This window comes from Lactuca sativa, chromosome 3, assembly GCF_002870075.4.
Source record: "Lactuca sativa cultivar Salinas chromosome 3, Lsat_Salinas_v11, whole genome shotgun sequence".
NCBI lineage: Eukaryota > Viridiplantae > Streptophyta > Magnoliopsida > Asterales > Asteraceae > Lactuca > Lactuca sativa.
Window position 1 is genome coordinate 10011921 of NC_056625.2, and position 60948 is coordinate 10072868.

At 34.9% G+C, this 60948-nt stretch overlaps 2 long non-coding RNA genes across 3 annotated transcripts; one reads left to right on the forward strand and one right to left on the reverse strand.

Annotated features, from left to right (window-relative positions):
- The first annotated feature begins 36301 nt into the window (after positions 1-36301).
- On the forward strand, positions 36302-44724 carry LOC122196822 (uncharacterized). The gene is made up of 3 exons (XR_006188979.2): positions 36302-36415; positions 44157-44363; positions 44453-44724. It is a non-coding gene; the product is annotated as an uncharacterized LOC122196822 (long non-coding RNA).
- A 6702-nt stretch (positions 44725-51426) lies between these two features.
- Positions 51427-52708, reverse strand: LOC111920819 (uncharacterized). 2 transcript variants are annotated; one of them, XR_002860007.3, is made up of 5 exons: positions 52405-52708; positions 52286-52338; positions 52110-52175; positions 51969-52029; positions 51427-51703 (listed from the first exon to the last, which is right to left on the reverse strand). It is a non-coding gene; the product is annotated as an uncharacterized LOC111920819 (long non-coding RNA). The 2 variants fall into 2 exon arrangements; XR_008230649.1 differs by having other exon boundaries at positions 52286-52708.
- Positions 52709-60948: the final 8240 nt, after the last annotated feature.

The window sequence follows — 60948 nt, forward strand, 5'->3', positions numbered from 1 at the left end:
ACCCCTTACTATGAATTACGTGTTGAAAAAATAACGTCGAAAATGAAGCTCGTATGCGAGAGTTATAATTTTTCTAAGTTTGAAGGCTGATACGCGATAGGGGGTGACGTGGCACCATCAGAATTGGAAACATGGCACCACCAGAAGGCTGCCACATGCCCCAACTCGGCAAGTAGGTCCTCCTACTCGGCGATTCATCAGGAATTCAGCCTATAATAGATGTGTCGGGTTCCATTCATTCTCACATCTTTCCTCTTCCACTTTCTCTCTCTAAACTCTCTCTCTAGCTCCCCTTAAGCCCCTTAAAGTCTAGGTAAACCCCCTAGAACCCGAAGGAAGCCCCAAGACTCCCGGAGTCTCGAGAAAAGAGCCTTTCGGCTCGGTAACACTGCTCCAGTGAAGCCCGGTTTTTGAGAGAACCCGCTGTAAGTGAGCTGTACCTATCCTATCGTTAGTGTAGCTTATGTTTCAATATAGTATTGTTATTAGGACCTTATAAGGAGTATTTGAGCTATTATTATGGGTTATGTAAGTATTGTTTAACGCTTATATAATAGTAATAATAGCTAGACTATTAAATTGGTCTCGTCAAGCGTTAGACTAAACTTTAGTGGTAATGATACTAGATTTCGTCTAGGGATAATTGTTTTAAGAGTAACGGAGTGTTGTCCGAGTGCCGACTCACCACCTTATCAAGTGAGTGCATAGTCCCTTTCATCTTACACATAGATATGAAGTATTTTAATATAAATTACGTGCTATGTGTGCATATTGTCTGAATACTTGTTGTCTATGTTGGTGAAAGATTTGTATACATGTTTTAAATGATTTAAACTATATATTTATTTTTATATCTACAAATATGTTGGGATAAAACATGGATAGATGAAATAGTTGATGTGTGATAAAATATAGCTGATGATAATTAGGTGAGGATAGATAGGTGATGATGAATCGGTGATGTAGGATGAAAAATACTATAACCTTGTCTGGCAATTTGGAGATGTAGTCATCTACCAGGGTATAAATGGCGACCACGGACTATTATAGACAACCCCGTGGAAACACCAGCAGGCTTATAACCTGTAGGTGATGAATTACGAGTTCAGGCGATGTTGTAACTACGTATTCATGCGATGATACCCTAACCCCTTACTATGAATTACGTATTCATGCGATGACACCCTAACCCCTTACTATGAATTACGTGTTGAAAAAATAACGTCGAAAATGAAGCTCGTATGCGAGAGTTATAATTTTTCTAAGTTTGAAGGCTGATACGCGATAGGGGGTGACGTGGCACCATCAGAATTGGAAACATGGCACCACCAGAAGGCTGCCACATGCCCAACTCGGCAAGTAGGTCCTCCTACTCGGCGATTCATCAGGAATTCAGCCTATAATAGATGTGTCGGGTTCCATTCATTCTCACATCTTTCCTCTTCCACTTTCTCTCTCTAAACTCTCTCTCTAGCTCCCCTTAAGCCCCCTAAAGTCTAGGTAAACCCCCTAGCACCCAAAGGAAGCCCCAAGACTCCCGGAGTCTCGAGAAAAGAGCCTTTCGGCTCGGTAACACTGCTCCAGTGAAGCCCGGTTTTCGAGAGAACCCGCTGTAAGTGAGCTGTACCTATCCTATCGTTAGTGTAGCTTATGTTTCAATATAGTATTGTTATTAGGACCTTATAAGGAGTATTTGAGCTATTATTATGGGTTATGTAAGTATTGTTTAACGCTTATATAATAGTAATAATAGCTAGACTATTAAATTGGTCTCGTCAAGCGTTAGACTAAACTTTAGTGGTAATGATACTAGATTTCGTCTAGGGATAATTGTTTTAAGAGTAACGGAGTGTTGTCCGAGTGCCGACTCACCACCTTATCAAGTGAGTGCATAGTCCCTTTCATCTTACACATAGATATGAAGTATTTTAATATAAATTACATGCTATGTGTGCATATTGTCTGAATACTTGTTGTCTATGTTGGTGAAAGATTTGTATACATGTTTTAAATGATTTAAACTATATATTTATTTTTATATCTACAAATATGTTGGGATAAAACATGGATAGATGAAATAGTTGATGTGTGATAAAATATAGCTGATGATAATTAGGTGAGGATAGATAGGTGATGATGAATCGGTGATGTAGGATGAAAAATACTATAATCTTGTCCGACAATTTGGAGATGTAGTCATCTACCAGGGTATAAATGGCGACCACGGACTATTATAGACAACCCCGTGGAAACACCAGCAGGCTTATAACCTGTAGGTGATGAATTACGAGTTCAGGCGATGTTGTAACTACGTATTCATGCGATGACACCCTAACCCCTTACTATGAATTACGAGTTCAGGCGATGTTGTAACTACGTATTCATGCGATGATACTCTAACCCCTTACTATGAATTACGAGTTCAGACGATGTTGTAATTACGTATTCATGCGATGATACCCTAACCCTTATTGGGCAAGTATTGAGGGAGTAATCCCTGAATCAATACTGTCTATGCGATGTAGGTGATGATTGTAACACCGTGGTTTTCAAAGCAAAATTTTTCATTTAAATAATCAATTTAATATTAAAACACTTGTTTAAAGTCTTATTCATATTCGAATTACAAAACATAGTTCCATTTTCATTTGAATAGACAACCAGGATCCTCCAAAAATACAATTCTTTCCTCGGTGTGTACAATCGAGCCGATGCCATTCCGCGTTACTGAAAGAACCTGAAACAACATAACATAAATACTGTAAGCACGAAGCTTAGTGAGTTCCCCAATATACACTTACGCACATACGCCTTTCCAGGCCCTGACCTTCCGGTCCTCAATACAACGCCTTCCGGCCCATAACATAATCGCCTCCCGGCCCATAACATATTGCCTTCCGGCCCACATATCATACATAGCACATATAACAAATAACTTACCACATATAGCATACATATCACATATCATATCCGACCTTCCGGTCACAAAGTCAAACCCTTCCGGGTACAGTATAGTGAGAAGACTCACCTCGCGGACACTGGAAGATAGTAACTCCTGAAATCTCTTGCACTTGATCCTCCGAGCTACAAGCTCCCTGTCTCATCATATATCTCTTTTTAATACTTCTATCTTCCACGTTAACTGACCCTAAAACGTTACACACAGGTCAACTCTGGTCAACGGCCATCTTGACTGGACTCGGCGAGTACCCTGGCGACTCGGCGAGTCTAGTCGTCCTCACCAATTCCTGCATGATCCCTTTCTACTCGTCGAGTATCCCTCTTGACTCGACGAGGTCCTCGTGGAAGAATCGCGGGGCCACCCCGACTCTACTCGCCGAGCCTGAAGAACAAACTCGGCGAGTCCCAGTAAATCTTCAAGCTACTCGCCGAGTCTGATCATCCGACTCGGCGAGTCTACGCCATGCAGTCGATCGAACTGCTTCCTGAGATACATATATTCTCGAATATACAAACATGGGACCTTCTGGACCTCTAAGGGTCCTAATACAAGGTTATAAACGTTGAATAACAACACAACAATCCATCTAGACTCCAAATGGGTTCCATAAACCCTAAATCTATATACACATCAATCACAGGAGAATGTAATCTGAATTATTACCTGAATGATGTTCCTTCCATGTCCCCAAACTTCAGAACTCGAACTCCCTGCAGTTCCTTTTGCTAAAACCCTTCTCTTCCTTGCACAACAATTCCTTCAAGGTCACCAATGGCCTTCAAGCTTGCTCTAGCCGCCCCAGTCGCCTAGGGTTCTTCCTAATCGATCCAAAGTCGTGAAATGACGGCATAATAACCCTTATATACGACCCAATACTGAACGGCTAGGGTTTCCGCTGAACAGCGTCGACTCGCCGAGTCCATATCTGGACTCGTCGAGTCCAGTCGTGAACCCGCGACCAAACCTGCGACCCTACTCGGCGAGTCTGGATCCAACTCGTCGAGTCTCCCCTTTAAAACACCCCCAAAATGCAACTTAACAATACTTGAGATTTTGGGCTGTTACAATTCTCCCCCACTAGAATTAGACTTCGCCCTCGAAGTCTCACTCTGAAAATAGCTCTGGCTGCTGCTCCCGCATCTCACGTTTCGGCTTCCCTAGACACTACCGATCTCTCCCGAGGCCGCTACTGAACCAATACCAGAGGTACCTCCTTGTTCCTCAGAACCTTGATCTTCCGACCTCCGACGGCCACTAGCCTCTCGACGTAACACAGGCTCGCATCCACCTAATCGTTCTCTAGTAGAACCACTGCTGACTCATTCGCTATACACCTCTTCAATTGCGACACATACCAGTGTCATGGATCCGTCCCAATTCCGTTGACAGGTCCAAACGATAGTCCACCCTTCCTACCTTCGCACCTTCACGAAAAGACCCAACATACCGGGGCCCCCCATTTACCCCTCTTCCTAAATCGAAACACCCCGTCAGAAATACGAAGTCGCCGACCTGAATCACATGCTCGCAGCGGCGTCTGCCTGCATAACTTTCCTGTTAACTCTAGACGATCACTAACTCTCTTTAACCTGCTGAGTCTGCTTTGTCAACTAAAGTACGAACTCTGAACTGCTCATCACTCTCTGTAATCGGAAATTACCCAAGATGCACTCTGCTCCAAATCTCAACGATCACTCAACCCATAAGGGTTAGGAAACCCTGAACCACCGGATCCCCGATCCAAAGCCCACTTTGCCCATTCCGGACCGACTGAGAGATCCATTCTCCCTCTCAGATCAACTCTCACAAGTTCCCTCTTGCCATCACATACACATACTGAACTAGTCCCAACACTCGCAGGTTGAAAAACCCGATTCACTGATGATATCCTCGAACATCTCCCAAGACGAACCACTAATATCCGTCCTACACCCTGATCAGAATCACACTGAGAACTCAAGATTCTCTATTCCCTTGCATCCTTTCTGAGTCTCGTCAGTCATCCCAACCCGGATGGGTTCCTACTTCACTGCCGCAAACACGATGCTCGAAACCATACTTGAAATACTCTAACCATAATTCTGCTCTGCAGCTTTCACTTTCGTGAACTTGCACCCCTTCGGAGTTACACACCTTCCTCTTTTCCTTTTTCCAAGGAACCCTCTTGGCCATAATGCCACTCCAACCGGTGCCACGGTGCTCGCCCCAAGCGACACCACCCTTTTTGCGTAACCGCTATCCACATACTCTGGTTCTCATTGCAGGGGCTCTCAATCTCATGCACTCTCTCCACTCATCAAGATCACTGCCTCAGCTAAACAAAATCACCAATCCCGGGGCCCGACCTTCCAATGTAATCACATTGCACATACACCATCCGTAATCCCAAACTGATCCAGCAATACCAACAGAGTCTCCAGCATGACTGGACCGACTCTCATAACACATACCAGCCACTCGAGGCTATATCTCTGTGGGTCCGTACACCCAACTCTGCGAACCCTCAGGTTCTAACTCTGGAACCTTCCGGTGCCAGCTCTAGAAACATGCACAACATAATCCCGTGGGATTAATGCAGTACAACCCATCACGTACCTCAAACATACCAATACTCTGATCACATAACCCCGGTTACTTACTCAAGCTTGATCCCGACCTTCTCTCAGGCCTCCACAATCGAATGCCCTAGGTCTGTACCCCGCCCCGCATACCCGACACTCGCTCTCGTCGGCCCATACTCTGCGCTGACAAACATTGCTGAATCCCAACAGCTAGTCACCCTCACATACTCATCGATCTCCCGGAGAATTTTCTAATTCTCCCCTACTAAAACACTGACTGACTGCCACCGATCGTCATTAACGACCTTACAGAACAATCCTGTACAAAGAGAACAATTACACACTGACTGCTTCCCACAAGCACAAGCAACCCTCAGCAAAACACACCTCCTCCCAGATCAACCCACTCACAAGAATCTAGTCCTTCAATCATCCACTCCACGACTGTAGATGCTACCCGACAATCAACCCAGTGCCGCATCTCCCCTAACAACCCCCACGAACGATAACCAAAGGAATCCTCGACAATAACCCGTAACCAAACTCACAATCTGCCCAAAGGATGAACACCACATCGAAAACCGCACAAGACTACTGACACTAAAACACCAATTATAACCATACCCAACCATCCGGGAATAACGTATGCCAAAGCGAAAACCTGAAGCACCAATCCATAACCATGCCAGACCCGCGAAACAACGGATACCGCATCGAAATCATACAAGATACCAGCACCAACAATACGCCAAATCAATGCAATACAATTAAGACATCATGAAAGCATCATACCCGCAGCTGCCTCCGGCACTGCTCCGTCTCCCTCTGTCGCACGCAGATAAACACAACCCTAAGCCCTCTGGGGCTCCGCTCCATCCTGTCCTCCTCAAATCCCGAATTGGCACTGACTGCCAACAATCCCGTGCACAGTGCCCCTCCTTTCCACACTTGCGGCATGCACCACCGGACCCGCAAGCTCCGATGTAACCCCTTTTTTACTCGACCATCGACACCTATGGTCTCATGATTTCCTACTGCATCTCTATACTCCACTTATTACTACTCCTGACAATTCTTGCTTTCTTACATACTGCACCCGGTTCTCCCCCACTAAGGTTCGAACCAACAGCAATTAGTATACAATCAACCCACGACTACCTTTCACCAGCGAAATCGTACCTGCCCCAGCAAAGTGCTGTGCAACACCCGATAGTCCCTCCCCTTATGGAGTCAATCAATCCCCTATACTCTGAACCTCTAGCCAACTCTTCAAGAACTTCTCATCACGGCTGCCTCTAATCGTTCCAAATCCCATACTGATCTAATACTAAGCACCTGCACTGCTCGATAACATATCTGGCTCGTAGAATGCACCGCAGCATCATCGTTTCTCTCATCTCAACTCATCAATCCGTATCCAAAGCCGGATTTGTCCCAAGAACAGGGACTTACTCTCAACATAGACGACAACTCTCCGCACTGCAAAACTCGTCTGAACTCTTCACTGCTACCACTATAACCCAACCTGTTATTCTCAATTAGGTGTGGTGTGGTTCTCGACTACCTCAGCCCCAACTGACTGTCTATTCACGGTAAATCTCTGTCTCGCGGTACACCCGCTACCTGATGCTCTGAGGGAAGTCATTATCGATAACTACCTGCAGGGTGTACTCCCAAATCCAGAACTGAAACACCAGACCTCTCGCGTCTTGCACACGAGCATAAATGACACTACCCACCCAAAAGGTGACCTCTCCTCTGTCGTCTGATTGCTCGACTCAACTGAAATTCTCCCCTGGCTTTGACTCTTACCAAAATACTCTGATAGGCACTCGCCTTTCCCCTCGAGGAACGCCTCTCCGTACTCAATCATGGTCTACCGGCCTGAAACCCATAGCATCCAATCTCTACCTCATCGGTCATAACCGGATAACAAGATAGCCACAAGCATCATCCACTACGAACCATGGTACTCATCCCATGACATCCCTCCTCAACATGCTTCAGTGTATGGTACCTGAACCATAGCACCACTCCTCAATCTGCTCCAATGTATAGCACTCGGACCACAACATCTATCTCAATCTGTTCCGATGTATGGTGCCCGGACCATAACATCACTCTGTATCCGCTCTGATGTATGGTATCCGAACCATAACATCACCCCTCAATCTGTTCCTTAGGACCTTTAGGATGCCCCCTGTATCAAGTATGGGTCCTCTCCTTTCAGTAGTACGGGCCCACACTACCTGCCACATCTACCCATACTTTCCACACGGACCATCCCAGAGTTCCTAAGTAGCTGATAAACCTGCTCTTTCACCCATCTCATCGCGCGTGCTCGCTTTCCAGCGAAATCCTCTACTCTACCAGCGCACTCATCTGGCTAGGTTTACTCCCTAGTCCCTTCCGCTGTCCTCCCACTTCCTTGCTATCAGCTGCTGAAGAGTTCCTAATGATGCCAGCCCTCTACCTCCTGAGTATCGTCATACTCACTTAGTAGCTGACTCCCATCATCGATAACTCCACAAAGCACAAAGCAAGCAGCATTCGAGCATTGAAGCATACATAGGACTCCCCCTCTGTGGTAGCTCCACCTTCTCGGCTCATCCTCGGGAGTACCTCTGCACCCCGTAGCTTTACCCCTTGTGCGTTCTAACTAGATACTCTCGCTCATCACATACACACAAAAGCATAACGCACATATAACAGCAAACCCTAGACTAAGGCATCACAAATCAGGCCACTCTAGTCCTAAGATGTGAAATACCTAGCCTGTCTCTAGCATGCAATAATGTCTCATAAAGTGCATAATAGATATTTCATAATACAAAAGTAAGGGTATTTTGGGAAATCACCGTTTGGCTCTGGCTGATTGTACACACTGCTCTTTCTTGCTTTCTCTTTGAACTCTTATTCACTTTTAGAAAACTATTTATTTGAAAACCTTTTCTTAATTCCTCAGTTTGAGTCCAGACTCACCTGTAGGCGCGTCCGAATCCCTCAAACCAAGGCTCTGATACCAATTGTAACACCGTGGTTTTCAAAGCAAAATTTTTCATTTAAATAATCAATTTAATATTAAAACACTTGTTTAAAGTCTTATTCATATTCGAATTACAAAACATAGTTCCATTTTCATTTGAATAGACAACCAGGATCCTCCAAAAATACAATTCTTTCCTCGGTGTGTACAATCGAGCCGATGCCATTCCGCGTTACTGAAAGAACCTGAAACAACATAACATAAATACTGTAAGCACGAAGCTTAGTGAGTTCCCCAATATACACTTACGCACATACGCCTTTCCAGGCCCTGACCTTCCGGTCCTCAATACAACGCCTTCCGGCCCATAACATAATCGCCTCCCGGCCCATAACATATTGCCTTCCGGCCCACATATCATACATAGCACATATAACAAATAACTTACCACATATAGCATACATATCACATATCATATCCGACCTTCCGGTCACAAAGTCAAACCCTTCCGGGTACAGTATAGTGAGAAGACTCACCTCGCGGACACTGGAAGATAGTAACTCCTGAAATCTCTTGCACTTGATCCTCCGAGCTACAAGCTCCCTGTCTCATCATATATCTCTTTTTAATACTTCTATCTTCCACGTTAACTGACCCTAAAACGTTACACACAGGTCAACTCTGGTCAACGGCCATCTTGACTGGACTCGGCGAGTACCCTGGCGACTCGGCGAGTCTAGTCGTCCTCACCAATTCCTGCATGATCCCTTTCTACTCGTCGAGTATCCCTCTTGACTCGACGAGGTCCTCGTGGAAGAATCGCGGGGCCACCCCGACTCTACTCGCCGAGCCTGAAGAACAAACTCGGCGAGTCCCAGTAAATCTTCAAGCTACTCGCCGAGTCTGATCATCCGACTCGGCGAGTCTACGCCATGCAGTCGATCGAACTGCTTCCTGAGATACATATATTCTCGAATATACAAACATGGGACCTTCTGGACCTCTAAGGGTCCTAATACAAGGTTATAAACGTTGAATAACAACACAACAATCCATCTAGACTCCAAATGGGTTCCATAAACCCTAAATCTATATACACATCAATCACAGGAGAATGTAATCTGAATTATTACCTGAATGATGTTCCTTCCATGTCCCCAAACTTCAGAACTCGAACTCCCTGCAGTTCCTTTTGCTAAAACCCTTCTCTTCCTTGCACAACAATTCCTTCAAGGTCACCAATGGCCTTCAAGCTTGCTCTAGCCGCCCCAGTCGCCTAGGGTTCTTCCTAATCGATCCAAAGTCGTGAAATGACGGCATAATAACCCTTATATACGACCCAATACTGAACGGCTAGGGTTTCCGCTGAACAGCGTCGACTCGCCGAGTCCATATCTGGACTCGTCGAGTCCAGTCGTGAACCCGCGACCAAACCTGCGACCCTACTCGGCGAGTCTGGATCCAACTCGTCGAGTCTCCCCTTTAAAACACCCCCAAAATGCAACTTAACAATACTTGAGATTTTGGGCTGTTACAATGATCCTTAGGGAGAGTCCTTAGGAACAAACATATAAGGAAATGCGATGTAAGGAGATGAGAGGTAAATATGATGTAGGAGACGACCCTTAGGATAAATCCTTAGGGAAGGTACTTAGGAATAAAGAAGATAACGGGGAAGGGTAATTGGGTTAATTGTTTGATGATTAAACATAATAATTATATTATTGTGGGTTGAAAACCCTATGTACTCACCAGGTTTCCCAACTTGACCCACTCAATTTACTTGTATCACAGGTGTTGATATGAAGTCACATTACACTGAGAGATTAAGAAGATATAAATCACTAGTGATAATGAATGTAAGTTTTGTTTATGCTTATGTTTCTGTATTGACCATGACATCCCAAATGTTTTAAAGGAATAAAAATACATTTCTTCGGAAATGCTTTGATAATGAAATTATCATGTTTTTCTAGGAACAAATTCTGCAACGTTTTTATCGAAAGAGATACTCTCATTTTTATAAAGCATAAACAAAAATCGGTCTTTTCTGGCCGTGAAAATGGGGATGTCACAGTTGGTATCAGAGCATTAGTTTAATCGAACTAGGAATATGGATTTATTTCTAGACTTAAACTTAGAATGCTAGGTGATAATTGTGAGGAGTGTGTCTAATAGATTTAGGTAATACACCTGAATAGACACAAGCACTAGCTTATTTTGGGAATGATGCCTAAATTGCTTTTACGTGCTAAATGATTTGTTATGCTTTATGCTATAGTTTGATCGGATCTATGGTCTGTTGGCGACCGAATCTGGAAATTTTATGTGTTCAAATTTCTAAACGTTTAGATACGGTATTAAAACTGGCATGTAACTTTTCGGAGTAATAGGTAGATTTGCACGTCTATCGTAAATAAGATCTTTCCTATCTTAAATTCTCGTCTCGGTACACCGAACGTCTGCTTGGGTGTACAAAACAAGAGGAAGATGACAACATGATCCTAAGAATGTGATGGGTCATGCATCGGTCGTTGCGCCTGCACCCGAACCTATCACAATGGCAGAAGTTTAGGAAGTGATGTGAACCATGATAAAATGAGAAAATAGAGGAAATGAGATGGATTACGATGCTGAATGATACCTACCGGAAGATATCATAAGAGAGGTATCTTGCCTTTAGAATACGTCTGATAAAAGAGTAGTACGTCTATAGAAGTAGGGTACATCTGAATGTACACATTTGATTGGCGGGATGATAGAACGATTGGTGTAATTCCTAAAGTTTTCCTATCATCTGGAATGTCCATCACCAACCGAGTTGAAGCAGAATTGATGATTGAAGATATGCATGGAAGGAGTCCTAGTAGAGTCAAGGGAAATTTTTTATGATTATTTGGACACGCTCGTATGTGTTAAATTGTTTTGTGATTTTAGGACTTGGGGACTGCAAGACAATACTTGGGACGAGTATGAGTAGGTGTGAAAGGTAGTAGATGCATATACTACCGGAAGCACAGGACTCACGCTTGGATCAGGGAAAGTCACAAGATTACCAAGAAGCCAATAATTGATTCTGTTTTATTGGAGCATGTCGTTACCATCGTTTCGGTAATGACTAAGAAGATTGTTGTTATTCCGACCCTAGTGGTCATATCAAATTGAGTCCGACTACGATGAGTATGTTACGTGGTTTAGAGAACCAAGTTCGATGTAACATCTAACTTAAGCTATAGGATTGAAGTAAAAGATAATCGAAGTGATCGGTAGAGGTATTGCGACAGTTGCTTGTAGCTAGAAATGCTACCTTTTAAGATGTGATTAGAACATGAAGGAAGGTATAGTCTGTTCTGGAATTTAACTCTAAAAGACCTAAGTCCAAGCAATACATCATACGATGAGAGGTCATTAGAACATGACCCATCGGTCTATTATGATAATCGAAGGAAGAAACTTATCTCAAGTTTGAAGGAGTCTCCAATAAAGATCGAGATTTGTGACATGAATATCATGACTGAAAGTCTAACATGAGATAGAGAGCGGGTCTAATATCGGGCACCGCCTGTAGTTAGGAAGTCATAGATTTAGATACTCGTTCGAAGAAACATCAAATTTACGGTTATTACTTAGGATGAAGAGATGACGTATGGAGTCATCATGTGAGCCCTGTTTCATTGATGATTCCGGGATGTAATCATCCTAAGGGGGAGATAATTGTAAAGCCCGTAGATCCGGGCTAGTCAATTTAGAGATAATAGGGGTCGAAAACGACTTTTCAACAAAATATTATTTAGAATAAATAATCTTAACCAAGTTGTATAATATGTTTCAAGGGTTTCGTACATATAAAGAACGCCGAAATCCGAGTTATAACGAAGAAGTTATGGCCCGTCGAAGTTTTACGGCAAAACTGGCACGACACCGGGAAGCGTAAATAGTAAATTTACGATGGAGCGACTTTTAGACTTAGAAATCTAAACAAAAGTTGTAGTATATGTTAAACCGAGAGCATACAAAAACAGAACGCCCAAATCTGACTTCGTATGACGAAGTTATGAATTTTCTAAGATTTGGCTTAGCAGTGCACGGCCCGAAACTCGATTTTTAGTTCGAGCGGTTTTTGGCTTACGCGACCTAAATGAGAGTTGAAGATCTCATTAATATGAACTCAACGATAAAAATACATACGAAAACGGAGTCCGTATGAAGGAGTTACGAATTCTTCGCGGTCATTTAGCAGTCTAAACTCCTCCTACTATTAAATTTGAGATCGGTCGAGAATTAGCCGACGGAGTCTAAATGAAAGTTGTAGATCTTGATTTTACCTACGCGTTGAAAAAGAACATCGAAAATGGAGCTCGTATGCGAGAGTTATGATTTTTCTAAGTTTGAAGGCTGATACGCGATAGGGGGTGACGTGGCACCATTAGAATTGGAAACATGGCACCACCAGAAGGCTGCCACATGCCCCAACTCGGCGAGTAGGTCCTCCTACTCGGCGAGTCCATCAGGAATTCAGCCTATAATAGATGTGCCGGGTTCCATTCATTCTCACATCTTTCCTCTTCCACTTTCTCTCTCTAAACTCTCTCTCTAGCTCCCCTTAATCCCCCTAAAGTCTAGGTAAACCCCCTAGCACCCGAAGGAAGCCCCGAGGCTCCTGGAGTCCCGAGAAAAGAGCCTTTCAGCTCGGGAACACTGCTCCAGCGAAGCCCGGTTTTCAAGAAAACCTGCTGTAAGTGAGCTGTACCTATCCTATCTTTAGTATAGCTTATGTTTCAATATAGTATTGTTATTAGGACCTTATAAGGAGCATTTGAGCTATTATTATGGGTTATATAAGTATTGTTTAACGCTTATATAATAGTAATAATATCTAGACTATTAAATTAGTCTCGTCAAGCGTTAGACTAAACTCTAGTGGTAATGATACTAGATTTCGTCAAGGGATAATTGTTCTAAGAGTAACGGAGTGTTGTCCGAGTGCCGAATCACCACCTTATCAAGTGAGTGCATAGTCCCTTTCATCTTACACATAGATATGAAGTATTTTAATATAAATTACGTGCTATGTGTGCATATTGTCTGAATACTTGCTGTCTATGTTGGTGAAAGATTTGTATACATGTTTTAAATGATTTAAACTATATATTTATTTTATATCTACAAATATGTTGGGATAAAACATGGGTAGATGAAATAGTTGATGTGTGATAAAATAAAATGATGAGAAATAGGTGATGATAGGAAGGTGATGATAATTAGGTGAGGATAGATAGGTGATGATGAATCGGTGATGTAGGATGAAAGATACTATAACCTTGTCCGACAATTTGAAGATGTAGTCATCTACCAGGGTATAAATGGCGACCACGGACTATTATAGACAACCCCGTGGAAACACCAGCAGGCTTATAACCTGTAGGTGATGAATTACGAGTTCAGGCGATGTTGTAACTACGTATTCATGCGATGATACCCTAACCCCTTACTATGAATTACGAGTTCAAGCGATGTTGTAACTACGTATTCATGCGATGATACTCTAACCCCTTACTATGAATTACGAGTTCAGACGATGTTGTAATTACGTATTCATGTGATGATACCCTAACCCTTATTGGGCACGTATTGAGGGAGTAATCCCTGAATCAATACTGTCTATGCGATGTAGGTGATGATCCTTAGGGAGAGTCCTTAGGAACAAACATATAAGGAAATGCGATGTAAGGAGATGAGAGGTAAATATGATGTAGGAGACGACCCTTAGGATAAATCCTTAGGGAAGGTACTTAGGAATAAAGAAGATAACGGGGAAGGGTAATTGGGTTAATTGTTTGATGATTAAACATAATAATTATATTATTGTGGGTTGAAAACCCTATGTACTCACCAGGTTTCCCAACTTGACCCACTCAATTTACTTGTATCACAGGTGTTGATATGAAGTCACATTACACTGAGAGATTAAGAAGATATAAATCACTAGTGATAATGAATGTAAGTTTTGTTTATGCTTATGTTTCTGTATTGACCATGACATCCCAAATGTTTTAAAGGAATAAAAATACATTTCTTCGGAAATGCTTTGATAATGAAATTATCATGTTTTTCTGGGAACAAATTTCACAACTTTTTTATTGAAAGAGATACTCTGATTTTTATAAAGCATAAACAAAAATCGGTCTTTTCTGGCGTGAAAATGGGGATGTCACAAAAATGCACATTATTCCTTATTGTCTATTTATGGAACGTGTGTGGTTAACCAACACATAAATTTGAGACGTAAGAAGACAATGATGTGGCACTTGTGGTTATGGTTTGTTGGCGGAACATATGTGGTTAACCGACATGTCAATTAGAGAACCATAACATAATCAAGGGGTCATAGATTTTTGCATGGTTGGTTCACCATCTTATTTGTGAGACCTCGGTAACCCATGTACAAATATATGATGAATCAGAGATTATCATATCATTAAATAATTTGAATGAATCTCGAAATATATAGGAATTTCATAGAGATTGAAATTGATAAATAGTTTTATCTACCTAAAATAAATTCTTGATATGATTTTGGTATACCTCTTCATAAAACGAATTTAAAGTATGTATCCTAGCCTTAATATAAATTGGGTAATTATTTAAGGATTAAATCAACTAACAAAACTGTCATTCTCAATTTAGATGTATGTTCTTGATGGAAATCCTCTCTCACCTCCTCCAGAACCTACCAATTCATACTTCTTCTTAATATTTGTTCTCCAAAGAGAAAAACTCATTGGCGGCACAAACTACCTCGATTGGATGTGTAACCTTAGGATAACCCTAAGGTATGATGATTATGAGTACGTTATGGATAATCCTATTCCCAACATAGATGAGCTCTCTACTGAAGAAGAAAATGTTGCAAACTACAAACACGTTGAAGACTTGAATAAGGTTTCTTGCATCATGATCGCCTCTATGTGCTCAGATCTAAAAAAGACTTTCAAGAACACTTGGGATTATGAGATGAACTTGCAATTGGATGAAATGTTTCAAAAAAGGGCAAGGCAAGAACGATTGAAGTTATGAGATCCTTTACATTATGCAAGCTTATGGAGGGAGGTTCTTTGACAGGAACCTAGCAATGGATTTTGCGCTTGGATCTCTCCTTAGTTCATATGATAATTTCATAATGCCTTATCATTGAATAGTGTGGATAAGACATTGATGGAACTCTACAAACTGCATAAGTTGGATTGAAGTAAGCTTTTCATATGATAATTTCATAATGACTCATCATTTGAATAGTGTGGATAAGACATTGATGGAACTCTACAACCTACTTTAAACTGCATAAGCTGGATTGAAGAAAGCTTTTGATGCAGTAGTTTTGACTATTTTTTGGTGTCTTTGGAATTTTAGAAATTACAATGTCTTTGGAACCAGTATCCCTAGGAAATCCCTTCTTTTTGATGTTGTAGATATGATGCTTTTTTTTTCAATTTCCAATAAATATAGCAAAGTTAAGCTTAGTCGAAGTTCTTGGCTTCATAACCCTGTTTTAACTTCTATTTTGTTGTAATGAGTTGTGTTAGCTTTTTGTTATTTTTTTAATAAAATCTTATTTAGTTCCAAAAAAAATCTTTTTAGTTATCGTGTAATATATATGTATTAATCTTTTGGGGCAATTCATATAACGCCATCAAATGTTGTTAGTGATAGTCTGATACACAAAATCTTGTATGTGAATTTTAATTCCATGCGCTTCTCCCCAAATTAATTTATTTAAACAAAGTCAAAGAGGGAATCAAACTGTGGTTGAGGACGAGAAGTTGATGACCAGAAAAAAAGACAGTCCAACGGTCGTCTCTCTCACTTTATATATATATATATATATATATATATATATATATATATATATATATATATATATATATATATATATATATATATATATATATATATATATATATATATATATATATATATATATAGGATTGAGTTCTATGGAAAACAAATAATTAGGGCAACATCTACCGGAACCAATAATCAAATGACACGTATCCATTTCTTTCTTCACAAGTAATGTATTGTGGAAGTGATGTGTTGTCATGTTTTGGTTCAAATCATTCATTTTCCATATAACTCTTCCCTATAATGAATGTTTTTTTTTTTTTTTAGAAAATAGAGTAAATTACACGAATGGTCCTTATGGTTTGGGGTAATTTTCATGTTTGGTCCCTAACTTATTTTTTAACTCGAAGGTCCCTACAGTTTGTTTTTGTTGCGCGTTTGATCCCTGTCTTACCTAAAAAGACTATTTTGCCCTTTATTTTTTAATTTATTTAAATAAGGTGGGGTATTTAAGGTAAGGTGAGGTGGAAGTGGGGTTTGGTGTGTTTATTTAAATAAACTAAAAAATCAATGGCAAAATAGTCTTTTTAGGTAAGACAGGGACCAAGTGCACAACAAAAACAAACTGTAGGGACCTTCCGAGTTAAAAAATAACTTAGAGACCAAACGTGAAAATTACCCCAAACCATAGGGACCATTCGTGTAATTTACTCTAGAAAATATTATTTGACGGTTGCAATGGCTACAAATTTTTTGAAGGGTATGTTAGAAAAATTCAATGTCTAACCTTTGGACAAACATCTTGCCCAAGTTGAGATAATGTAAATCGTTTTTCCACGTCGAGTCTTAAGAAGATGATTGAAATTAATTATAAAATAAAAATTCAAAATCGAAGCTTTTTCAGAGAATGTTTTGAAAGTTTCATCTTTGACAATTTATGTTGTACTATTTTCAATAATACGGATGAGGTGGGAACTCATATCTCTTGAAACGATGAGAGATAGAAAGAAAATGGCACAACAAAAGAGAATGCATTTTTTGTCCAATTACCAATAGTCGAATGCACACTAAGCATAATGCATATTGTTTTGACGTGTACTACTTAACAAACCGGTTCTAAGTAAATTTGTTAGCTAGAGGAAAAAGCCACTCGAGATGGTTTGGAAACGAATTTTCATCAAGTCTAAACCACTTTAAATTAGGGCACAAATTTTCTTATCCATACATTCTTTATTTTTTGTCTTATGAATTTTATTGTGAAATATGTAGTTCATTATATTGAATTTACACTTTAAACAACATAATCAACACAAATAAAAAATTTTAAAAAAAAACATATTTATCTATTTTAGATTTTCACATAGGATATGGAAAATACTTTATGTAATGTTATGTGACAAAAATGATCAATGTAAGCTAATAATTAACCATACATGTAAATGTTATAGGATTTAGTAGCCGAACAACTTAGTCTTGCACCATGCACAATCTATATGAGATTTTTAAATTAACATTCAATCAAATACAAATTTTATAAATTGGTGAAATTTTATAGTTAAGTTGGACATAGAAGTTGCCGTGCACAAATAGTTAAATTATTTGAAATCAATACAACATAAGAGCCGTAAATAGAACCAACAAATAAGATTAAAAATTAGGGTTGGAAAAAGACTATAATTTATTACCTCTCGATCGGTGGTAAAATCACAAGCAGCTTTTGTAGTCTTGACCGAAAATACCAAAACAAAGAAACTAAAATTCAAAACATCTCATTTTCTTCATTCATCATATACCTAAAAAGGAATCATGAGAACCTAAAACGAACCAAACTATGAAAAAATTATGTGGGAATTACAAAAATTAAATTTTCTTATTAATAAAAAGAGATAAACCGAAATAAGTTTCATGGGACACATATTCTTGATATTGAGAAACATGAAAAAGATAAGCTTTCAAAAAAATACATAGACTTAAATTTAAAAACCAAGAATAATTAAAAACGAGAAAAGAAGATCCTTGTTCTTGAGGAGCTTGAACGGACCAACCCATCAAAAATTTGGATGAATGAATTACACTTAATAGCTCTCCAATAATACTTTGGAAAAGATAATGGATAATATCCATTGTTACAATCATCATGCAGTTTATTAAAAACCAATTTCAAGTTTTTTATAAAATTCATTCAAGATAAAATATGTCCATCGTATACAAATTTAATATATATATATATATATATATATATATATATATATATATATATATAAATTCAAGAATACAAATGCATAATATATAGAAAATCACGAATAAAAAGATTAAAACCAAAGCGGAAATATGTTAAAAGAACGTGAAATCGTGAAGTGTGATGAATCATGTGACAAGAATGTGAAACGATAACATATCTCAGCTTTTTTACTTTTTAATCTATTTCTATAATTTTGATGGTTGACTTTTTAATATAATTTTATATTCATGTTAAAAAGAAACAACATATCTCATGTTTATATATATATATATATATATATATATATATATATATATATATATATATATATATATATATATATATATATATATATATATATATATATATGAGGTGACATTTAATAGTTGGAATTTGTATTCTTGGATATATATATATATATATATATATATATATATATATATATATATATACTAATAAAAAAGTAGTTGTTTTGCCATGTGTCACCATATTAGACATCCTAATTAATATGATGTCACTTGTCAATCAATTAATTCTTCATTTCAAATTTATTAGACCTCTTAATTAATGTGATGTTACTTGTCAATCTATTTATTTTCCATTTTCCATTTTCCATTTTAAATTTTATATTATTGTTTACATTAATTCACAAATAAAAGTTATCCGATATAAATTAAAAATTAATTTCACATATTTATTTGAATCAATGAATATAATTTTTTATAACTAATAAAAATATCTCTTAATTAATAATTTATTTAAAATAATTGAGTAATAATTTTGAATTTTTACAATGAAATTTTAATTAATTTTGTAACCGTGGTTCCCACGGGTTATAAACTAGTATGTGTATATATATATATATATATATATATATATATATATATATATATATATATATATATATATATATATATATATATATATATATCCTATCCTAATAAATAAGAATGATTTTTTCACATGTCATCTTCTCATTCATTTTTACACTTGTCATTTTCTAGATTTTTTTGAATTATTTAATATCCATTTGTCATTTTTATAGTTTTTTTTCTTTTTTTACTCAAATTCCACCTATTAAATGTCACCTCATATTAATTAATTTTATTAATATATTAATTAATGTACATAATAACTTTATATTTGTGAATTTCTCTTTCTATTAATATATTAATCAATGTATATGTATATTAATATAGATATTACATTTAATTTGTGAATTCATATTAATTAATTTTATTGGTATAGATTAATTAAGACCAAATTACGTAAATAGTCCATGTGGTTTACCAAATGTCACAAACTCGGTCATTACTTATTTTTTTATGAACATGGTTTTTGTGATTATCAAAACTTGCGTGAATGGGTTTTTTTGCTCACATCGTTACTTTTGGTCATTTTAATAAACTCGTGTAATACACGAGTGTCACACCTAGTATATATATTGTTGTGTTTGGAACGTTGGAATGATCGGTATGAAAAGACAATAGTATTGAAAACATGTTTAATCGAATTTTTTATAGTTGATAACTATTTATTTGATAATTTATTATTAGGGTAAATTACATGGATGGTCACTGTGGTTTAGGTTAATTTGCGTGGTTGGTCCCTAACAACTTTTTTTAACTCGGACTGTCCCTACTTTATATTTTTTTGCACGCTTAGTCCCTATCCATTCTAAAAAGACTAATTTACCCTTATCCATTTTTTATTTATTAGATTTTTATTTGTTTATTTAATATCTTATTTAAATAAAAAATACATGTGGGCCCCTTCCTCCTTCCCCTTCAGCCTTCTTCTTCCCTTGACCATTCTCCCATCTCTGATTCCTTCGTCCCATCTCTGATTCCTTCATCTCAACTCCGGCGACTTCATTAAATCTTCGACAAACACCAACCAATCAAACCCTATCTTCACCAATAAAACCCTCTCTTCCCCGGAGAAACAATGTTTACCTTAAAAAAACTAATGGAAACGAAAATCAACAAGATTTTGGTCATCGGAGGAACGTGCAATGTATGATACATATCGTCGTCGTTGTTGCTCTGGGTATTTCCGATGAACGAAAATCATAAACCAAAAACCCTATCCTCTCCATCTCTTTAACTCTGATGAACTAACCCTAACCCTTGAAGTCGGAACACCGTCGATGCTGCTAGCATCTCCGCCATCTTCACCAACATCTTTAATTTACTCCGCCAGAAAAAAAAATCACACTATCTGCAACATCTTATACGGACTCTATCATATTTTTTTCTTGTTTAATCCAGTTTGATTTTGATTTCTGGGTTCTGATTTGATTTTTTTCTCAAGTTTGATTTTGCTTTCATTTGATGTTCGTCTGATTCTGCATCAGTTTGATTTGGTGTTTCTTCTGATTTTGGTTTGGGGATTCATTTATAGAGGGGGAGCCACCACCACCATCGATGGATTCCTCTAATTTCAGTTTTTCAAGATCGATTGTTTTAGTGAAGTTCATAGTAACAAAAAAAAAAACGCATATATTTTCAGGTAAACATTGTTTCTTCGGTGAAGAGAGGGTATGATTGGTTGATGTTTGCCGGAGATTTAATGAAGTCGTCGGAGTTTGGACGAAGGAATCGGAGATGGAAGAATGGTCGAGGGAAGAAGAAAGCTGAAAGGGAAGGAGGGAGGGGCCCACATGTATTTTTTATTTATATAAGATAATAAATAAATAAATAATTAAAAATGTAATGAATAAAGAAATGAATAAGGGTAATTTAGTCTTTTTAGACGGACAGGGACTAAACCTTATTATTATTTAATATCACTGAAAAATATATATATTTTATTTTTTTATTAACCACTAAATATATTGAATGATCGAGATATTTTTTATATTTTGTATAACTAACGTCTCTTTTAATAATATTTCAGTGTATTCTATTAATTATATTTTAATTTTAAATATTTTTTAATATCTATATTAATTAATTATTTTTATTAAATAATTAATGAAATTTCATTTATAAAATATAAAGTTTACAACAATAGTATAGTATTTTTTATTTTTATAACTATAAAGTAATAATTTTTCGTATATTCTATGTATATAATATAAAGATATGATATAGTTATATTTGTGTTTTTGAACAATGTATTATCACATATTAATTTCTGGACAATGTACTATAACATATTTATTTCCAAATGATGTATTGTAATATATTCTTTTTATTTTGATACAACGTATTTTAATATTTTTAACTATTTTTATATTAATGTCCAGTGATAATGTTTATTAAAATGTGATATGTGTTTAAGAAGCAACTAATTAAATGAGATTGTTTATAAAACATTTTAAATTATTTAATGATGATATATTAATTAAATTCGTAAAAATATTATTAAAAAAGATTAATCAGTGAAGATATCATTTAATTAAAGGTTAAAGTTAATGGAACGAGGGGTTGACAATATTTTGAGTCATAACATAAATCGACAATTGAAGATGTTCTCGAAGCCTCGAGCCCGGGTATCTCATTTTATTATACAAGACTAAATCCCAAAAAACTTAAATATTGGTGTTAACTTTTTTAGGAAAAATTGTGTTTCCGATTTTGAAAAATACATGGTACAAGTCAATTAGAAGAACAAATAAAAAAGATCATGTGAACGAGACAAAATTACAATGTCATAAATTCATGTTTTAAAAGTTGAATGTTGAAATGATAATAGATAGCTTTAAAACAAGAAACCTTGGTACGAAAAAGCCTGAAATAGAGCAATATCTAATGTGAAAATGGTTTAAAATTGAAGGGATGTCCCCTCAAAATGATAACACTTTGACTAGCCAACTCGTACCAAAGAAACAAGACATCTTAAAGGAGTGGCAAGGTTAAAACATATCAATAATCTTTATTATTCATTTTATAATCTTCATCTGTATTTTTCAACTCAACTGAATTTATCACAAAATCATAATTAGCGTTACAATTTATACACAAAACTATAATTTAACTTTTATAATTTCGTTTTATATATATGGATGTAAATGTCATTACATCAAAACTGAGCCAATACTCTCTGCTAGTTGTACATGTGCATGCTTTGAAAATAGTTTATCATAGCCTATGACAAAGGGACTATAACCATAACTTTTATAATTTCGGTTCTGATTTAGAGCATATTTTTGGTCCTAAACAAAACCTTCAACTTTATATTTGTTTCGGTTCAAATTAAAAAACCCAAATAATAAATAATAGTTTCTTTTTTAAGTTTGGGAAAAAGAATCTTGAATTGAAGACTAAAGTGAAACTGATTTTAAAAAAATATATATAAAAAATAGAGAGTGAAGTTTGGCCAAAAATAGAAAGAAAAAAAAAAATCTAAAATTCACATAACCCCTTTAATTGTTGTATGTGTATCTACCACTAATCACCAATCGCTTTGCTTCAAAGATGGTTCAGAGACCAAAACAGAGAAACCCCAACAAGGCTCAACGCCTCAACCCACACTACCAACATGAGTCCTTCAAAGCGTATAAGAGCAGTTATATCCTTGTCCATCGACCATAACCATCTTATTACTCCTCCACCTTTTTCACCTTATTTGTTTATCAGTATAAGATTTTCAGTAATACTTTGAAACAATACAATTTTTTTTTTTTTTTTAATTTCATATTTCCTTTTAAAGGCTACCTACTTTAAAACAAAAACTTAGGTTAGCCGACTTTTACATGTTGTAAGTTTTTGACAAGTTCCTTGCTAGTATTTTCTATATAAATCATTTGGTGATTAAAAGAAAAAGGTAACCGCCTTTTACTTTTTTTTGTTTTGAGCAACCGGTAAATTTGATGTTAGCTTGATGATGATATTTTCCGGCATCCACCGATCAAAAATACAATTCACTGAAAATTTTAACCACTAAATAAAATAATTACATACAAGTCATTGAGAATTTTAACCATTAAATAAAATAATACATAAATAATGGTTTATTCCATAAAAGACTATATTTCAACTTTTTCCCCTTTTAAACTATAACTTTTTTTTTCTTAAAAAAAACTCAACCTTTATCTATTTTTAATATATCATTAATACAATCAGTCACCAACATATAAATTAAAGTTTATTCCATAAAATACTTTATTTTTTTAGACCAATTTTTTTCAAAATAAACTCAAGTTTAATATATTCATTTAACTTTTCATGAATGGAGTCGGTTATTAACATATAACCATATATCCTCCTAACTTTCATTTATCCTAAGCATTGATCACTTAAAAGAATAACCGATCCTAAAACATTGGGTTGTGTTTCTCTATATTCTTCTTTTTCTTTATTGGGTATTCCTCATGCATCAGAAACATTAATTTATATCTATTTCTTGTTATTTCATTAATTGAGCAGATTTACTAACATGTAAATTGAGTTTATTCCATAAAAGACCTTATGTTTTATTTTTTCGTTTTAGACCTAAAACTTTATTTTCAAAATAAACTCAAGTTTAATCCATTCCTTGTTATTTTTAATTAGAGGAACCGGCTACCAACATGATATCCTACATTCTCCTAACTTATGCATGTTTTAAGCATTGATCACTTAAAAGAATAACCAATCCTAAAACCTTAGGTTACATTTATCATTATTCTTCTTCTTTATTGGTCCCCTAAAATGGTTGATTCCTCAAGTGTTAGGAACATAAACTTAGTAATTAATGCTGAAATGGAGTTGTAGTATTGTAAGGATGGAGCTCCTTTATTTTTCTTTTGTCCCAAGGTTGTTTTCACAAGATTTAGTTTGTTTTCATAGGCTGCCCTAAGGTTGCTTTCACATGGTTAGATTGTAACACCCAGATCAAGGTAATTTCCTTTTTGACCCAAAAAAGATAAAATATGTTGCAAATTGGTCCTTATGCTAAGCGTACTTGGGGTGTACGCTTAGCGTAGCTCATTTAAATTGGGTCGGGTGTTCAAGTGAGTACGCTAGGCATACTCATACGTACGTTGAGCTTACATGACAAATAAGCAAAACCCTAATTTTGGGGTTTGAGCACTATTTAAACATCCTTATCCCCTTAAAACCCTTTCCTTCATCACACTTTACCTCCCAAAATGCCCCTTCCTAACCATAGTCCTTTGGTGTGCTATTTTGAGCTTGAAAGGAGTGTGTTCTTGTGCTTGTGAAGGAGGAAGAAGGTGGTAGATCATCTTGGAAGCTCAAGACAACTTAGATCTAGTGGTATCTAACCCTCAAGCATCATTTGAAGGTATAAAGCTTGGATCTTGATGAATGTTTTCCTTGGATTTTGCTAGTTCTTAAGTTTTTATGCATTTTAGTCCCATAAGCTTAATGTTCATGAGTATAGCTTACTCTAAACCAAAAGAGTTGTCCTTTCAGGCGTTTTGAATATCAAGAATTATAAAAATGTGGTATCGTTCCCTTTCTTCCCTCTATACAAGAGTTATGGTATTTGGCTTGTGTTTATAAGTTAGGATTTTGATTTTTGGACCACTACTAGTTATGGAAAATCATAAAGTTTGAAACTTTATGACTTGGAATGATATTTGGGGCTAGATCTGAACTGTGGACGTGGTATCTTAATGGAATAATCTCTTAATAAAGAAAAAAGAACCATTTGAGTAAGTTGAGCGTACCTGGTGGTACGTTGCGCATACTTGGTTGATGCCTCGTATCTTGGCCAAGGGTTCACTATGTTGGACGTAGTTACTGAGTACATTGAGCATAATCAATCTATGTTGACCTTCTTTGACTTTTTGACTTTTGACCAAGGGTTTGACCAATTTTGACTTAGAGGTATTTTGGGTATTTTAAGTAGTAGTTTGAGTTTAGGTCCCTGTTTATTTTATAGGTGACCGGTAGAGACAATAGTTGGAGCAGTGATCTGTTCAGTACATTTTAGACTGTGAGGTGAGTTTTCCTCATTCTACTCGTGGGTTGAAGGCACTAATGCCGACCCACTAGGTTATGTATCCTACTATATAGGATGTTGTTATGTTGTAGTGATCTTTCAGATTTGCATGATTATCTGTTTGTTGGTTATATGTTATTTGTTGCATATGTCGACATAGTGTGGTTGGGTTGAAACAATATGTAACATCCCAAAATTTAAGACCAAAAATTTCATTTTTAATTAAGTAATTAAGAAAAACCGGTAGTCTGAAAACATCAATAGTGTCATCTCATGTCAAAAATAAATCAGTATGTGAAACATCGAATCAAGTCATAAAAGATAATATCATAGTACAACTCCCAAAGATCTAGTCATGCGGAAAATCATCGTCTGATGTGTTGCGATCATGCTGGCTCATTTCCTTTCGAAGAAGAAGTACCTAAAACCAAAACTGAAAACCGTAAGCACGAAGCTTAGTGAGTTCCCCCCCCCCCCCATCATACCACATACCGTACAATAAACATACTGCCTAGCATATATGGGTGATGGCCTACCCCTTCGATCTCTTTCAACTGGTACTGCCTATCATATCAGGATGCTGGGCTACCCCTTCAATCTCTTTCAACCAGTAACTGCCTAGCATATATGGGTGTTGTCCTACCCCTTCCGTTCCTTTCAATCGGTTATGGGGTCTATTTCGCCCCATACTACTACCACATAACAACATACATAATCATACATAAACATACTGTCAAGCATATCTAGGTGCCCGACCTACCCCTTCGCTCTTATCAACCAGATATAGGGTCTATTTCACCCCTACCACTACCACATAATATCATAGCATACTAGCACATAAATTATAACAGATAGTGGCATACCAAATAATTATCACAAAGACAATCATTTAACTACAAACTCCTACTAGTAGGCCGGCCTTGGTGCCTTAGACCCACTGCTACCGGGAAGGTAACTCACCTCGAATATTGGAAAGTAGCTGAAAAATCCTCAGCTCCAAATATCAATCCAACTCAAACTCCTAAACATAAAAGATTTCATTTAAGTATCATTTCACACTCATAACCCCTTAAGGGTCAACTTTGGTCAAAATAAAAGTCAAAGTCAACACCTAGGTCAAAGTCAAAATCAACATTCTGTTGGAATAGTGTCTAGGCCCGTAACTATATTTGGTATGTACTTGACCCAGTTGTGCATGGTCCTTTTGGGTTGCCTTCTCCAAAGCAACTTGACAAGGTAATTTAAGGAGAAAGATAGAATATTATGGTTTATTAATATATTAGAAGAATAATATATTAAAGGAGAAATCATATTTATTTAATTAGTATTGGTCATAAATTAATTAGGAATTAATTTGGTGACTAAAAGAGATTAATTAAATAAAGGGGTATAAACTGTCAAATGTGTGATAGTTAAGTTTTGGGTTAAGGAAACCTAATGGACTTAAGGGAGAACAAATTTATGATGGGGGTCCATCATATTTTCGTCCAAGGCCTTATTCCAAAAGGTTCCTTGGGCTGCTTGGTGGCTAAGCTGTCCATTAGGGTTTAGACTAAAACCCTAGTAGCCTGCAACTATAAATAAGACCCATAGGCTATGGAAATCGGCTACACTTCATTCCAAGGGAACCCTAGGGCCGATTTCTAGCATCTCTCATCCTCTCTCACATTGCCTTCTTGCTTGTGGGGTTTGTGAACCATTAGAGGAGTTACAATTGTGACTCTAAGCTCAAGATCAAGAAGATTACAAGGATTCAAGCTACTTGAAAGAGGTAAACCACTTAGATTTGTTTTCTTTATGATAATTTCGAATTATATATGATAGATCTAGTTTTGTAAGTCTTGGATTCAAAGCATGTACTATAGAGAAACCTAGATCCAAGCATTAGGGTTTGTATGAGCACATAGGATTGTTCTTATGCATAAAACCCATAAGTGGTATCAGAGCCTTGATTGGTTTCAATATATGTGATGATTTAACTGTTTGATTGCTGAAAATTGAGTTTCCTTACCTCTGCCCGACTCAACTCGGCGAGTCGGTATCTGGACTCGGCGAGTTCAGAGCTGACTCGGTGAGTTTGTGCGTCAGACAGAGGATATTTCGAGATTTAGTTGTTGTTTTGTCTTGGATTTGATGCCTAAATTGTTTTTTGAAGTTAAAATCCGAATTTTATCTTAATTAAATGATTATCCTTGCCAAAACAATAGATAATTTCAAATCTTTTGAATATTGGTTGTTTATATAATAAATATGAATTATTTAAAATTATTTGGTAATTATCTTATGACAAAAATTGGATTACGTCAAATATAGATAATTATGAAATTAATTGTTTAATTTAAATTATTTGTTATTTGATCCTTTGTGTTTTGAAAAGTTCAAAACTTGACCTCAAGTTTTGAAATTTGAATTTTGTGATTAAAAGTTTAATTTTGAATAATTTAAATTTCAAACCCTTAGAATTTTACAAGTTTAAAATTCAACCCTATACTATTATATATTATTACAAGCTTAATATATATATATATATATATATATATATATATATATATATATATATATATATATATATATATATATATAAACTTAAAATGCTAGTCTTACCGTTAGTAGGACTCATTCACGAAGCCAGTCTATAAGGTGGGTATAAGGTTACTGCCTATAAAATGGCGCTTAATGGGTGTACACTCACACCCACTGCTTGCTTGACTGGTGGAGGGTCGTTAGCCGAACGGGTAGGATAGGGCAACCCTCTCCTCATTAAAAGTATAATGTAAGATACAAAGTAACTACATGTTTTACAAATTCCTAATCTTAGTTAGTTTAGGGTAAAATGTGAAAATGATGCTAATCCATGGAATTACACTTCGTACCCATGTCAAACATTGGTGGAGCGCATGTGGTTAACCGGCACACTAATTTGGGGATGACATTGGTAGAGAAGGGTGACTCGATGTTTGTCATAGATCAATGGAGTGTGTGTGGTTTACCGACACATTGATTAGGTGATAGAGACATTGAGTGCACCATGTTGATTCGCATGGTTATTCACAACTTGTTTGTGAGTCGCAAATTTAAAGTGCATATCGAGATTTAAACATGCCATTGAAAAGTTCAATGAATCTCAAAGATCTAGGAGTTCTCAATACATTTAAAACCTACATTTCTTTTTCGTTTTTCATAGTGAGAATTAGTGAATCGTCATCCACTTACCTTCAAATTATTTACTTTTAGAGTACGGCATCCCTTTCTAAGTTGTAAATAATGTTGTTGGATCCTAGCCCTAATTTCTCATTTGGGTGTTTAATTAGGGATTCATTTCTAATCAAACTTTGTTCCTTTCCTTTTCAGATGTCTGCAAACAACAACAACAACAACGCTTCTGGGTCATTCTCGTTGATGAACCTGTGTTAGAAAGTGACATTTGATGGGTCAAACTTCAACGAGTGGATGAGGTATATTCGCATGATCACACGCTACGAGGACAAAGAATATGTCCTCGATGAAAAGCTTGAAAAGATCATCTCAGATGTTTCTACTCCTGAAGAGCTGGCCGCCTTTGAGGCCCACGAGCGTGATGCTACAAAAGTTCACTGCATCATGCTGACCACCATGAACCTCGAACTCCAAAAGTCCTATGAGGACATGTATCCGTATGAAATGCATCAGGATTTGTTGGACAGGTATCACCAAAGCACGAGGCAAGAGCGCTATGAGATCATTACTAACATGATCACCGCTAAGATGGGGAGTGGAGAATCCCTAACCTCTCATTTGCAGAAAATACAGAGGTATGTTGATCGTCTTCTCAAACTTAATGTTAAGTTTGATGAGGATTTGGCTATCGACATAATCCTCCACTCCTTGCCCTCCTGCTACAACCAGTTTAGGATGACCTGCCACATGAACAAGGAAGAGGTCTCTTTGAGCAAGCTCCAAGGACTCTTGAGGACTGCTGAGAGAAACCTCAAAGACAAATCTGTTGCACCATCCCCTGCTGTGGCCACTCCTGTGATGGCAATAGGTCAAGGAAAGGGTAAAAAGAGGAAGGCTCCATGTAAGAGCCACCATAAGGGGAAGCCACGTGATGGTTCGTCCTCAAGTGGGACCAAAGCAAGCCCTGCTAAACCCTCCTCCGATCCCAAGGAAGCAGAGTGCTTCTATTGTCACCAAAAGGGCCACTGGAAATGAAGTTGCCCTCAGTATCAGCAAGATATAAAAGATGGGAAGATTAAGTCCACCTTTGCAGGTATGTATTCTATTAAATCTAATAACTCATCATTTGCTACTTCATGGGTTCTTGATATAGGGTGTGGTTACCACATTTGTTCTGATATGCATAGCCTAAAAAGAAGTAGGGAGGTGGAACATGGAAAGATGAACCTGATTATGGGAAATAGAAGATCGTCGCCTGTGACCAAAGTCGGTGTTTATTCTTTAATGTTGAGTAATGGGTTGGGGGTAGATTTAAACAATTGTTGTTATTCGACAGATATGGCAAGAAACATTATTTCATTTCATGGGTTGTTTAGACAAGGTTTCAAATATTCTTTTGATAATAGTAATGGTTCTATTAATGTTTATTTGAATGGTGTCTTTTATTTCAATGCATTACCTTGTAATGGGATTTATGAATCTGTGATGGTTGTTGATAATTTAGGAAATAATGTTTTGAATATTGATTTGTCTACTAGTCTAGACAAAACATGCTTGTGGCATTGTCGCCTTGGCCATGTCAACAAGAAACGCATAGCCCAACTCCAAAAGGATGGAGTGTTGGAGTCATTCGACCTTAGGGACAATGACACGTGTGAATCTTGTTTACTTGGGAAGATGACCAAGTCACCCTTTAATGGCACTTGTGAAAGGGATGATGGTCTATTGGATCTCATACACACTGATGTGTGTGGGCCCTTTAGATCCACCACAAGGGACGCTTGCCGCTTCTACGTGAATTTTACAGATGATTATAGCAGATATGGATATATCTACTTAATCAAGCAAAAGTCGGAAACCTTTGAAAAGTTTAAAGAGTTTAAAAATGAAGTGGAGAATCAACTGGGCAGGAAAATCAAGATGCTTCGGTCAGACCGAGGAGGAGAGTACCTAAGTCTTGAGTTTCACGACTATCTAAAGGAATGCAGAATTGTTTCGCAATTGACGCTTCCGAGGACGCCACAATTGAATGGTGTGGCTGAGAGATGTAATCGGACCTTGTTGGACATTGTTCGTTCTATGATGAGTCAGACTTCGTTACCAATAGCTTTCTCGGGGTATGCCTTAGAGACTGCCACCCATATCCTTAACTTAGTTCCCACCAAGAAGGTTACCAAGACTCCTCATGAGATGTGGACAGGGAAGGCTCCCTCGTTGGCACATATTAAGGTTTGAGGTTGCGAGGCTTTCGTGAGACGAGAGACTCACGACAAGCTCGAACCTCGTAGTGAGAAGTGTTATTTCATCAGCTATCCGCAGAAGTCTTTTGGCTATCTTTTCTATAGATCGAGGGACAATGTTGTCTTTGTTACTAGAAGAGGAGTTTTCGGAGAAAGGGAATTGATAAGCCAAGAAGACAGTGGGAGGCAAATTGAACTTGAAGAGATTCAAGATCAAAGCGATGAATGAACCTCTAACACTGGCACTCAACCTGAGGAGGAAACTCCTGTTGAACCTGTTGACGAGTCCTTACCTCTTCGACGTTCCACTAGGGCTAGTGTTCCACCCTAGTTGTATGGATTTCATATTACTACTGAAGGGGATACATTTATTCGTGTTTAGACTGAAACCCTAGTAGCCTGCAAGTATAAACAAGACCCCTATGCTATGGAAATTGGCTACACTTCATTCCAAGGGAACCCTAGGGCCGATTTCTAGCATCTCTCACCCTCTCTCATATTGCCTTCTTGCTTGTGGGGTTTGTGAACCATTAGAGGAGTTACAGTTGTGACTCTAAGCTCAAGATCAAGAAGATTACAAGGATTCAAGCTAGTTGAAAGAGGTAAACCATTTAGATCTGTTTTCTTTATGATAATTTCGAATTATATATGACATATAGTTTTGTAAGTCTTGGATTCAAAGCATGTACTATAGAGAAACCTAGATCCAAGCATTAGGGTTTGTATGAGCACACAGGATTGTTCTTATGCATAAAACCCATCACATTCCGTGTTGACTTAACTCGCCGAGTTACTCTTCAACTCGTCGAGTTTCCATAAATCACATAATCGTGATATCACGATCCATCTCATCGAGTTTTTCCTACAACTGTTGAGTCCCTTTTTTTCCAACAGAGTCGGTACACTTCCAGAACAACTCGTCGAGTTCTCTTATGAACTCGTCGAGTCCTTCAGTCCGTCAACCCTCTTAATGCATTAAGTCCCTATTCTTCAAATCAAGGCCCTATCTTCTGGATCCAAGCTCGAAATACGTCTAGAAGGGTAAAGTTTCCAACTTTACCCACTAAGGACTTCTCCCCAACGCATAAAACTTAAACCCTAACCCAAAATGGCTTAGATCCAACTCCAAAAGCCATAAAAACTTCAAGATAGGCCATGAGGTCATAGATCTGGACTCAAGAAACAAATTGGCCATGTAAATCTCTCATCTTTACTCGTATGCAAAACCTAATATGGATTAAAAGACCAAAAAATGGTCTAAAAGTTGCATGGGACTTCCATGGCCATAAAGTTGGCACCTTTATGCCATGAAGTCCCCCCAAGACCCTATATCTGAAGGGTTTGCCCAAATGGGACATCCAAATCCCAACCATCAACATACTTAGACTAAAACATGAAGCAAAACATCTTAAGACTAGATCTAAGCATGAAATGGACAAGGTTGAAGCCTTATAGTTCAGATGAATCAGAAATGAAGCCTAACTTATGGATCTACTCTCCTCCCACACGTTCTTGCTCCTCCTTCAAGATTCTTCTTCTTCAACCTCACCAAGAATGCACAAGATTAGCTTACAATCACCAAAATGGCTTAGGGTTTCGAGATTAGGGTTTTGGACAATGGAGGATGGAGATAAGGCCAACAACTTGGGGTTAAGGTGTTTAAATAGGGTGTTAAACCGCAAAATTAGGGTTTCATTTCTGCCAGCCTACTTGTCGAGTTGAGGCCTCCCAACTCGTCGAGTAGGTTTCTAAATCCACGGTCCAATTCATCTCTACTCGACGAGTTTAGAGCCTCCAACTCTTCAAGTTTCTATATATGAAAGTGAATAATTATAATATAAATACATACTAGGAACCAGGCATTGCACAATATTGTTTTGTGCGTAAGCCAACAAACATGGGAGCAAGCCAAACATAAGATGTGGGCCAAAAAAGCAAGTCAGACTTATGTTGTGGGCTCACGAGCAATCCAAACTTGATTTGTGAGCCAGGAGTGCAGAGCAGACTCATGTTGTGGGCTCATGGGAAATCCAACCCGATGGGTGTGGACCCAGTATGCATGTTGTTATATGTTGTGTGGTGGTATTTTGTGAAACTCACTAAGTTGTGGCTTACAATTTAAGTGTTATATTTCAGGTACTTATGATGATTGGGGCAAGGCGAACGCGTGATCGTACACATCATTCAATGATATGTTTTGGAGATTTTATAATACTCTGATTTTGGGATATTTGTATCTGGATATTTGGTGTTTATGACTTGTGTTTTGATTGAAACAATGATGTTTACTAGATTAAAAAATGAAAATTTTATCGTGATTTTTGGGACGTTACATAAATTGTATGTTTTCCCAATATATTGTTGAAATGAAAATACCATCAGTATATTTGGTAAAAAAATAGCAACTTACATGTAAAATAGGGTACTTAAACATACCATTCATAAGTGCACTAGGGCTATCTTATAAGTAAGTTGCTATTTTTTGTTAGGAAAAGATAAATTATCATGCAACATACTTGAGACAAAAATGGGCTTAAAGGTCAAAATAGCAACTTGCTTTCATAATTATCTCAATACACTCTTAAAATAAGCATACCATCAAACCTTGTGAAAACAACCTTGAGACGACCTTCAAAAACACACTTATCTTGTGAAAACAACTTTGGGACATGAGGTAAATAGAGGAGTTTCGTTTTCACGATAACATAATTCCATTTCAACATTCATTACTAACTTTATGTTCCTGGTGCTTTAGAAGGAAGCCAACCCGAGGGACTAAAAGCAGTGTACAACAAGAAGAAAAATAAAGAGAATCGTGACCTAACGTTTTAGAATCGATTGTTTTTTTAGGCGGTTGATGTCTAGGACGCACGTGAGTTAAGGGAATATAAAGCTACTTGTTGGTAACCGATTCTATTAATGAAATAACAGAGAATGTATTAACGTTGCGTTTATTTTGAAAAAAGAAGGAAAAAAAAAGACAAATGTAAGGTCTTATATAGAATAAACTTAATTTACATGTTAATAACCAGCTTCATTAATGAAATAACAAAAAATATGTAAAAACGAAAGTTTTTTTTTTTTATAAATAAAAATGCAGGTCTAAAATAATAAAATGTCAAAATACATAGTCTTTTATAGAATAAACCCTTAATAAGTATACATATTTATTCGTATATATGTATAGCGTTTCGAAAACTTTTTTTTGTTTGGACAACAAATATAATAATATTAAAGGGACACTAGCAACGAGCCATTGAGACAAAACAATTACATATGAGAATACAAAACCGGATTTTGGAGCCACACATCCCATTTGATACGGAGCTTATGCTTTCTATACGCAACCAATTATACGAGCACACAACAATACTACTATTTTATTTATTACATCTATAAAAAACGTAAGGAATTTCTAAACTTCCAAATGCTCCACTAATATGTGGAAATAATAACATACAACACCAATTAACTTCTTTGAAACAATCAGTGAAGTCAAAGCCAACTAAGCAAACAAATCTCGAACCCTATGCAATGAGGACATGTCGATATCGCACCATCTACAAATTTTCCCCACTAAACCCTTGGCAACCTCACAATCTAATAACGAATGATCCAACCAAGTAGACAAATCTCGAACTTTTTACAAGTTTTTGCTAAACTTGATAAACATCTTGAATAACGACATATAACAAATACCCAACGAACCAAGAATCGATCTAATAAGTGTATATCTACCCCCAATAGATAGCATATTCACTTTTCCACCCATTAAGTTCCTTTTTAAACCTCTACATGTGTACACCCCAACATTGAGTTTCAGACATGTTAAGACTATTTGGAATATCAAAATACTTAAAAGAGAAATAATCAGAGTTACAACCGATAACATATACCAACTCTTTATGAATCCACTACCCGACTATATGTAACTTGGATGTCTGAAAATGGATATGTAAACCCGACACATCATGAAAGCATTTGAGAATCGATATAATATTTTACATGTTGTCTTTCAAACAATGCCCCCAAAACAAAACATCACCCACTGACCCACATAAAAAATAGGAGATATATGCAAATTTTCATGATCTGCATATATGTATGTAAACCAACAAAAAAATTGTATATTTGTTTTTCAAGCGAACCCTCTAGATGACGTCAATGTGATTGTCTATTTTTGTTCTTTTTCTAAACAAAGGGAAAAAAAACTATTGGGTTCTTGGTATTATTTTGGTTTTAACTTCATCTGTTTTAGATAAAATAAAAATAAAAATAAATAAAAAAAAAATAAAAAAAATAAAAAAAAAACTAATTTTATGGAGCTAGTGATACCCTAGACTAACACAAACAATTACATTGAGGAAATAGCAAGAATAAGGTTTCGAAACCACCCAACCTTATCAAATTTACTCCTATTAAAGGCCCAAAAGAATGATCCGGGTAACAATACTATTAAAAATGATACAATTTTTAAGTTTGAGGACACCAAAGAAGGTTCCATTTCGATACCTCTGCTAGAGATATTATATCTAATTGGAAATTTATTCAGTGTCAACTAGGTCTTATGACGCCTACTCTTATTAAAGGCTCAAAAGAATGATGACACATTTTTTTGGGTTTAATGACACCAAACAAGTTGCCATTTCAATACCTTTACACTGTAGATTTCATATTATTACAATGCTTATTATTTTCATATGATCATGAGTCATGACCCTATGTATATGTATATGTATATGTATATATATGTGTGGGAGAGTCGCTTTCAACCTAAGTGGTTACACCATCTAAGCCGTGGTCTAAGTGGTGCGGCCATAATACATACTTTAGTGCATTAGAACCACATGGTGTGGACCACATGGTGGGTGGCTAGGACCGATAGATACTATTCCTAATTAGTATTACTCATCGAGGGTCAGGAACAAAATATATCATTCATATAAATATAAGGTTTTGATTGTTTTTAATTTTTAAGTTTAACAATGAATCGTGATTAGAACGGCTTTCCATAAAAGTTAATTAATATTAGACTAAACAAATTAAACGAAATAAGATGCGTGTCTAGGAACGATTGTACTATCGTCACCCCCGTAATCCTAATCCTAAAAACATTAATTATAGATAAAAAGTAGTAGCATTTATTTACCCTAAATACTTTTTAATGTGTTTATTTTAATATATATATATATATATATATATATATATATATATATATATATATATATATATATATATATATATATATATATATATATATATATATATATATATATATATGAAAATAGTAGCATCTCCGATTTATTCGTCTCTATTTTGTAATAACTAAGTTATTATTTTGGGCCGGCCCAAATAGCCCAGACCAAATGTCGCAGGCGGGAAAAATGGCGGGGTGGAAAACGAATAACTACACGAAAACAGAGAAACAAAGCGCTACTCCGATAGTCTGATAATAACAGAATCGGTCTGCTATGTTGCTCGACATCATCTTCCCGATGTCTTCGTTGTATTTATGATCTACGTCCGTTGTTGGTCTTTCTCCTTCATCGACAGGTAACATTTCATCTTATTATTCTTGTTTATGCGTAATTTAGGGTTTGAAGTCATTTACCCCCAAATAAATGATAATGCACATAAAGTTCAGTTCCACCCTCTAGTGTATTATACTATTCTTCTCTCTGTTTTGTTGTTTTTTGTGGTTCTGTGAATTTTAAACAAGGTTTAATATATAATATAATAATATATAAACAAATGATCAAAAAAAAGTTTGATTTAAGTGTGTTTTGTCATTTGTGTTCGTAGTGTCCCGTGTTTACTAGGTTTTTGGGCAATTTAAATATGATAAATTATTAATTTGATGATGATAAAGTGGAGCTGCTCAACACGCGAGATTTGATCATGCTATTTTTATTAGTTAAGAAGCCAAAAGAATCGCATTTTGATTGAAATCCAAAAACTATATCATATATGACCAATAGAGGATGCAAAAGTTGTATGAAGCTGCATATAGGACAGGAACACACACTTGGTAGAAATGAAATGGTAATAATGCTAAACCCCTCCATATTGGAAAACAAGCATGTATGTTTCACAAAAGTAACTCAGTGAGTGCCTATAGAGTGTCTGTATGTAACAAATAAACTAAGTTGTCCATATTGGTAATGAAATGTACGTACATTGCTATTATGAGTTTACATATTTTGTTATTATGGTAATAAAACAAGATACGTTGTTTATACCAGTAAAAAATAAAGAGCATTGTCTATATCAGTAAGAAAATATAAGGTACAATGTTATTCCTTGGAATTTGCCCCTTAAAATATCACATCCTATTTTTGTTTCTTTCTACTGTAGCATTGTACTTTCAAGTTTTTCCTAATTAATGCATTGTACTTTGAAAAATCCATTACATTATATATTCAAAAAACTTCATTAGGACTACGGGTGTAAACGAGCCGAGCCTAGCCCAAGTCTGACCAAGCTCGAGCTCCGCTCATTTAATTTTGAGGGACATCGTGCTCGATTCGAGCCTTAAAATGAAGCTCGAGCTCGGCTCGTGAACAATTTAGTGGGCTCGCGAGCCTAAACAAGCTTAAACGAGCCTCTCTCTCTCTCTCTCTCTCTCTCTCTCTCTCTCTATATATATATATATATATATATATATATATATATATATATATATATATATATATATATATATATATAGGCTAGTTTAAGCTCGTTTAGGCTCGCGAGCCCACTAATTGAAGCTCGACTCGAGCTCGTTTAATAAATGAGCCTCATATTTAGGCCCGTTTAACTCGATCTCGAGTAGCTTACGAGTAGCTCGGCTCCCTTACACCCCTAATTAGGACATTCTACTTTGAAAAATATACCAAGTTGTAGTGGTAAAAATTGTTTTGTATTTGTATTTGGATGACATTGTTTTTATTGGGTAGTTTTCAAAGTGCACTATTGTAATGGAAGAAATGAAAGTAGGATGTTGTAAAATAATGATAGTTGATTCGTATAGTCGCCTCAAAAAATATATATTTACATTTATATTATGTTATATTGCCTGGTACTCATTGTATGTTGTTTCTATGTTAATAAAAGAGTAAATTACACGAATAGTCCCTATGGTTTGGGGTAATTTGCATGTTTGGTCCCTAACTTATGTTTTTAACTCGGAAGGTCCCTATTGTTTGTTTTTGTTACGCACTTGGTCCATACTATTTGTTTTTGTTACGCTCTTTGTCCCTGTCTTACTTAAAAAAAATTATTATTTAAATAGGGAAAAATGGTGGGGTAGGCAATGTAAGGTTAGAGGGATGGGGTTGGGGGAGTGTTTATTTAAATAAATTAAAAAATCAAGGAGAAAATAGTCTTTTTAGGTAAGACAGGGACCAAATGCGTAAAAAAAACAAACAGTAGGGACCTTTCGAGTTAAAAAAATAAGTTAGGGACTAAACACGTAAATTACCCTAAACCATAGGGACCATTCGTGTAATTAATGATAGTTGATTCATATACAATAGTATTTCTCTATACACAATAATTGATGTTTTAGAATATTGTACTTTATAACTTTATAAATCATAAGTTTTTATGTATGGAGAAAAAAAATAGAATGAACACTTAAAAAATAGTTCCTAAGGTCATCCGTTATACACACCACTAACCATTATAATGGTGGGTGTCACATCATCATCAGTTCACCACATTCGCTACCACTAATCATGGGATACCTACCACTAAACACACCACTTCACTTCATTTTTTTAATTAAATTTAAATAAAAAATACATAAAAAATCATATAATTTTTTTAAATACTAATTTCTTTAATTTAAAATACCAAATTACATTAATTTAAATACAAAAAATTAAAAAACATTAAAAATAAAAATACAACTTCAAACTATATTACTTAATTAACATAGAATAAAAAAAACATTACATTAACTTAATAACCTAATTTATATAAAAAAAAAAATAAAAAAAAAAAAAAAAAAAAAAAAAAAAAACTTAAGTAAAAAAACTAATCTTCGTTCATGTTGAGTTCGTACAAATGATCTGCGACATCTTCTCGAAGATTGAAACACGTTTCGCTGTTATGAATTTCAACAACTCGTGATATAAATTCATTTGTTCCGGATACGAACTCTTCAAGCGGGATGACGACGTCGTCCAGATCGTACGTGCAAATCGCTCGACCTTGATCTTCAATGATCATATTATGCATTATAATAAATGTTAGGACCATTCGTTTAATTCTATCCTTATCCCAAAGTCGTGTAGCGGATTTCACTATACGCCACGTCTGCTTGAGGATTCAAAATGCCCTCTCGATATCCTTTTTCGTTGATTCTTGTCTCTTTGTGAACAACTTTGCCTTTTCACCTTGAGGAACCAAATATGCCTTCATAAGTGTAGAATAATCCGGGTATATCCCATCACAAAGGTAGTAACCGTATTTGTACGAATGTTCATTTATTGTGAACGTCATGTCAGGTGCTTTGCCGGTCCAAAGATCGTTAAAAAGTGTAGATTGGCCAAGAACGTTAATGTCGTTGTTAGACCCCGCGATTCCAAAAAAAGAATGTCATATCTATAAATCCTGAGATGTGATAGCTTCTAGGATTATACTTGGTTCACCTATATCTTCTCGAGTGAATTAACCACATCATGCATTTGGACATTTTACAATCTAGACTACCAAACATACCTAAAAATTCATGCCTCTCTTCATGAGCCGAATATAATCACTCAATATTAAATGGAGTTGGTTTACACAAATATTCTTGATGAAAAACCTCATATACACATGCGCAAAACCATACACAATCAATTGCGTTCCTCTCGGATACTTAGAAGTATTTGTCAGATGTATTAAATGTTATACCGTATCTCAAATACCTAAGCGCAACCGCATACTTTTGTATACTACTAAAACCTATTCTTCCACTAGCGTCAGATTTTTGTTTGAAAAAACCATAACGAGCTTCTAAAACATTACTAATACGTAAAACATCGCCTTATTTGACGAAAACGACGTTCGAATGTGTCTTCATTAGAAAGACAGTTATCGGCGAAGTAATCACGTATCAATAAGTCGTGCACGGCTTGACGATCACGATTGACAACCGCCCTTGTATGAACAATATTCGAATTTTCTTCATCGTGAATGTGTTGCACAACATTGAAGAAGGTCGGGATGAATTCACCGTCATCATCTTAGTCAAAAAATGTTAACACTTCCAAATCTTTATGTGTTTTTTGGTTTAGAATGAGAGTGAAATGTTATGAAATGTAAGTAGAAGTGTGAGGATTTTATTTATATAGGTATCAAGTTTTTGAAAAAAAAAACAATTTGACCATTCAAACGGTCAAAAGAAGCAAATTAAATACTCATTGGTCGTTTCATTTCGTCGTCGGGGACACGAGATATCACGACCACGGTCGATCACGACCGGCCGTGGTGGTGTGCACGGTCATGGTCGTGGTCCACATAAACAACAAAGGTGCTCGTGTCGAGTACACCAATGGTCTAACAAATACTCTATTAACCGGTTGAAAGTAAAGGAAATTGTGACAATAAATGATTAGCTAATAACTTCACTGGAAATTTATTATTATAATAATTACAAAATGGTAAACCTGATTGATGAATAATAGTTAAGCAGCAAGAATTTTAAGTCAATAATGATGAGCATTTCAAGAGTTGAGTCATCATTTCTTTCTCTTGGTTGATGCCAAACGGTCCACACAATGTGTTGATAGTCTCGAGTCTCGACCCCGATTAATAAAATATCCTTCAGTCAAAGTCAAACCATTTAATTTATTATTAGAAAATTAGTTAAAATTTTATATTTTTTTTGATAATCTTCAAACCATTAGACTACTAGGTGTGGGCAACATGTTATTACATGTTATCACACTTAAATTGTCCACCTCATCATTCTAGTCACAATTTGGTATTATAACACAAAGAATGAAAATGGACAATATCAAATAACATGAAATAACACATACTATTTTCTATTTTTTTTTTTATTTTTTTTTTGATGTTTTTAATTTCTATTATTCTAATTTGTTTTATTTTTTTATTTACTTCATATATTTCTAATTCGTTTTATTTTTTTAATATATGTCATATATTTATAAAAAAACATATAAATTAATAAAACATAATTTCATTAACTAGAAAATTAAAAACATCATACAAACTTAAAAAAAACATTACAAACCAAAAAAAAACATTGAAAAAAAAACACACGATAGTCATAATAATTAAAAAAAAACACCGACAAACTATTCTTCGCCCAAGTATTTTTTCTCTATCTGTGCCTTCATCCTCCGTATCACTTCAGCTCGTCTCGGTGGTAAATTTTCTTCGTTTGTTGTAAGAATTGCCAAATCCTTCGACATGCGATCTTCTTGGGCTTCTTGACGAAGGAAATCCAAATGCCCCCGTTGCAATTCGTATCTTTTATTTGCGATTTCTGTGTGGGCATCGAATTTTTTTTCATTTCCTCGTGCTCTCGAAGCCGAATTTCATTCTTCTCCGCATGTCGTTGAGCGCGTTTCGCTTTGTCGCGTCCCATAGGTCGTCGTGGCGGAGAGATTTCCTCGATGTCGTCAAACTCGTCCGGGATCTCATCGGTGTCCGCGTTGAGGTCGATGTTCGTGTGTTCGTCAGAAACGTCAACCGAACCCGAACCACGAGACCTTTTGGATTGTTGTTCCGATGATGTTGGCGTTTTCATCCATTTTGGATCTTTCCTCACTAACTCCCATACTTTTTCATACTCAAATACGTGCCCCATTTGCACGTGATATTCCTCCCTCGCGGCTCTAAACACATCGAAATCATTGACACAACTCTGACGTTGCGAAGAAAGTTTGTTGTATATGGAATTGAATTTGGTGCACTTCCGGCTAATTTGAGTCCATTTGTCACTAAGCATATCATTATTGCGATACGTGTCACCCTTGTTCAAAATTGTGCGAAATTTGACGATTACGGCATCCCAAAAAGCAACTCTCTTCATATCGTTCCCCATAGTTGGTTGTTTTGAAGTACCGCACCAAGCCGTCGCCAACGTATGCTCTTCCTCCGGTGTCCACCATGTTGGAGGTGCTTCCGTTTCGTCCGTCCCGACAACGACCTCTTTCCCTTTCTTTTTTGGTCTTCCTTTTTTTTTCCTAATGCTCTCTGACTACCACCAGCTTGCGTCTCGACAACGGGTTCTTGCGTGGGTGTGGGTTGTGTGACTGTTTGGCGCATGGGACCGAACGTGGTAAAAAGGTTTTGTTGAATGTTTGCACTTTGTTGCATAAATGGCGAGGTAGGGAATTGTATTGGGGGTGAGGTGGTATTGAAAAAATTACCGGAATATGAAATTTGTGGTGAGTTTTGAGAGTTTAGAAGGTTGATGTATCCCTCGTATCCTGCAAAACCCAATGGAGTGGATGTGTTTGTCTTCGGAGGAGGGGTATTCGGGTTTTGATCCATAGAGGGTAATTTTTTTTGAATGAAATAGATATGGATATAGATAAATAGAGATAGAGAGGTAAAATGATATACATATTTGTTGATATATATAAAGTAATTTTTTTTTATTAATTCTACCGTATGCAACGGTATTATTACCGTTTTTCAACGGCTAAAAAATAAAAAAGGTTCGAATTATACACGTTGTGGCTCGTTATCGTGGTAACATCTCATGGCATAACGCGTCCCTGGGGCGGTGTTCCGCGCCATGGCGCCGTTAAGGGCGTATGCCACGTCAGATAACGCGGCTACCGCGTTGCCCACACCCGAGCGTCTTACACAACTTTAACATCAAAAATAACTAAATAGGTATATTACTTTTTGTGCAACTTAATTGCATAGAATTTCAAAAATAACAATAACGTTATAAAGTGTATTATTAGACAATCATAATCAAAATTAAAATTTTTCATAAATAATTAATTTTAAGTATGTAAATGTGTTTTAAATATTTAAAAAATATTAAATTTTAAAATACCGTTTGATACATAAAATTTAAATTTAAGATATATCATAATTTAATATCAATTTTAACTATAATATAACATGTAACAAATAAGACATATATAATAGCAGTATACAAATAATAAACTGAAAATACATCAAATTCAAAGTTGAAAGTTGAAACACCCATGTATAAAAGTTGAAAGTTCCAACAACAATGTTGGTGTTAATGAACACTATAACATTATATTTGGTATTTTAATATCCACTTTTTATGTAGCAATTGTGTTGAACCGGAACACTTTTGCATCAAATATGGTTTTTAAAATGAAATTTGTTGTTAGATTGAGGATGTTCTAATGTATTATAAATTATTATCTACCTTTTTATTATTTGTTTGAATTATTTTTATTTACAACTTAGTAGAAATAATAAAACAGCCGCACCAAGTAATTTTTATAACGGGTCATGAAGTCAACACAAACTTGACTGGGTTGCTAACAGTTTTCTATTTTTTAAATAAGTTTTCAAAAACTATATTATTCAAAAGTCATTTCCATTTTAAAATATGCGTACGTTTTTTCCAAAATTCTGGGGAAAACCAAAAAAAAGGTAAATCAATCGTTTTGCATGCATTTAATACGTTAACGGTGTAAATTAAAAAAACCAATGATGCAAGATTTGAAAATTATAAAGACCGGTGATATAGCGTTTTGCAATATTGTCATGAAGTTGCTATTTTTTTTTTTAAATGAAGTTATTTTTTTGAAAATCACGAGTACCATTATTGAAATTCTATCTAATTTTAATTATAAACGAAAATTTAAAAATTATTCAATTTCTTTTATCAAACTGTATTCTAATTTAACATGTGGTCGTATTACTCAATTTTTTATATACCATTCTCACCCCTAATAATTATTGTTTTTATGGTTAGAAGTTATGTTGTATTTAAAAATAATAAAATATATTTTTTCAAAGAATGTTTTTGAAGATTTTTTAGATATTGATGTGAGAAAAAATTGAAATATGAGTTGTTTTTCTGAAGAAAATATAATAGTTTTTTTCTGAAATCATCCGTATATGTTATTGGATATTGAGTTCGACATCTTCCGGATTGTATATTTATCAAATTGGGTTTTTTACTTTAGTCCATCTGAAAATGATGCAACATTTAATATATTTACAAGAATGATGACAAAAAATAAAACTTATAATAAAATCAAATACTATCTTATATTATAAGTATTAATCCTGCGTAACAAAAACAATATCCAAAGAAAAAAAACATTCTAATATCTCGTAATATATGTAGATAACAAATGTGATTTGCCAAATCGAACCGACTAGAAACGAATCTGCTTATTCAGCGGATGAGCTGACGCATATTCAACCGGCGGGATCACCAATAACATAAGAAGCGCCAGAATCCCCACCGGAAAGAACATCAACATCATCGGCGGTGGCGGCAATGGCGGAAGCATTGGCGGCACAACCAGAAGCGACGCGGTTACGATAATAAGTAAGCCCACCAACTTCATATCGAGTCTCTTCTTCTGTATCTCTCGTTTTTGCGTTCATAAACTTGGAGTTTTCGCTTCCTGTTATCAGAGATAGAGATCCTGCTTTGAGCTTCTGTTAATGGAGAAGCGACCATGGTTATTTAAACAGTTGCAAAGATGAGTGAGGAATCAGAAGAGAATCAAAATGTTGATAACATCAAATCCCGATGCGATACGTCGTGCAGAAGATCTGTCTACCAAATCATCCTTTTTTTTTAATCTTTTTTTCTATTTGCAAATCTTATTATAATATAATATGTAAATATATCATACACTGCACCTTCAAAAACTTCAAATATCATAAGATTTTGTCTTCGATCATTCGGTTAAGAAACCTTTTTAAGTTGCTGTTTAGGCATTACATTTTTAAGATATAACTTATCATGTATCAAAAACGTTCGTAATCAATTACATTTTAAAGTATTTTGTTTTTATAAAAATTAGTTTAAAATGTTTAAGATAATTGTAACCATAAATTTTATCATGTTCTAAGTTTCGTTAAGATAATGAATTTATTAATTACAATAAAAATTGTAACCAAAGAAAACAATTTATTTTAAAGAACATGATAAGACATATAAATAATTGTTTTTAATATTGTTGGTATTATTGCAATATTAAAATAAAATTCACTTTATACAACGATGATAGTTATGACATTTCAGTCACATTTTAAAATGATCATTTAAGAAGACCATGTTCTAGAAGTTTGTCAATCATATATATATATATATATAACATGTGTACGACACGGTTGATAAAATAAAAATAACATAGAAACTACGAAAATTGTAATCATTAATCATAAACTTACAAACATTTATTTTTATACAACATTATATGTTTTATTCATAAATATATCATTGTTATTTTTAATTAATATTTAAAATGGTTTCAAAATGATATTTGACCAAAAAAAAAAATTAATTATATCATTAAGCAGAGGACAAATTATAAATAAAGAAATAAATAGATAAATAAAAACCTTAGATAATAAGAAAACCATAGTATCTAATAAAAAACACAACTAAAATGTCCACATGCCAATCACTTGAAAATAAATACATTAAAGGCTTTTTTTCGAATTACTCTTACAGAGAAAAGGTATGGAAAACAATTCAAAATATGAGAAGAGAAACTTCAAGGCTCCATTTTCTTCCTATATAAAGTGTACTTGATTACTATACTTAAATCTAAAATTCATTTGTTTAATCCAGGCAATCTATATTTCACTCAAGATCAACTTCAGTTCAATTCTTCCTTCATCTATAAGTTTTTTATTCCCAGTTAATGTTATTCCTTTCAAAATTCATATGATAATTCTACGAGTTCTTGAATTAAGAAATTGGATAACATATTTTAACAATATTGTGGGTTTCCACTACACGGACAATAAATAACAACCAAATAAAAATTACCAAAATGTCCTCAGATATTGTAGATGCAAATAGTTAGCCTACATATTCTATTTTACCCTTTCTCTTGTATATAAACTTTAAGGGTGGCTTAGCAAGGTTGCTATAAAAAGCAAAAATTAGAAAGCATCAAACCTAGAGTTTATGATCTACTAATTCAAATCTTGAATAATAATCATTATTGACACATTTACCCTTAACAAAAAAATGGTTGCCCCGAATTAAAAGAATGAAAGATAGCCAAAATCACAACATACCTGCAGTTTACTACTAAAACATTTTTCACACATTTATCCTTAACAAAAAAATGTCCATTGTTGCATGAGCCATCAAACTTTAAAACCGGCAACAAAAAGATAGTATATGCCTTTTTTCATGGTCACCCGGTTACCCCTAAATAACCTAACATGCTTTCTATATTTTGACTCTGTACAATCAAGTACAATTTTTATGAAGATAATTTAGTAATTGGATTCATGCTATTACATTCTCAAAGAAAATCACAAAAGCGATACCACAAATCATAACCGACAGGTAACCTACAATATCTTTTTGTGCTTGTTTCTTTATGTTTTTATGTTACCATTGAACCACAATCCAAAAACATTTTCGGAATGTTCAATTCTCATGATCCCCAACTACAACATAATATTCTTTTATCTAGATTCCAATACATTACAAAAGCATATATTTCGCAAGATAAGTTTTTTGTCGCAACACCAACGTAAACAACTTCTTAATCCTAGAAATTCACTACATATTAGAAAGACTTAGCCTCAGGAAATTATGTTAGTGATAGACGACTTGGCAGACTTGCTATGTCATTAATGCCTTTAGAGAGCAATTAAGACAGAATGATATTTAATCAAAGAAAGAAGAAGTGAGTACATTTGATTTGAATCCTAGAAATACATTGAGATCTCCTTTTCTGTTTCTTCAAATTCTTGACCGACGAATATGACCATCTACTTCTTGCAAGATGTATATCAAAATTGAGCCATTATAATTGATAATCACAACTTGATCAACATATGCTATAAAACTTAACAAAATCAAGGTGCATATAAACAAAGTCCACAAGAAAACATTATAAGGAAACCATCAATTTCAATATTATATTATTTTTTATCATAAAACTTAATAGAATCGGGGAAATGTTGAGGGGGAGTTTTATATCTGTTTTAGCTTCAGAATCAGCAACACGCATATATATGGAAATAAAACTATCATGTAATAAAATCAAAAGCAAGGTACATTACTGAAACAAAATCTTAGAAACATAGGATTTTTGGGTAAATAAATCATGATTGTTTCAACAGTTTGAGTAATTAACTAAGGGCTAAACAACAACTCTAAGTTTACATATAGGGTTAAAGAATTCCCACATTTATCACAAAAAGTACTTAATTTAGCAAGTCAACTGATATACAAAAAGAAAATAAATTGAAATAAATACCTATGTGAGCCTATTAAGGGTGCTGTCAATGTCAACAAATTAAAACTCCAGAAACATCTCAAGTTCCTCTATATGTTGCTTCCCATTTTCCGAACTCCCCATGCTATCATGTCGCAAAACCCAATGATTTTGAAGCTTCCGATAATCCAGAGGTTAAGGAACAAGAGATATTGGAGCCTAAAAGGAGAAAATTATCATAGATATAACACACAAATACTGCCGTCGATAAGTATCTGTTTTTCATTCTCATTATCAACAAAAAAATATCAAGCTTGAGATATTGAAAAAAAAAATCAAACATTATATGACAAAAAATAGAACCTTATCCAAGCAAAACAAATCGATTTATGGATAAAAATGATCAAGCCAATAGACCAACCAAATAGACCAACCAAAACCGATCGAACCTAGTTCAAGCAACACAGATCATTTAGGGCTAAAAATCGAAATACAAATAAATAATCGAACCTGGTGGGGATTTGGTGGCGGAAGAAATCATCACATTTGATGAGAGAGAAAGAGCCAGAAGAGACATCTTTATATAAGTTTGGAAACTGATAATTTAATTGAGGATTTTAGGGATTGAATCTAAAAAATAGGAAACGATCGAAGATTGATTTTATGAGATTTGAATATTTGAATAATTTGAATATGCAAATAGGAACCGACTGATGTTTATCTGATATGAGAGATGAGAGATGTTATGAGCCTCTGAGAATTTATATAAGAGATTTAAGAGGAAGAAAAACACAAATCGACATCGATGAATTTATTAAAAATTTACTTGGAATGGAATCAAAAGGAGGTCGCTTGCTAAAATTAGGGTTTATTCCCTTTCATTACAACATCAAAGAAACGATCAACAAAGGAAGATGGGTGGAAGTGACTTTATAAGCTGCATCAATTTAAAAATCACAAAACATCGTCGTCACGATAGAGATCACCCGCAAAACCATTTAACCATAAGGTTGAATTGAAGGTTTCCATTTGATGCATGATGTGGGTATTTTAAATTTGAATATTTTACTAAAACCAAGAAACCGAAATTAGAGGAAACAATTGCGTGATTTTAGGGAATAAATAGATGATTCCATAGTTGATAAGGGTCGGGGTGGGCGGGAAATAGAGAGAATGATTAAGGAGAAGGTGCTCCGTGTCAAAGTAGAGGTATAAAAAATAGCCACGTGGCAGGTTTAAGAGTGTTTTATTAGAAGAGGTGATATATATATATATATATATATATATATATATATATATATATATATATATATATATATATATATATATATACTCTAATAAATGAAAGTTTTTTTTCGGCACATGTCATTTTCTCCTTCATTTGGACACATGGCATTTTCTAACATTTTAAAATTTTCTATTTTCCACTTGTCATTTTATTGTATTTTTCATTTCATTAAATTAAAATTCCACATTTAATATGTAAGGTAATATATATGTAAGTTATTTATTAAAAAGGGTTTATATATGTAATATATCTAATACATTAAAGTCTTATTAATTTTAATAATTCAAAAGATTTCTAATTTTTTTTTTATAAATTCAAACTTTTCAAATTGTTAAAATTTTATATTTAATTTTTTTTAAATAAACCCATGTAATACATGGGTCTCACACCTAGAAATTTTGACCATCAAGAAAGATTTTATGATAATAAGTCACGTTTTGCCCCTCAACTTAATTACTAAAGTGTGGAATTTCATACAGGAGGTTTGTGTCTAAACCATAACACAACTAAAATATCGTTAGTATTCTATAATTGACATTTCATGTAGGCATTATTACGAATTGACTTGAGCCTCTCAGATTATACCGTTTCCCAAAAAAATATAATTTAAAAAAGAAGTCACCTTTTAAGTTTGTTATAGCCAAATGCTAAAAATATTGTGTTGTTTTATGCACCCCCTTATTTTTGAAGTCACCTACAACAATTGAATCATATGATGAAATTTAAAATTGATCAGGTTTGTATTGTTATTTATAGTTTTGTATACTAGGTTACAACCTGTGGAAACCACGGGTAAGAAAGAACAACAAAATTAATATTTTAAAATCATAATGACTAATCAAATATTTATAAAATTTTATTGATTTACAAAGATAAAAGTTTTGTCTTATGAGTTTATAGTGAGTAGTTAAAATTAAGAAAAGAAAAACCTAAAAAGTTGAATGTTATAAGAGTGATATAAATGAAAGTAAAATATAATCATAGATATTAATATGCGAAACCCATGTAATACTCATACTCATGTTGACAACTTATAATAACAAAAATAATATGTAGTTAGTGACTTGGTATTTGTAGATATTCTAAATAATAAAGATATATTTTTCAAAATAACTAAAATATATATCATCTTTGTTCTTCCAAAAGCATCATATTTAAGGATTAAGTTCATCTATTTCGATTCGTCATCTGAAAAACATGTCAATAGTAATAATATGTAAGACAATAATATGAGCCTTATATATTTTTAGATAAACCAGTTATGGTAAGACATGTAGAAATACTTATGAGTTCTTGTAAAGGCTCTCCCATAATTTGGATAGTTGTTAAACCAAATTGGATGGAGTAACATCTAAAATGTCTATATAAGCTCATTCACGATTTTGGGATAAAAAAGTATTAGGGCTTAGGTTTACAAGATAATAATTGCAAGTTTTTTTGGCAAATAGTATTTCGTTAGTACACGAGTTCTAGAATCTAGATACAAAATACGCATTTTAAAATGATTTGTAGTTTTGAAATGTTTTAGAAAATTGTTTTCTAAAACATTTAAAGTACAAAGTCTTACTTTTAAAACATTTGCATCTCAAACATTGTTTTTCAATTTTTTTTGCAATACCATGCCAATTTTCAAATTTACCATCTTATAACATATTTCATAATACAATATTTTTGTAAAACAACAATTTTTTCCATATAAAAGGGAAAATATTTTTATTTCCCATAAACTACGTTATAAGAAAATAAATTATGATATTATGCATGAGTTAACTAATGACAGGTTAGTGTGAAATTTGTTATTTTGTTCACTCCTTTCTCTAATTAACAACCCAAATTCCTTAATTAATTGATGTGTAGTTAATTATTAATTTGAATTAATTTTGTAATTGTGATTAAGTTTAATAATTATTTGGTATACACATTCAATCAATCTTTGGTATACATATTGTCTCTTTAAAATAGTTTTCATCTCATAAATATAAACTATAAAAATACATATAAAAAATATCAATGACAAAAATAATAAGAATTTGATATCTTGCATTTAACAATAAGTATGTTGCTATTTCTTGCACTTAACACTAAATCACACCATTTATTTTATTCAAACTGCAACCAAAATCCAAAAGACACCTTTTATTTTATTCAAACTGCAACAGTTTTCATTTTAAGTTGTCTATAAAACTCTAGAAAACTATAGATAATAACGAAAACAAAGAAAAGGTTCTGGTTTACAGGAATACCCATGCAGCTGATGTAAGATAGCCCAACTCCTCACTATAATCATAATCAAAACTTGTGTGCAAAATGCACATAACAACACATGTAATTATTTTTAACTCTTTTTTTTGAAAAAAAATGTAACTACTATTATATTATTTTTGGAAAAATTAAAATTATTTATAACTAATACCTAGAATAAGTAGGAAGCCAAGATAAACAACAATAATGACCCCAACGTCCAAAAGAATGAGCATATATCATCATACGGCTTTACTTTGGAAAAATGATTTCCATGTTACCAATAGATGGAAAATAAATCAAAATAAGGTTCACAAATTGAAAATTTGAAGGTAAAATGAGAAATTTTAGAAAATAATTATGTTTCTTGCGTTTAAGGAGCCACCAAATTCTTCTATAGAAGAATCTCATGACTTTGGCTTTGGATTTGACTGAGACCCTAAAATTTACAGAGGTTTATGACAAAGAAAATTGTTTTGGCTTAGGATTTGACAAATACCTTAAATATGGATTTGGTGTTGTTTTTCTTCTATATTGTATCAAATAAATAAGAGAGAGAGTTATTCCAAACTTACGATACATAATAGTTGATAGATACTTTCATGTTAAATCTGGTACTTCATAAATACAATATTGATATACATAATTCATTAAATTACAACAAATGAATTTCAATTTGTAATACTTGTTATAAGTTGAGTATAATTATCATTTACATGAGAAAAACTTAACTATAATAGCAATATACTTACATTGATTAAGAAATAATAGCAACGTACTTACTCTTTTTTACATAAGATAGCAAAAAGAACAATCCCGCAATTGGTAACCAATTATGTAGTATTTTTTTTCTGCCACAAAGTAATGATTTTTGGCATAAGGTCCAATAGCACGAGTTGTTGGACGTGAGAAGATTCAATTTTCGTTGCTAAGATGCAAAACCTATAAATAACAAAAAAAAAAAAAAAAGATGAAAATATATGAAGAGATGAAGAAAGCGATCGAGGGAGACATACTTGGAAATAGGGGGAGGTTGAAGATAAATTTGTAATTTGAAACAATTGAATTTGAATGGAAAATCGAGTTGGGTTTTAAGAGCACCGAGAGAGGTGGCCTTTAATTTTCTCAATTAGAAGTAGACTTTTTTAAATCGCAATGTTTTCATATTGATGCTTCTTCCAATTATTAGCATTCTAAAAATCAACACCTTTTTCACCCCAATATTCTTCCACTTGTAGATCAACATGTTTTCTCACATTCTCAGCTTGCTACACATCAATGAAAGATAAAAACTTCATGATTGTGTGTATAAAAAGCATATTGGAAGCAAATGTAATAAATATACTACCTGATCTGGTCTCCAAAAAGTGAAAAAATGCTATTGTGTTCGGCTTCAATGCTTGTTCCATAGTTTCTATTTGATAATGATCAAAATTCCAAAAATAATTGCATCAAGAAACACTTACAACTAATCAAAATACTTAAACTAATCAAGAATTTTCATTCAAATCATGTAAAAAATACCTTCTGTAAGGCTATTGTGAAGATAAGGATGCTTGAAATCGTTTTTCATTGATCTGAAACCGTAAAAAAAATAAGCGTTCAATTTTTTTTCAAGAAAAGCATCAGGATATCAAAAGTACCAAATCTGTGTGAAGCAAAAATGACAAGAGGGAAGCAACGACGTTAAGTGAAGCCAATCGGAAGTATCAAACAGCAGGGAGGGAAGCAAATGACTGAGTGGCTTCTAGGGTTTTTAGAAAGAACAAAGGACCATTGTGTTAGGTGATGGTGAAAGAAAGGCGATGGCAGAAATCGTGCTGGTGAATATATTAGAGTCGGGAGAAAGAGAGAAAGGGAAGCCGATGATGGTGGGAAACGGATTAGGGTTTTAATAAGAGATAAAGTTAAGAGAATAGCTGACGAGGTGGCTGATTTCTAGGCTTCAATATGTAAAGTTTTAAAGTGTTACACATCGAAGCATTGAAGGGTAGATGGTAAATGTGTAATTTAACTTTCGTGTAAAGTAGAATAAGGAGATGACACGTCGTAGTAGGATTCTTTTATTAGGATAGGATTAATACGTCGAGACAATTTTCAAACTGGCCAGATATGTATTTTATTTGTTAGGTGTTTGACATTCGTGAAAATTTGAAGGAGTGGTTTGACAATGTGGCACAAACTCTTGGATATGTGGTCATAACAAAGAAGTCAAAAGTGAAAACAAGTGGAGGCTATGTTTTAAAAATCATTTTAGTTTGTGATCAAAGTGGTGTCTATAGAGATACAAATACATCTGGCAGAAATACGGGGACAAAAAAAGGTCCCTTTGAATTGGTCGGAAATTATTATAACTTATGATTATTGGACCTTGACGGTTAAAAATGGTGAATATAATCATGACCCTACAATGTATATGGAGGGTCATGCACTTGCAAAACGGCTGACTGAAGATGAGCATCATATGCTGGAAGACATGACTGATAATGATGTCCCTCCATACAATATTCTTTCGACCTTAAAGAGTCAAAATGAACATAATGTAAGTACAATAGATACCATTTATAGGGCACGAGAAAAATATCGATCACAAATGCGTGCAGGTCGAAGCGAAATGTGTAACGCCCCAAATTTCAGAAGTTCAGCGAAGGGAAAAAAGTTTAAATTTAGGAAAGGGACTCGACGAGTAGGTCTGCTTACTCGCCGAGTCGGAGCGGGATTCTGTCGCGGTTTAAGTGGCCAACCCACCGAGTCAGCGGCTTGGACTCGACGAGTTGGTAATGAAGAGAGAAAACCCTAATCCTGAGGGTTGCACCCTATTTAAAGGACTTTATGTCCTTCTCCCAGCCTCCTAATCCCCCTGAGAGTTCCAGAAACCCTAATTTTCGTGTAAGGCTTCATTGTTGAGGAGATTGGAGTTTGGAATAGGAATTTGGTGGAAAGAGCTTGAGGAATTAGAGGCTAGCATCAAGGGGATTGTGTGGATCTGGGATCTACATCTGTTTGGGTACATTTTAGAGGTAAGAAGCAATAATCTTAAGCTAATTTCCTTTTTGATTCATCCTTAGTGGTTGATGTGGAGTTCCTTAGCTTGTTTGAGATCTATTTCGGGTTGGAGTTTAGATCTGAGGTTGCTAACTTATGATGGCCTAGAATGTCATAAAGTTTCAGTCGTTGAGTTTTTGGTGAAGCCCCTTTGTCTAAAACCCAAGCCCTAGTGTGTTTTGGGCCTATATCTCCTTGGTTTTCACGTAAAGTTTGCAACTTTATATGACGGTTAGATTGTAGAAGGGTGGATCTATGGACTGGAGCCCCTGCATGGCTCGAAAAGCCTCTGAATGGATTGAGAACTGGAGAGACTTGGCGAGTCACGTGGGTATACTCGACGAGTTGTATGAACATGTGCAAGGACTCGGCGAGTTGGAAGAACAACTCGGCGAGTCTGTTGAAGATTGCCTTGGACTCGGCAAGTCTGTTCTTGGACTTGGCGAGTCAGGTCGCAGAACCCCAACCTCTTTTGGTTAAAGCCTTGGATTAAGTAAGTTGGTTGGCGACTCGGTGAGTCGGACATGATGGGACTCAGAGATCGTTGGACTCGACGAGTCTTGGGGCGACTCGGCGAGTTAAGTTGTGTTATGAGAGTTTTTTGGGAATGGGAACTCGGCGAGTCGACGGGTTGACTCGACGAGTAGAATCAACCAGGAAGGTTGACTTTGACTGAGGACTTTGACTTTGACCAAGAGTTGACCAGTTTGACTTCCAAGGGTATTTTGGTAATTCTGATATTTATGGAATTGGTTCTTTGGTAGTGTTATGTGGTGAAGTTCGTGTCGGTGGTCGGAGCAGCTTGGTCTTATCTCTTCAGTCGACAATTGCAAGTGGGTTATCCTCACTATATCGACAGGGTCTACGGCACCAAGGTCGGCCCTTTATCGGATGGAAATTCGGGTATTGTTTGTTATGTTATTGCTTTGCTAGATCTGCATCCTGGTATTTAGGATAGTGGTATGTTAGTGACCTGGTTAAGGTCGGTACCCGGTATTTAGGGTAATGTTATGTTATTGACCTAGTTAAGGTCGGTACCCGGTATATAGGGTGATGTTATGCTAGTGACCGGTTATGTCAAAATCCTGGTTAGGATGTTGATATGCTATGTGATCTGTTAGACTGTTTGTCTGGTTAAGGATTTGTTATGTGATTAATTATTTTATGTGCACATGGTTGTTTGACGGGGTTTGGGTTGAGGCGGGTCCTGCTTTGTGTTGTAGGCCAACATACCCAGGGCGGACCAGATATTCCGAAGGCCCAACGAGCGGTTCGGATAGGCTGAAGGCCCCAAGAGGGCGGACCAGACGTGTCGAGGCTCGGAGAGTGGACCAGGCCGGCTGAAGGCCCGGTGTGGGCGGACCAGTCATACTGTAGACTCAGAGAGTGGACCAGGTGGATTGAAGGCCCGGTTCGGGCGGACCAATCACACTGTAGACTCGATGTACATAGATAGACTCGGAGGGTGGACCAGGTGGACTGAAGGCCCAGTGCGGGCGGACCAGTCACACAATAGACCCGATGTGCATGGCTGTTCTATTTGTGATATGTTATGAGTATGTTTATGTGTGGTTGATATTTTGGGGGTAACTCACTAAGCTTTCGGGCTTACAATTCAGTGTATTATTTAAGGTACTTCAGGAGATCGTGGCAAGACGAAGGCATGATCGTACCGTTCCTCATGTTTTATGATTTATGTGATATAGTTCTGGGAGATACTCTGATGTTTAAACTATTTTGAAAACAAGATGTATGAACTTAATGGTTTTTGAATGAGATAACATGTTTTAATTTGGCTAAAATTTTATGGTCGTTACAAAATGCAAGTTGTATTTGAAATTTTGCAATCAAAATGATATATATATATATATATATATATATATATATATATATATATATATATATATATATATATATATATATGAGTTTCAAACAGATGACACGATCAATGAGTTGTAAAACTTGTTTTTTGTTCATCAAACATCATTGAATATATGGTGTGCATTTCCACAAATGTTAATGATGGATGTCATATATAAGACAAACAATTATTAATGATGGATGCCACATTAGATCGACCAAAATTTCAAAATATAACTCAGACCAACTGTGTGTGTAAACTATGTCGTACTTGTGGGTTGGCTTGTGCCCACGAAATTATAGTTTATTACAATACGGGACGACAAATACCCTTGGAGTCAATTGATTTTTTTAGGAGACTTAAAGTAGAGAAAGTTGTGCCGGTCACTCGATATGATGAATCAGACCTTTTAAAGAAAAGCTACAATAATCAGTCAAATGATGTGAAGGCTAATTATCCTTAAAAATGATGAATACATGGAAGTCATCACCTACTATGACTTCTGAGCCTGTTGTTCGTACAAATACCTGTGGACGTCCATGAGCAAGTACAAAACCATCACAAGCAAAACCTCCGGTTCCGCCAAATCAAGATCCTCATAGATGTAGCTTTTCTACGTATGCACCAGATTATTTGGGGTCTAATATGTTTGATTTAAACCAACAACCCGAACTGGAGAGGCACAATACGTATTCGTTTGGAGAATCTTCAATGTTCAACTAGGAACCAACGTATCAAAGATCATACTTCGACCATGCACTTATGGATGATACTTCAAGTGAATTTCAACCATATGTGTCAAGCATACAAAATGTGGAAGGAGATGGACATTGTGGATTTCGGGCGGTAGTTGTTGCTCTTGGTTATAGTGAAGACTATTGGCATCAAATTTGGACGGACTTATACGGAGAGTTATTGATGCACATTGATGATTACATAGTGATTTTTGCAAATGACATAAATACCATTAGTGAAACGTTGAATTTCTATGGAACACCTATGATTCGAAAATATTTGATGATTATGCCTGACAGTGGTATTCTAATTGCTAATAAGTATGGTGTTATTGTTCATTTTTTAATCAAGCTCTAATCGTCAACGTCTTTCCCACTTTGGAGTGGTCCACAAGATTTCCCAAATCATTCAATTATAAATATCGCCCTCCTTAATGATTTTCATTATGTTAAGGTTGATTTACAAGAGGGTCATCTAATGGCTAATGTTTCTTGGATATGGAATATACACAAATCAACACGCTCTACTGGATGACAAACATTGTATCACGTTCGATTGAATGTTTATGTACCACCATATAGACCATGCAATAATCGTCGTCCTGAAAGAGTTAACGTATCAGATAATTAGTAAAATATAAAATTTTAATTTGTAACATTGTATGCTTATGTTGTATCATGCTCAATCGAAAGTAAAATTTTAATTTTTTTAATGTTTAATTTTAATTTGTATAATAATAACATTGTATGTTTAATAATAACGCTATACTGACAATCTTTAGAAATTGTTCATTTTTTTAAGGGTAATATTTAAAATTCATAATTTTGTTTTAATATTTATAATCATCTCTAATTCTCTATTAATAATTAAAAAATAAATTTAATTTGTAGTTGACATGATTTATATGATGAAACTCCTAAATTAACAAAAATTAGCATTAACATCGTTTAATGTCATTAAAAAGATCATTTTTTTAATTCGATAAAAAAAATATAACATCCAAACAGTTTAAAAGGAAAAAGATAATAATAATAATAATAATAATAATAATAATAATAATAATAATAATGAGATTTTAATTTGTTTAATATTATGTAATAATAACAAAAAAAAGACGAAAAAAACAAAACGTGCAAAAAACAACAAAAAATAAAAAAAATAAATCAACAAAAAGACAAAAAGAGGTGTACATTCTAGAATGGAGTACATAGAAAATCCCCTGAGGGTCTCTTTGGTTCGCAGAATGTTTCTGAAGGAATTGCATTTGGAATTGAAAAAGAAATCTATCAGGAATTTGAATCCAATTTCATGTCCTGTTTGGTTGGCAGGAAATGGAATTGGGTTTAATTCCAGATCTTGGTTGGTTCGTAGGAATTGAAATTGGAATCCATGTAAAATGATAGAATTGCCCTTTCTGTCTGTATTGCTTAAATTTACTTTCTTTTTTAATTTATATGTAAAGATACATTACATAAATTATAAAAATAATAAATTTAATTTAATTGATTGAGTGTCTGTGTCAATATAATGTGAAAATCATGCAAATGACTTCATATAAAATTCTTTAAATACACATCCCAATAATGTTACCACAAAAAATATAACTTAAAATCAATGAAGTTTGTCTTTGTCTACGATTGCGTGTTGTTAAACTAAGTCGATGCATTTTCCTGTAAAACAGAAAAACAATATACATATTTCATAGATAGCAAAAAAGTAAAATGACATATATTGATAGCAAAACAACAAAACCACAACATGTTTTCTGTTCTATCAATTTAACAAGAAACTAAGACATGTTTTCTCTGTTCAATAATAGGTGTTGGACAAGGAATTACACAGCTTCATAAAAAAAAAAAAACCAAATAACCTGATTAGCTTCTCAGTTCTATAACAGACAAACGAAATCAAAACAAGTAGGGAAAGAACATTCGGTTTTTCTGAAATTGTGAAAAGAATGAGAAATTAGAAAAGATGGAGAGAATGTGAAGAAATCAATTAGCTAACGGTTGTTGTAGACCATGAATCGACCATGAAATTCAGATAAGAACTTTAATTTAATCGATATGATTCACTTGAATTCAAAAATCAAATAACTTGAAACTATGAATCGACCATGACATGCTTCACAAGTGTTGTTTGGTTCGAATGTGAAGAGAAAGAGAGAGATAGAGAGAGAGAGAGAGGGAGAGAGGAAGAGATCACCTGGAATGAAAGTCGTCGGGCGATCCTTGTTACGATGAGGAGAAGACGTGAAGAGGATGTCGGCTCAATGAGAATGGGATGAACGAACTAGGTTAACTGATGTATTGTAATGTTTAGCGAGGTCAAAATTGTAATCTTGTGCTTTCCTTGTTATGAAGGAATTAATTCCTTTGAGATTGTGAAGGAATGGACTTTCCTTCATTTGAACGGAAAATAATTCATTTAGCATTCATTTTCCTTCCCTTGAAGCTGAACTAAACACAGGAATTTGAGGGAATTGGAATCCTTTTCCCTCAAATTCCATTTCATTCCTGCCAAACAAACACTCCCTAAAAATATGGCATAAGGGAAGAAGAATTGGTGTCTTTATTGTTGTATTTCTACTTCACTATTTTAAATGTGGGCTCTTTCTTTTTCATATTACATATTCAATTTCTTATTTAGAAATGGTGAGTTGTCATAATATTTTTTGAATTATTGATAAAAAATAAATACTATTTTTTTACGTTCTCTCTCATCTACAAGGAGTTGTTGAGCGCTTTTATCATGCCATGGTCAAGGAGCGGTGTATCCTTAACATGCCATGGTCCACATCAACATGTCGAAAGGTGGATTCGAGCGACTCCATCTAGCCTAATAAAAAAATACTTACATTTTTAACATCTCATGTTATAAATTTATTAGCATAATTTATCTCACAGTTTAAGAAGTTTAAAAAAATACTCACTCAAGTTGTTTTTCTTACACTTTTTACCATTAAACTCTTATTTTCGTTAATAACGTATCATTTTGATCGGCTATTAAAACTTTAGCTTGTTTCTGACAACCATGGTCATCTTCTTCTAAAAGACGATGAAGATCTAAGGGTGTATTTAGTTACGGAAAATGGGTCGTTCTCCAAAAAAAATTCCAAAAGAAAATGAGAATTTTAAGCATGTTTAATTCAACGATTTTTTTAAAAATCTCACGGAAAATAAAAATTTCCCGTTTTCCAAAATTATAAAAAACTTGAAATTTTTTTAAAAAACGACAATTATTGTTTTCCATATTCTTCTAATTCCAAAAAAATTCTAAAATATAAACACCCACCCACCTCTAGTCCTCTACATCCCCACCCTAATACCCCAACCCACCACACCCACTCCCACTCCCAAGCCCCACCCCACAAACACACCAACCCACCACCACTACTACCGCAATCACCGGCCTATCATCACCACCGCCACTACCCATCACGACCATCACCACCACCATCGCTCATTGTCATCACCCTTGAACCCATGTTAAATGCACGGGTTATTTCAAGGAGAACATTTATTTTGCTTTAATTAAGTAATGGTATAATCACCAATCTTGGATGGACTGGAATTTAATCTATTTTCCTTATTTAGTGATTTAAGACCGTTTAATTGTTTTGTTTCCTGGTTGGACAAGTCTGACTATTTTTTGATGAATAATTGAGATTCTTATCTCCGATATTATTTTATCTCTATTGTTGTGTTCCTTCCTCTTCACGATCCTTACCAAACACTTTTTGTAGTTTTATGAAATCAAAAATAAAAAGAATAAGTTTTAACTAAACGCGTTTTCCAAATTTTCCAATGAAAAATGAAAATGGAAAACAGAAAAGGAAAATTCTTTTACCATATAACTAAACACAACATAAGTTTTTCTCCTCTCTTCTTTCTGTCCTCTCTCGTTTATGTGACTTATCTGTAACTAAAAGAAAGACTCACTTCACTCTTCTGATGAACATGACAAAGATCTGAGTTTGTGGAACACATGATTACAAACACATGATTTTTGGAACACAAATACACACATACACAATTTCTTAACTTATAGAGGCATGATTTCTTGAACAAACACACACGAGAACAAAAAATCCAACAAAACCTTGATTTCTGGAATTGAATTTTGGGTTTCTAAGGATGAACCCAAAAAAATCAAACTTTATGGTGGCATGAAGATCTTGTTCAAAATGGATTTCTGGATTTCTGGATCCATGAAGATCTTGAACACACACACACACACTCATATCTGCTTATAGTTTTCATATTCGATTTTTAAGTTTCACCCCCAAATTTTTATAGATGAGGATGTATTCTTTTATCTTTTAAATTTAAAAGCTCGCCTTTTTTTAAAACAAAAACAAAAACCTGATAATCACATAAATTTGGAAATTCAGATTTCGAGATTTTTTACAAACGTGATACAAAAATCTTAACATATAACACATTTTGTATACAAGTATATATGAACCTATACACATAGGTATGCATACATGTATACACATGAGTGTGCATATAAACATGTATATTATATACAGATATGTATGTAT